Source organism: Argentina silus (assembly GCF_951799395.1).
Source record: "Argentina silus genome assembly, chromosome: 17".
Taxonomy (NCBI): domain Eukaryota; kingdom Metazoa; phylum Chordata; class Actinopteri; order Argentiniformes; family Argentinidae; genus Argentina; species Argentina silus.
Genome location: NC_139671.1, coordinates 5160142 through 5232230, shown reverse-complemented (window position 1 = coordinate 5232230; position 72089 = coordinate 5160142). Strand labels below are relative to the sequence as shown.

The following is a 72089-nucleotide window of genomic DNA, read 5'->3' as shown; positions in this document are numbered from 1 at the left end:
ACCTCTCCTTTTAACACTAAAATAAATTATAGCAAATATGAACAGATGCTGGTAAAATAACAAACAGGCAGTCTCATTGATAAACCTGTTATCTTCTTCCTTCCCCTTCCCCTTAGGCTTCTCCAACCTCTCACTGGGAGACCAGATGAGTCTACTGCAGAGTGCCTGGATGGAGATCCTGGTGCTGAGCATCGTGTTCCGCTCGCTGCCCTGTGAGGAGGAACTTGTTTACGCGGAGGATTACGTGGTGGACGAGGAGCACGCGCGGCTCTCGGGTCTGCTGGACCTGCACGTGGCCATCCTGCCCCTGGTGCGCCGCTACAAGAAACTCCGCGTGGAGAAGGAGGAGTTTGTCACACTCAAGGCCATCGCCCTCGCCAACTCAGGTGGGTCAGAGATGGCAAGTCACAAGCAGAGATGGAATAGAAAACAGTACCAAAATATTTATATACCTATATTGTAAAGTATGTATATACAACTAAACAAACATTGTAAAATATAAAAACTCTTAAGGTGAGTCGTGCTTTCTTTATTCATGCACCCATTTATTTTGGAATTCCATGGCAACCTGGTAGTCGTATAATGACCACCTAATAATCGATTCGATTAATTGATATAATTGACCAAAATATTATGAGGCCCAAATACATCCTGTGGCTTTAACGGTCACCCTGAGCTTGACAGTAAAGTACATCTGTATGGTAAATCTCTAGTAAATCTGGGTACCTGACATGCAATTAAAACAAACAAAGAAATAAAACAAACAAATGTCAACTGATTTTCTATCTCGGAGTGCGATCACCTCCACAATGAAGGGTGCTAGATAAGAGGGGACAAAGGGGTCAGGAACATGGCTATTTAATTAAATGCCCCAATTGTGTGTGTGTATGTGTGTGTGCGTGCATGCGTACGTGTGCGTGTGTGTGTGTGTGTGTGTGTGTGTGTGCATGTGCGTGTGCATGCGTGTTTGTGTGTATGTGTGATTGTCAGTTTGCGCTCACTCTCTCTCTCCATCTCCATAACAGTAGCTGCCAGAGGCCCCACAGCCAGGGGAGATATATTTAGCATTTCATTAGGAAAACAGGGGCTGTCAATAAAATGTGTTAAGTGGAGTGGAATGAGTGCCGGGGAGCGACTGGGCTCGTTTGTTCCGATGTGAAGATGCGGAGCTCGTATCGACAGTTTGCTTTTCATGAGGCAGGGCCTGTCCCCCCTACTAATCAATGCCTGTTTGGAGTCTTTTTTCGCTCCTGACTGAAAAATGAAAAATGCTGAGCGGCGAGCTTTTGCTTTAGTCTTCAGATGACAAAACCTCCACGGGACAGGGGTGGGCCGGAGGGAGGGGAGCAGAGAAGAGGAGGGATGTTTATTGAGGTATGGGTGGGAGAGAAATGGAAGGGAACTGAGAGAGGGGGCTCAGGGAGGGCAAGAGGGCAGCCTCGGTATGTTTGAACACAGCCTCCGAGAGATTGGCTGCTCGGGCATTGTGGGTGTGACAGCTGTGGAAATTCGTGGCCATTGATTTTGTAATTAGCAGCATATCGATGGGATTGACGCCAGGCTGCTGACGGATTACGTGGAAATTGTTTCTTCAAAGTTAGTTTTGGATTCCGCCCCTTACCACCCCCTCCCGACACATACACATCATACACACACACACACACACACACACACACACTGCGGAGTAGGATCAGATCAGCATTAACATGAAGGGCCAAATGAAGACTGCTGGAAACACATGTGCGGTCCACATAGCCTACTTAATTTCCCAAGATAGAAACGCAATTTACACAGAAGGCGACTGGTAAGAGAGACTTAATCAGTCAGTTAGGAACATAATTAGCCTTGTACTTTCCTTTTTTCTGCCTCATTTACACGTTCCTACACAGTACTTCTCGGGGAACTTTTGAAACAAATGGTAGATCCACTCCTTTGGATTCATTTTTCATTCATACTCATCTATCTGAACCATTATGAAATTAAATAATGGGTTTAATTTATGAAATGCGTTTCACTGGGTCTCAAATGGCTTTCACAGGCTGGGTCTCAAGTGGCAATGCACAGGCATTTAGGTGGTTGTCATTTATCTTTTCTGTTATTCCTGTCTTTTTCCATAGGGTTAGTGGATAAAACAATTTCTGAGAAAGAGAGGAAAGAAAGACGGGGGGGGGGGGGGGGGTGGTAAAGAAAGGGAGAAGGCACTCACAAGCCTTATCATGAGTGCCAGACTTACAGGTTCATTGCAGACATACACAGACAGACAGACAGACAGACAGACAGACAGTTTAGATGGGAATACCTCCTCAATGGTTAGGTGAGGACCGGTCAGACTCCTCTTTGTGCACGTACAGTAGGACTAAACCACATCTTGGATATCATACACACAGAGATCAAAGCATTCATAACAATAGGGTTTTAGAATCATTATTTGCAAATGGCTTTGAAATAAAAAAGAACCTGACGAAGATCCCAGTGGGATCAAAACAGCGTCTTTAATAAATCACTGGGGAGCATTACAGAGTTGCCGACATTACTTATTTCATTCCTTGTAATGAAATAAGGCAGCCGCAAGACAATGGGCCTGTCTGTCATATATGACATTCCCTTTCAGATTGTCCTATGGAGGGCAAGAAGGCCCACTGTATGTCTTTTAGGTTCAAATTAGGAGACTTACAGACATGGAATGAGGGTTCTCTCTTCGCGGTTCTGTTAAGTCTGCACTGGTTTTATTTTAGGGATCTATGCATAAGGGGACTGCTTTCTCTTTCTTATGGAAATTAAGGCCATCTGCTGCAATCGTTCAACTGAACGATATCCTAGTAATGTAGCCATCTGAATTCATTAAGAGGCGAGTGTCTATGGTCCAGGATACCAAAAAGAAATGAATCTTTTTCCCTGTCCACAGTATATTTATACAGCCTTACCTCTCCCTCTCTCTCACTCCCATGAGTCCTGGCAATGCACAGGCATTTATTTAAGTCTGTGATAAACCACTAACAAGAGAAAGCCTCTCTGCAAAATTGGATGTTTGCTTAAATGAGCCACAGAATTTAAAGTGGGTGAAATGATTTCAATGAAGAGTTGGATTGAATATCAAGTTTCTGTTTTAAGCAAGATCACTATTAACATTTTGATTTATTTAGCCAAACCCACACTTTATTGGAAGTATTGAATGAATAGCTTGAAACCAAGTGTAAATATAATGTTACTTTAAATATGAATATTAATAAAATTGATATAAAAAAAAATCTACATACTGTATAAATTGTATATATATGATATTATTACATTTGATGACAATAACACCTCTCCATCTCCCTATCTACCCTTCTTCATTTCCCTCTCTCTTTGCCCCCCCCCCCCCCTTCTAGACTCCATGCACATAGAGGACGTGGAGGCAGTTCAGAGGCTCCAGGACTCTCTCCACGAAGCCCTGCAGGACTTAGAGGGCGGCCAGCATGCCGAGGACCCTCGGCGGGCAGGCAAGCTGCTCATGACCCTGCCCCTGCTCCGGCAGACAGCCGCAAAGGCCGTGCAGCACTTCTACAGCATTAAGGTGCAGGGCAAAGTCCCAATGCACAAACTCTTCCTGGAGATGCTGGAGGCCAAGGCTTGACCATTGAGCCAAAGGCTTGACATACAGCTGCTTCACTCAATGAGGAGAAGGACAGCCTGTGAACTGGGCGGGGTGGTGCCATGGAGACACGACGATGACGAGATGAAGAGAACAGCTGTCTCTGTGGGGCCAAACCACCAATGAAGAAATAAATAAAAGAGAATTAATGGACTACCGAAAAACTGATTTCAAGGGTGAATATATACAGTAAATCGCTCTGATTGATTTAGGATATTATAATGTATATAAAGATGCTGTGTACAGAAATTGGCACTCTGGGTCTTGTTATAAGTAGAGACCCTTTTGCTCTATATCTCCTGAAGCTGCTGTGAGTTTTGTTTCTTTCTTTTCATGTTGAAACCGAGGTGTGAAGTTACGTTCTGATAAATCTGAAAGTGAAGTGTTTTTTTCTCCCTCTCTTATTTATCATCAGTTGTAAGGCATTAGAGGCACCCATAGGCCTATGTACTATTGTGTGAAATTGCACTGTATGGGTGGAGATGATTTGGCAGACATATTCTTATATTCTTCATTGACCTCAAAGAAACAGATAAGTACACCTACCATAATGAGGATGTAAGGTCTTCATAACGTATTTACCTCCTTGTACTGTAGCTTCATAGCTTCGTCAATACAACTGTTATAGCAAGACTAGGTGGTGCTTATGGAGGTACTGGTTGGTATAGTATCAAATGCATTGCACTGAGCATCTGGTTCCTAAATAATGTGGCAATAATGAGTGTCGTACTGTAGTTTGTCCTCTCTGGTAGTATTTGTTCATGGTTATCGCTTTTAGAAACTAACACCTAAGCAAAGTGTGTGTGTGTGTGTGTGTGTGTGTGTGTGTGTGTGTGTGTGCGTGTGCGTGTGTGTGTGTGTGTGTCTGTGTGTGCGTGCGTGCATGCGTGCGTGTACGCGTGTGTGTGCGTGTGCGTGGATAACTTTCAGTTAACCCTTACTGCGGTTCAAAGAATTCAAAGAATAACCTAATGAATTGAATTATATATTACATATTTTACAGTAGACTTATAGATGGTTCTGAGAATTTCTGTGAATATGTGTCCTTTACGACAAGATGAACTGTCAACCAGTAGCCAAAAATTCACAAAGGAAGCAATCAGAATATCTTCGTAGTAATTGTATTAATTTGTTTATTGACATTATTGGCATATCTCCAAATTGTGTTTCGACATCCAGGGCAGGTTATGCAGGATAATGTGTCACCGAATCAAATCAAATTTCATTAATGAACGTAACCATAGAACGTCTCAACTTTAGGTTGGCTTTTAGCAAAAAAATGTCTACCCCACATGGACTCTTTGCTCAAGAGGAAGGGAATTCCAGTTTTCCATCCCACTTGTTCAGGGAAGTAGTGGAGGATAAGCGGTTATGACTGCTGTCACTTGGTTACAACGGGAGACGGGTTCCACCGACATTCATTGGAACACAACAGGGTCATTCTGTTGTTTTGTTTTGATAAAATTCTGAAAAGATAAGAGGACAACATAAAGGTAATGGCTCGACAATAAGTGACTCATGGCTCAAGCGGCGTCGGTGACAGCAAAGACGTTACGTTATTTGGCATTCTCAGTCAGACATTTGATGGAGAATGCAAACACACTAACTGCCGTACTACTGAGAGAGGCCCCACGATAATAGACCCAAACCACCATTGACTCACTGTCATGTAATGCGTATCTAATTATAGCCCAATACAGTAGAGACGACCATTCCCACGACTCACCCCCAACCTCCCTCCTCAAAGGTGTCATGATCAAATTCGTCTGCGGTTGGAAGATCTAATCTCCTCTACAGTACCAGAGTCTACTTTGGTCCGCTGTAACAATGTTGCAGATGAGAAGAGAAGTTATACAGATGAAATAACCGAATTACTCCCATTCAGACTAAACTATGTCATTTGTGATGAGCTGTAACACAAGGACGGTAGAAGAACAGTGACCAAGTCGAGACCAAATTACCCAGTGACATTTACAAACAGCTGTTTTTATTTTTTATGTAATCAAAGTGATGGCATGGCCCATCAGGATCCAAGGTAACCACCAGCATTTAGTTCCCTCACCGTAACCTTTGAGTCCAATCAGCATTAACATCAATTCTACTCCCCTTCCAATGTCCTGCACAGTCTCAAATGGGACAAGGTCCGGGATCCGCTTCCCTCCCCCAGTTATTCCGGTGAATCTAAAAAACAGGACTTTCCCTGGGTGGGAGCTCACATTTAATCGATTTAAGTTAGCTATGCACATGCTCAGTTCATGTTCCAGTGGCTCTGATGGTCCTACATCAAGACAAGATTTGACTCTTGGTCAGCGTCTAACTGGCAGAGACAAAGAAAGTTTCCCACTCTCCAATAAGCAGTGAGCTACAGTACTATTCCCTCATCTGTTCACTTGGAAGGGCAGATGAAGATAATTATTGTTTCCAACTTCCCCCTCGCTCAAATTAACGTAAGAAAATAAAAGGGAAAATGCTTAATTTATTTTAAGAGGCTAAAATGGTATATATCCAATTAATTTTAATTGTCTTCTAAGCTGAAATTCTCAATAGAAATGGAGCAATTAAATTTCTGCATTGACTCCACCTCTGGGACAGGAGACTGGAAACGGTTTAGATGGCTTGGCAGCAAAGGGTTTGGTTAAACCGTTAAGACGATTTCATGGGTGTCAGTTTAATAACAGAGTGATCACTGGGCTATGCAAGGCAAATATGGCCACCAATGTTCTATTTGTAATACAAGCTGATGAATCTTTGGTTGCACTTTGTTTACAATGTTGTTTTATGAAGCAGAATATGACAGTTTAAATTTAAATACACTGCAACTGTATTGTGTTTTACTATAACTGTTGTGCACTGATATAACCGAATCCTTAAGTTTGGACTTGGCCCCTACGTTCTCACTTTGATGTGATATATGTTTAATTCACAATTCTGAACCTAAGGAAAGTAAGTTAGCCAAATGATGCCCCTGAGGGACATTTGTTGAAATATTTTACTCACAATCTATTAGGAAAAAAATGAAGACAGAAATATACAAACAAGAGCAGAGGAATGGTTAGTAAATTATTTTATAAAAGTGAGCCATTCTCATGTGTTCTTGAAGGCATATCTCGATGTCTCAAAATGTATGATGTATATTAACCTGGAGTTTGGTTGGAACAGAACATATACTGTACGTGCAGAAGTATATACCTCAATTCAGATTTCAAAATTACTCTAGGTTTTGAAGCGGGCCATGTGGTTCCCCGGAGAATTGGTGGCACAGAAATAAAGTGACTCACTGACTGGGTATTAAAAAAATGTAGATGAATTGCAATTGGGGAACACATTCCTCAGAGAAAGCTGCTTATTCGTTGTTCCATTTGTGGGGTATCTTATCTCCATGCACATTGAGATTACTAGATTTACATAAAACATGGATGTTTCTCCTAACCCATTGTGGTCCACAGTGTATAAACCAGTGAAGGTATATGCACCACAGATGTTTGATTACCCAAGAGGTTTGCTCTCCTTAAAAGCAATATGGTGGCTGTTACTGATACGAATCAACGTTAAAGGAAGCTTTGGTTCATCTTTATACTTATGAACGCGTCCTACCTTAAAAGAGAGGGTAGGATAAGTATAAACATACGTTCATCTCAGATGTCAGATGGAATAATGTGAATATTTGACACAATCACAACTATGTGATTAACAAACATATTTAAAAAAAATAAAATTGCAGGGCATTTCATGTGTTGAGTTTTGTGATCATGCACACTGTATTCATGTGTAAATACATGTTTTTTTCAGTGAGTCAGTTCTACCAGTGCACTAAATGTACAGTACAGTGACAATAAAATCACCTGGTTTATGTAAATTGCACAGAAGTATTTGTTTGTTTGTTGTTGCTGGTGTTTTCGGTGTTTGTTTGTTTTTTACCAAGTTTTGATCCGCGTGAAACATTTTTGAAAAAAAAACACAATAGCAACACTTATTTTTTCAATTGGCTGAATGGATGCCTTGCTGCGTTTGCACTAATACTGGTTTAAGCTGTTAAAATACATACGCGTCTTCAGCAAACACAGTATTAGCTTTGAAGTAAAGATCCTTGAGTCTCTGAAAAAATTAAAATCAATTAGTCCCTGACTAACAGAGATTGTATTTCTCTTTTAAATCATTCTCTTTTCTTCTGAAAGCTATAAACCTGTATTGAAAAAGAAACAAGCTTCAACTTACATTTTTGCAATAGATTTATCAACATTTGCAGTCATTTTTAATGGTGTCATTGTGTCACATATCTGTTCATGAAATAGCCTCATAAAGTCAATCATAACACAACATGATGACTCTAATAGTATAATGTCCAGTATAACATAATTTTATATCTGCTGTCATTTAATATGATACATGATGTATATCATTACACTGTGATAATATTATATCATCTTATATCATTCTGTTATACTGTAATTATTACTATTACTACTACATCAATAATAATACTATTATATATTATCAATTCATACCTTGTGGAAATAACAGGCTTTGATGGGATTAAATATGATACAGTTCACTTCCATCATGTTCTTATTACCACCTTGTTGGTTAAGGGAACCTTGACCACAATGACTAGTCACTACACAGGTTATTTGGCCCTGGAGGGAATAGGCTGTTGACATGATAGGCTGCTGCCCCCCACCTCCACTGAGAATATACAGCATGACACGAACAGTGAAGGGACATTTTTGGCGGTTAATTCTCTGTTTGTGTGTGTGTGTGTGTGTGTGTGTGTGTGTGTGTGTGTGTGTGTGTGTGTTCTGGGATCTGGAGGGACAGTGCCTTGGGTTGTAACGGCATCCCCCTGCTCTGACTGTCAGCTGGTTGGCTGTCTACACAGTGTCCCATTTGACCTTGTGGCAAAACAATATAAAGAGTTGAACGCATATCTGATGCACTCACTTCCTTTGTGGTGCAATCCCGTGGAAGTCTATTTAATTTAGCGGGCTTTCAGACTTGGCCAGTGTGGGGGCAGAGGATGGGGGCTGTTTAATCAACTTGCCACAAACCCTCCCCTGCCCTCCTCAAAATAATCCATGACATCCAGCAAAGGGTCTCTGTCTAACAGCTGACTGAGTTAAAGATCATTTTCTTTTTTTTTATGCAGTTCGTTCACTTCAAGTGGAGAAGCCCTTTTCTACCACATCATGGTTTAAGTTGAGCTCTCAGAGTGACACTGACCTCAAAGGAGGGCCTATCTCTTTTGTAGAGTTGTGAAATATTGCTATGGAATGGTAGCCAAAATTGGTTTGCTTGTTTATTTTTTTGTATAGATGTATGAGGTAGATAAGTTAATGAATTTTCTTAATCTCTTTAATTAATTATGCATAGTTGTGAATTGGAACACCTTCCATTATTACAATGTTGTTTGTGTGTCTAAAGTTTTAAATACAGTATAAACATTGAAATGGAACTCCCTCTGTTTCTACCATCCTATCTTTCGTTGTTTCTTTCTGTCTTTCCTGTTGACAGTGTCGTGGACATGTGTGGAGAATGTGAACATTTGTCCTCAATTTGACCCTACAGTACATCTCATTACGACAGCCTTTCTTGATCTTGTTTGTTGAATTCTGCCAATCATTGAACCCATCAATGTGTGGGGAGGGACATCGACATATGTCAACCCGCCCCTTGCCAATCAAGTAAAAACTCACTGCCTACCCTTTTCTGAAATTTAGCATTTAGCAATTTTATTGCAATCAATCAAAACGGAATGTTTCTGCACCCAGAAAAGCTGCCGTGTCAGTTGTCGTCAGCTGCGTTTGGAGTGTTGTCGTCTCAGACAATGTAACCAGATGAGAGTGAGTGAAGGAGATAGGAAACCATCAATATGCTCCCAGTGTAAATTGAAGGAGGTCATGATTTATGGCTCCCGGCTAGGGCGTATACATAGCCTACATGCTGAATCCACTCTTTTCCTCTCCTGGCTCAAGGACAGGTAAGGGTGCCTTTCCCCATCCCTGCTTCACAGTCAGTGGCACGGAGTGATGGACAGCCTCAGAGAGAGCCTGACTTTATCAAAATGAGGTGAGCGCCATCTATAGGTTGCCTGAGATACTGTGGTACTCTGGTTAAGAGAAAGAAAGAAAGAAAGAAAGAAAGAATGTGAGAAAGACAAAGAAAGAAAGAAAGAAAGATAGAAAGAAAGAAAGAAAGAAAGAAAGAAAGAAAGAAAGAAAGAAAGAATGAACGAATGAAAGAAAGAGCACTTTATATGAACTGGGTTGTACTACTACTGCAATATACCTGCATTACACTTCAGAAATCAACAGTCCTGCAGGGTCTTTCTTCACCCCATTTATCAGGCTAGGTCTTTACAAATATCCCTTTAACAGAAGGCTCAGAAACAGGGAACAGCTGTGGGCTTCCAATGCCTCACAACAGCTGCAAACAATCCATGACATTAAATCTGCACTGTATTTGTTGCACTGGTCTGCATTATTGCAATCTCCTTTACTGTTTTATCCTCTTGCCTACTGAGCTGGTCACAATTATATAAAGGGGGCCTGGATTGGGGTTGCTACCATATCGTCCTCACCTGTCTTTTCTAATCTATAGGGGCCGCGTCCTGACTTGAGATCCACACGCGTAACTCTGACTTTCACATAAATCACACACTGAGGTCAAGGAGAGATTTGAGCCCATCATTGAGTTATGCACACAGATCTCAAGTTAGGATTCGGCTTGAGGAGAGTAAGCAGTAGGAAACACAGTGGGACGCAGGCAAGAGGGCCACCTAAGAGACGTCGGGACAGGGCTGTAAATTCATAATAGGTGGCAAACGGAAGCGCTGCAGCATTGTGTAAACTTGCTAAGTCAGATTATTTGTTAGGAGGATTTATTATGTCGGCGGTGTTATGGTGTTGTTTTGCTCTCGAAGGAGCCAGCCAAAATAAATTGAGCACCTATTAGCATTTCATCTTTACATTACTTTGTTTACCTGCTTGTCCTCTGTTCTATGTCTCCTCAGACAAAATAAGGTCTATGGGAGCTGTTTGACGTGTTTGTTGGCAGTCAGTAAGGTGAGTAATACATTTGCATTTTGGATTTTCTCTTCAGACTTGACCGTGAAGCAAGGGGAATAAGATGTGCCACTCCCGAGGGAAATGGCCACTCAGACTCCGCCATCTTGGCTTGTGAGTGCTGACAGATGCTTAAATCCCTGGAAATGAAAGGAGGGTGCAGAGCACAGTTACAGTAGGCTCTCACCGACACAGATATAGGCATAGAGTGCCCAGGGGAGGGGTGGAAGGTTCCTGGGTGTGTCCTCCCTTGTTTTGCATGTGAAGTCAGAGCATCTGCTCCCTCATATAGTGCACGTGGTCAATGACTGCCAGTACTTGTATTCAATGGGGACTGTCACTTTCTCATTGATGACAGCTTGGAAACAAAAACATTCTCATGGCTTCGAACAAAGGTCAAAGGTTTTGTATGGGGATTGTAGAAAAAACAGTAAGGAAGTCATCTGGCTGTAAGACTTCTGCTTGCAGAGTTTAGGTTTTCCATGATCTGTGTTCCACTGAGCCCATACTTAAGAGAATATAACTAAATGCCACAAGCTGCACTAGATGGATTAATTTTTCCAATGTGTTGCCCTTCTCTATTTTCTTCTGCATTTTCATCCAGGCTAAGAGAAAGTGACTTCCAGACTAGCAGAGATATATGGAGAGAGTTGACAGATTGTACAGTATTTTGGAAATTTGATAGGAGGTGTGATATTGGATTACTTCTTAATTGACATTCCGTTTCCCTCAATTTTGCAAGCTAAGGAACTATAGTACACACAATATCCAAACTAGCAAATACCACAATGTGCCAGTGATCGAGCGCATTTATACGCGTTTGAATAATTGACTGAATTGTACAGGTGGTTCTGAATTACTTAATCATTGACAAAGTACAATTCAACAACAACGGGGGCCATCTTTTCAAGTGTGTCGTCCTTGCGTGCAGTGACACCGTTTTCACGGTGTGACAGGTGCTCAGTACCTCCGCAATTACCTTTCAATTAGCACACTGAGCGTTTGTCGTCGCCGCCGCCACCGTTATTTTACAGCTCTGTGTCTTAGTCCATTAGCGGCAGCGCTGCTGGAGCGGGGCCGATAAACCATCTGGCCAGGCTCCTGAAAGAGATAGCGCCCACTTAATGGAGTGAAAAAGTAAAAGCAATTAACGTCGCATTAGCACAGCGCTAATAAGGCCTGCCCTCCAGTATGCTGTGGCTAGGACTGAGCAGTGAGACATAAAGATTTCCAGTTGAGAGTTAGCGGTTAGCGTTGACTTATCACGCTGGGATGTACGAAGTGACCATCTGTAGAAGTTCAGTTGTTTCTGGAATGTGGTGCCTGAGGCGTGCAGATGACCTGGGTTCGATACCTGTTTTTGAACACATGTCTTACATCCATTGTCACACGTTGGTGCTCATCCACGGAAACGATACCATGACCTCTCTCACTTTGAGCAGTTAGCGTGCCCCTCACGCAGCGCTAACTCGAATCTCTGTGGGTTCAGGACAGAAATCTCAAGAGGCTATTTCAGGTTTTAGCTGCATGTTCAAACAATGCATGCCCTTTCTGCCTTGAATGAAGCAGGATTTTTAAGCTGGCAGATGTGGCTTAATTGTTGTCTTTTTCTCTGTTTAATTATAAAAGCATCAAAGTACTCGCATTGCTGCTCTGTAATTCCACCATGTTCCGCTAATTATGTTGTGTTAATTGGGGTTTTTCTATTATGGCGTCACACTCATTAACTCAGCGGTGACACTGGCCTTGATTGCATAAGAGGTCACTGAGTCACTTTTCTTTGATTAAAGTTATTGGTTTCTGATGGAAATTGACCCCAAGACCAATTGGTTATACCAACATGGGAGACATCACTGATTTGTAGTTCTCCTTTTAAAGCTAAGAATTATGCCTATGGTAATGGTCTACTCTTGCATTCAAAACAATATGATGGGGTGATCCTTCCACAAAGAATCAAAACCAGCACTGATGAAGAGTGTAGCTCTTTGTAATATCAGTGTTACCAGCTGTTGAAAGGGTAACATGAATGGCTTTTTAAAAGGTTTACATTTTGATACAATTATCGCCTCAATTTCACCAATTTTTACTTTTTGAGAAAGCATTTGTCATTAAGGGTTTTACAGAAACCCTAAACCACTGACCTGAATATGATTATGCAGCACATGTCATATACAGTGCATTCAGAAAGTATTCAGACCCCTTCACTTTTTCCACATTTTGTTATGTTACAGCCTTATTCTAAAATGGATTCAATTCATCATTCCTTCTTCTATTCAGGAATGATGGAGGCTCTTGGGGACCTTCAATACTGCAGAATTTTTTGTTGTACCCTTCCCCAGATGTGTGCCTCAACACAATCCTGTCTCGGCGGTCTACAGACAATTCCTTCGACCTCATGGCCTGGTTTTTGCTCTGACATGCACTGTCAACTGTGGGACCTTATATAGACAGGTGTGTGCCACATGTCCAGTCAATTGAACTCCAATCAAGTCGTAGAAACATCTCCAGGATGATCAATGGAAACAGGATGCACCTGAGCTAAATTTTGAGTGTCAAAGCAAAGGGTCTGAATACTTATGTAAATGTGATATTTCAGTTTTTTATTTTTTATAAATTAGCAAACATTTCTAAAAGCCTGTTTTCACTTTGTCATTATGGGGTATAGTGTGTAGATTGATGAGGGGGAAAAAATAATTTAATCCTTTTCTGAATGCACTGTATGTACTCCAACAAATGAACCACATGTACTTGCATCATCTGCTAACACAGTCTTGTGTCGGCCAGTTGAGATAAAACCTCGTCATTAGCTAAGGAAGCTAGCACAAATCTTAAAGTTTCAGGAAAAGTTACCATGGGATGAAGTTCATCAAAACCACCTGCACCACACAAAGTGTTCTCAGTCGGTTGTTTAGTCCAAATGTACAGACCAAAGATACACCCAGTCATACTGTATGTAGTCAGACACGATGATGATGATTAAGCTACAAGAAAAATGCATTTATTCGTATGCAGCGACTTATTCCCTATCGAGGGAGATGTGAGTGTCACTAGCTGGAGGAGAGCAGCGCAACTCCAGATTTAATAAGCATCAGAGTCTGAATAGATAAGGCTGTAGCAGCCTCCAAAATGTCAGGAGCGGCAGTATCATCCCTCAATATAAATGGGCTTCCACTGACCTCCCTTTTTGGTCTTTCTTGTGATTCCTCTTGGGTCTATCTGGTGTGTGCACTGTGCAGCAGTGATGCATTCAGCTGATATGCAATTATTCAAAATAGCACCAGACAGCGTGTAAATACAGTGGGGACTAGTTTTGTCTTTCTCGGTTCTTTGTGGAAGTGGCTTCTCCTGTGAGCACTATTCTGTGACTGCTTCAGTTAAACTCAAAGACATGCAGCTGATGGCTATTTAAATAAGAATGACTTGACTTTAATCTTTATATATAATCACAGTGTATGACTACTTGTATAACATCACTGATCTACAAAGGGAATAATAAAACATTGTTTTTTAACAGTTTCACCTGGGATTCAGACTTCCTGAAAATAACTGTTTAAATGTCCAGTATGTAGATTTGAGATTTAAAATAGTGCTAAATGTCATGATAAATCGATAGCGATCAAGGATTGAGATTGCAGAAAGAAAGTTCTGTGGAAAGCGCTGTTTTGGCCTAAACAAAGAGCTTTCTAAATGCTGGTGTCGTGGTCGAGTATTGGCCTATTTGTAGGTTTTGTTTGTTTACATGGATATACACATATTTGCCACTATTAGAAAACGTATTGTAACAACATTGGAGGCAGGATACAACTGCTGAAAAATTGTGTTTATTAGGATCCAGGCAAAAGTACAAAAACACGAAGGGAAAATCCGTAGTCAGGTTTGGAAAAGAGTTTGCTAACAAAGTGGTCAAAGCTATCAAAGGCACGGGCAGAACCGTGAGGGGAAACAGCTGTGAACGATAATACAGAGGTGGGAAATCTAATACTGCCTGAGGTGGAGTGAAAATGAAGGGAATATAAGGGGAGTGAGAACAAAGGGTGATCGGGAACTAATGAGGAACAGGTGAGGGTGATTAGTGGGCTGGGGACGTGGACCTTTGGAGTGAGGGCGTGGGTGCGGGCGTGGGCATGACACATATTGACGTTTTTAAATGTTCAGTGTGGCCAAAGAGGGCAGCAACATGCATAAGGACATGCTTCACCTATAAATATTTCATGGTCCAATACTTATGTCCTTAGTCCCATATTGTATAAGAGATACATCCTTGTGAAGTGCTGTAAGGTGAAGTAAAGATAAACTGTGAAACACACAGAAGCCACCATTGCTTCCCCCCATCCTACTACTGTACCCAAACATGCCCTCAATTACCCTGTGAGCACCACACATGTAACATCATTAATAAGATCCAATAATAATCGAGGTGAGCCCCATTGGTTGTGACGGAGATTTGACTAATTACTATAATTGTATTGGAGTCATGCTCATTAAATATGAAAATTGTGTTCTGTGGAATTGGTTGGTTTCCATGATCAATCTTGTATGGACAGGCAGGAAATGAATTAGAGAACAGTTTTTCATTGTGCAATTAACTACTCCACACACACACACACACACACACACACACACACAATGTGTGCATGGTGGGATCTCATGACTGTGCACTGAACTGAGCAAAAAAAGCTCCAAACACAACATACTCGCAATAGCTTGATTTTATTGGACCTTCATTTTAACAATGTTTCTGAGAAACCAGTGCCAGAGTTTAAGGTAACAGGTTTAACAGGTATTGCACACCTTGCAATCGCCAGCTACAGCATCCTAAACTCCCATTGGATTATGTTCCATTTTGTCGATTTGAAACATCACAGGGCTGTTTGCACTATGTACTATAGTCCTGTTAATGATAAATTAGGCACTGAATATGAACAATTGACTTTGGATAAGTACACTTCTTACAATATTCAAGTGCAACACAGATTTCCAGTTCCAATTCAAGTGAATTATCTTTAATGAGCTGCTCTGATCATTACACTCTCAGATATCATGTCAAGACAGACCTAAACTGACACATCCATAAGGAGTCGACTGTAACTGAATACAGGTAAATAAAGAAAAAAGTTACATTGATCTGTGACACAAGAAATGTGATGCAAATTGGCATCTCAAACCACCAAATGAATAGAGTACATTATCATCATAGTCCTACTAGCTAAAAAATGAAAAGCCTTCATCATCAATATAATCTTCATTATTTGGTCTGATGCTGAGTGTGGTGGGCCTGTTTCTCCATTCAACGTATTGGCAGACTTATGGAGGGACATCACTTGCACGATCAGATAGCATCCAGCCCTCCACTTAGCATTCACTCAGCAGAAACATAACCATTATTCTGCTCTCCACTAATGCCCCTTGCATTTCAAACAATATTATACTTTTAAATGTAGAATATGTTATTCATAACTCTGTTTATCTCAAATGTCCGGCTCTACTCACATTTTTAGTATACTGTATATCCACACATTATGGCCTCTTTAAGATATATGCAATAACACAATCTTCTCAGCTCTGTGCCAGGCACTCATATTAATCAAATAGCCACATGCTTTTATGACACAAAGCAAATAGTCATAAATGGTCTTATCTGCTGTTCTAATAGTGTGGCTGTTACAATCAGATTCACGGTGGCTTAAACTATTGCATTTCTTCTTTATCGTATCAAGCGATCACTCCTTTTCACGGGGATCATTTGTAACGAGTGGACAGCTCGTTGCGTAATGAAATTCAAAGCATCCTATCGGCCCGGGGATCTCCCTCTGTTTATACTTATATTAACATATATTTATGTGTATTTATTTTTCAACATCAGCCGAGCAGGCATGATGAATGCATGGCTGGCTATGGCTACTCTCTGGGACAGATGGCACCACATACAAAATACAGATGAGGTCAGAAAAGTTCCAGTACAGCAAAGTTAGGAGTGTGCTTTGATTTTCAAGTCAGTCTATTGAAATAAACATTGTATCACATAGAAGTAGCACACTTTCTGAAATACAGAAGAATACATAAATCATACAGTGGCAAATCTTTTTTTTTTTTTTTTAAATCATCAATTCATGTTTAGCACATCACAGGGTACTTGTTTTGTACAAATTGTTAATAAAATCTAATAAATGTATTTTTTTATCAAAACATCACTGACCATTATAGAGGATGCATTTTTTTTTTTCCTGCAAAGAGGCTGTAAGTTGCAGTCCAAATAAAACGTGTAGGGGGACTTCATAATATTGTTGTATACTCCCCCTTTAATTTGGAGCTTTGATTAATTAATTCATATTCTTTTCTCAAGGACTTTTATTAAATCTCATCATTAATAAAAGCAGACATTCAATTAGTACCCAAATCTTGATTGCCAATTTTGTCATAACAGTCTCTCTCTCTGTCCTTTTTTGGGTTCGTTATAATCTGGTGGGGTGGTGTGGGGAGGAAAAATTAACTAATTTCATTAATCTAATTGTCATCGCTTTCAACCACCCCCTAATAAGTACAAATTAATATGATTAATCAATTTGACGACATAAACTCATTCAATTACAGTTTTTCAAAGGCAAGTGGGTGTGTTGGGGTGATAGGGAGGCGCCGCGTGTGAAGGGAGGTGGACAGAAGAGTCGGTTGCTCTGTGAGGAATCTATCCCACTAAAATGAATACAAGTCAGGTGATCAGTCATTGTGAACGATAAATAAATGGCGATAAAACATGGAGGGCAGACATCTGCCCCATTTTTTAATTCTTTGTTTCTGTGCATTAAAATTCCTCAATTTCCTCACCAGGGCTCTTTTTCGTTATACCACTGCTACACGTTTGTACAGACTACGGATCTCCACAAAGAGTATAGAATTGCAATAAAGGCTTGGCCATCTCCATTTGTATTTGCGTTAAGCTGAATATTTCCATGTCTTGTTTTATTTCACCCATTCAAAGTGGACACGCTCTTTGTTTGCAGCCTCAGTGGGCATTACTCATAGCTGAAGGTGGTGGTCTGCTTTTGTTATTTTGCACTGTCATTGAATTAATCAGCTGGGAGAAATACATCTATATGTTTCATCTAGACATCTCATTACAAACAGCCTATATACTGTAGTCATACCCCCCCTAAGATGGGACATATGGGGAACCTATGAATTTAATTTTCCACCTCTGAAGGAGGGGTCCCAATCTACAATTCTCAACAACACCAGAGACCTAGGTTTTCTCTTCAGCCATCCAGCCAAGAGAAATATTTTGCTCATTTGTCAATTGGCTGATGTAGAAGTTGTAGAAGGACTCTGATTGGACAAAACAGATGGTAACTGTTAAACAATACCACAACCACACCATACCCCAGTTGATTCAGGCTTCTAAGCATGGTCATTGTGGGCACACTTCTGTACTGTAGTTTGCCTTAGGCAAATGAGTCAGATGTTAAATTCATAATTTATGATTAACGGGGCGGTTAGCTATAACTGAAGTTCATTGCATACTTGCCCTGCCAGAGAAATGTAAAGCTGAAAGACCTTATTTGCAGCATGTCTTGGTGTGCACTAGCATGTCTGCTTTGCGGGTGTTTCAGGAAGTAAATGTTTATTGAGACTCTCTGCTTTACATTTCTCTGGCACAAGCACTCTCAGATATAGCACGATAGTGTACTAGCAGCTATTGAGAGTGACACATCTATGGTTACTTTGTAGTCAAACTTCCCATGAGAGGCAGTGACCCAGCATATTGCTTGATGTAGTATGTCTGATCTGAGAACTGTACCCTTGTACTCCACCACCACAAAACCCAACAACGCTCATCAATTCCGAACAAAGACACTGACCTCCAGTCAGTTTACGTACTCCATTTAGAAGCCCCTGATCCAGGTTAATGAAGAGGATAATGGAAAATAGATTGATGTGTCTGTAGCTCTCTCACTTTGGGCAGCTCTGGAAATCTGATGTGTGCGTTTGAGATCAGCTTTGTAGGGGATGCAGAGAAGAGAAGAAATGTACTGGCACAGCATTATAGGAAAACCTTTTTTTTTTTTTTTTTTAAATCAGCTTTATTTTATCAAGGCAGCATTTCTCCACACGGATGCCTGATGTACTGTTGTTGTGTTAGATATTGGGAATACTTTTACAGAGGCAAGCATCTCTAATTTAAGATGTGGGGCATTACAAAGCAGACAATTAAACCTGAGTTCGATTGGAGGAGAGGAGCTTGGATGCTGACAGTCAAGAAGAGGTTTTCAAATGTCATACCAATTAATCTATCCAGCCATCAAACAATATTCTGGAAACAAAGTCAGGGAGGCGATCAATCCGCATCACTCTTCCCCTCGTCAGGTTATGGGAAAATTGATTTGTCAAACAAAGCATTTTGGAAGCAGCGTATGGACTTATTCGGGATCCATTAGCCTCCATTGAGCAGTTTGTTTAACATAGAAAATGCAGTGTCCTCAATACTGTATAATGTTACAATTTCAGATTGTTGTTCTTTTTTTTTGACAGCTTGGTAAAGAGCTGTTCACACCGGATAAGTGGAATACACTGCTTTAATGATACAGTTTATCACAGCCTACTTGGACACTCATATGTTGGCCTCTATCTTTCTTTTTCATTTGTAGACATGATAATCACAAAATATCACAGATTAACCAGAAATATGTGAGGGAAACGTATTTGCGCTCCACCTCTCAAAAAGTGTAATTTTACAAATAAAAATAGTTATTCACAACAAAGTCAAATTGTAGAGTCTACTCTACTTGATTATTGCATTTGAAACGGATCTGTTGTTGATCATAGCCCATACTGTACATAGGCACACAGTTCCAAGCTGTGACCTATCCTGCTATTCTACCCCCTGCTGCACTAAGCTGTGCAGAGCTATTCCCTTTGCAGTGTATTGTTCTAAATAGAACTGTATCACATTGTGCCCGTCATGCTGTTTTAGCGGGAGAGAGCTTCCTCTATGGGACTTCTCCACCCCCATCCCTCGATAATGTATCGCTCCCTCAAGGCTGGGCCTCGGCGACCTTGTCTTACTCAGAGGGGGCGTCTTGAGCAAAAGAGCTGAATCCTGAATGGACCATTTCTTCTCTTTTAACACCCCTTTAATGTCATGGGTGAAATATGAAGTCATTAGGCGATATTAAAACACTGCTGACAAACTAATTAACGGGAGACATTAAACAGGACTGGCTTGATTAATCCGCTTTAACGATTCTTTTTAAGTGGTTCTGGTAAAAATTAATACAGATTTACTGGTGATCTCAAAGAAAAAAAAACAACTCTGAGGGATGCCAGGCCTGAAGGGCAATCTAAAGTCATTGGCCTTTAACCTTCCATGTCTTGTCCTTCACTCCCTCTTCTCTGAACTTATAACCATAAAGATCAATTATATGGGGAAACCTTCCTATTCACCTACAGTAGTTACAACATACTGTATATAGCAATCAGACAAGACAGACAAGATAAACAGTATATGTTTGCTCCAAGGCATAGTTATCAGAAATTAATGTATACAATCAAATAAAGCTCTTTGAGAACAATTTCATGAATGGGAATACGCATACCTTTAAATACCTTCTCTTACAATTCCCAAAGTCTTTGGAACTGAAAGTAGAGGTTGTGGGCCTGTGTATTTATATTTAAATGTCTCCCTCTTGTGGATTATAGAAATAAATGCAAGAAGATCATTTTACTGTAGGCCGACAGCAACTAGCCTAGCCCAAAGCTGGTACGTTGTCTGGTTGTTTTCAATGGTTGTAGGTCATGATGACCAAAAACTTTGATAAAATAGTACAAAATTAAATTTAAGAAGAATTAAAGAAGAAAACTATACCATCAATAATCATTTATTTAGCATTAATAATCAGCATTTATTTAGGGGAATGTATGCAAAGATTTATTAAAAAAAATAACATATCTATACATTAGCACAGACAGATTTTTCTCCTGCAGAATAAATTGCCCATACAATTAGTGGAAAAGTAGAGCTGATCCATGGGCAGCCTTCTCTGCCCCAGGCCTACTGAGGATTTCAAGGTAAAAGTTACAACTTTTATAATGGGATTTGAAAACCCTGAAAAGGTGTATTTGAAGTTAAAGTATTTGTAAATGTTTTATTTGTCTGTGATGTTGTGATTGTGCTATATTTCTATGTTTACCTAGATGTTTACTGTAATTGGATTGGATTTTTATTTTTTTGGGGTGGGGGGGTACGTGGGACATGAATCGAGGAGAGGAGACGAGCTCCTAAGAAATAGGATGTTTCTCGCGGGTTCGGATATGGCCATTACGTATGACGTACATGCCTGCAAACCAATCACATTTTACGTAGCTACGTCTCCCTCCAGTCCAGTGATCGAATCATCTATCTGAACTGAAACATTTAGTTCAGTTCTTCTACGAAGTCCGATTCTTTGATTCACTGAATCGTTCAGCGTCTCCAGTTCGCTCAATCCTTGGGATTTATCCTTGGCATTAATATAATTGAATTGTATTGCATTCGTATTTCAGTCCACCACTATCACGTTATAACGTGTCCAACACATTAATGTTAATAATGTTCTCTATTCTCAGTCCAAACGTTTTACTCTGTATGTGCCTTATTTTAACTGTTTTAATGTTTTTGTGACGCACAATAGATACACCTAATTGGATGGGTTGATTAATTGTTTGGGAAAACAAAATAGCCACAGGGATACGACTTGTGTTCTTCCATAATTATCACAATGTTATGTTTTTTGCAGGATATTACGAGTGGTATTGACATAGCAGCCTAACCTGTGACGATTCACCTAATGACTCTTTTGTTTCAGTACTCAGTTCATCTAAAAGATTTGAATCAGCGTTTGCGACTCGCGAGCTACACACACATCTCTAGCTAGCTACCCTCACCCCTCAGACAGCTAGCTAGTTAGCTGTGGCGCTAAAGGATAAGGAACCCCCCAAAACGCACGAAGTACGATTTATATAACTATTTATTCATATTACAAACAGTATCGGTAATCAACATTTGTATACAGCTTGTAACACGCGCGAAAAATAACCATCTACCAAGGGTAACATAGCATTAGCTTATCTTTTACACTGGACCGGCTCCCTGTGTGAGCACAAAGCCAGGCCTGCACATTGTCCACTTCAAGGCATGTTTCCCTCTTGGGGGAACTTTGGTGGTGGCCAAGGCCATCAACCACCTCCGCAGCAATTCGGTGGTCCTAGACCGCAGCAGACGAGGGGTCCGTCACCTCAAGGAGGAGGATTCGGAGGATATGGAGCTCCAGCACCGGCGGCACATTTCTCGAGCCTGCGGGAGCAGCACCTTCAGCAAATGCAACAACTGCAGCAGCTTCACCAAAAACAGCTTCAGTCGGTGTTGCATCACAACAACAATGTTAATACCTATGGCGGCAGTTCTGCAGCCGTGTCACCTGGGTCATCATGGCAAGACGATGGATCAGGAGGATATGGTCCCGGTGCTCATACCTATTATCAAGACGAGAATCAGTCTATTCGAGGTCCGTCTGGTCCTCAGCCCCCTCCGCCACAGCCAGCGCCGCCCAAGGAGGCCCAGCCTCCCCCTCCAGAGCCGGCGACACCAGCCCCACCGGTGACTCCTCAGAATAATGGAGGTACCCCAGCTCCAAAAGAGGTAACTGTAAACAAGAAAGACTCTATGGCCCAGAAAGAGCAGGCCAATTCCTCCGCCCCCGAGGAAGAAAAACCCGATTTTTCTACTATGTCGTTACAGGTAATATCTTTCATGTGTGTTTTCACATTATTGTAGCACTCGTGATAACACCGTATGTTGGAAGTAAGAAGGCCTTGTCATTTCACTTTCATGTTATTGCTAGGACCTATAGTACTAATGTTCACAATGAACATCAAGGAAAGTCCCTAGCATGAAGTCCCACATTGGCCTCTTGCTGTCAGTTTTGTTTTAGTCCTTACCTACTTGGTCATCACCCCCCACGTTATTTATGTTTAACAAGGTAGCATGTTTATTTAACTAATTGCCATATGCTTATTCCATCCAGGATCAACAGCAGTACTGGTACAAACAGCACCTTCAGAATTTGCAGAGGCTTAGAAATGAGAAGGCCAAACTGAATCAGAACCAGGGTGACAGTCCAGCACCACCTCCCAAAACCCAGCCCTCAGGACCTGCTCCTCCCCTTCCATCAGAACCTCCCAAAAGTACCCCTCCACCACCCCCACCTAAAGAGGAGCCCCCACCTCCACCACCACCTGAAGAGACGGTACAAGAAAAACAGACAGTTTTTAGTCTCTATAAGAGTATGATTGATTTGCATTTTTACATGCATTTGTCTGGCCTAATGGCAAGGTAATGTGGAATATGCAAAGCTCGGTCTAAATGTTATTTGGATGAGAATATGTGGAATAATCAGAAGGTAAACCTTACTGCACAGTTCTGAAGCTTTGTATACAAATACGCTGTATCTTAATCATGGTTTTGAGACGGAAGCGACTTCAGTCAAGGATTTAGCCTTGACTGCTCAACCTTGAACAGCTGATGAGATTAACTCATCTGAACTGTTTCATAGAACTAGATTGGTTTGGTGCCTATCCTTAGTATTTCCAATTGTGATATTTAGTTTCTCAAGCGTTGTATAGTCTTACTTTATGAATCTCCTTTGATATACCAACTGTCCAAAACAGTATTTTACTGGTTAAGTCATATTCAACCTTATCCCTCACCATATATTTGCATGAGCTGTTTTTCTCAGTCTAAAGTTTACACAAAAGTAAACAGTTGAAAATGGAAATTGTAATTCAGAAGATACATCTTAACTCTCCCATTGGGTCACTTGCAGCCAGAAGTTGTCACCCCAAAAGACCCTGAGGAGGCGGCCCGTCTGCAGCAGCTGCAGGCTGCAGCGGCCCAGTGGCAGCAGGTGCAGCAGCAGAGGGCAGGTTTCCAGTACCAGGCCCTCATGCAGCAGCATGCACAGCTGCAGCAAATCCTCGGGCAGTACCAGCAGTTCGTCCAGCAGCCTGCACATCTAGAGGTAGCCTTTTCTTACACGGCTTTGATGATCATTTGTTCTCTTTGAATGTAATGTCTGCTTTGACCTGTATTTCCCCCACTTATGTACAATTATAGCTTAGGACCTTACATAATGTAGCTCTGAATATCAGTCTGTAATTGTGTCTTGAAATTCTGCTATATAAGGCATTTGGACTGGGTAAAGTTGTCATAGCATTTGTTGTTTCCTCATCTCCAGACGATGCCCATGGACATGCAGCTGAGGCACTACGAGATGCAGCAGCAGCAGTTTGCTCCTGTGTTCCAGGAGTGGGACCGCACCTTCACTCTGTGGCAGGAGCAGTTCCAGTCCTACCCCCACAAAGACCAACTGCAGGACTATGAGTGTCAGTGGAAACAGTGGCAGGAGCAGATGAACTCCACCAATGCCCACCTGCAGGAGAGGGTCAGCACCCTCCGAGCCATGCAGCCGTACGGAGGCAGTCAGTATGGTAGTGGAATGATAGGGCAGGACTACGGACAGTACCCCTATTCTGGACCGGAGGCGCAAATGCAACACATGGCGAGCCCTTCCATGCCAGCCACTCCAAGTATGGAGCCCTCGCCCACTTCTGAACATGGGTCCTGGGGCCCTCGAGCTGGACAGCAGGGTGCACCCAATGCGGCATGCATGTCCACCCCCACACCTACAGAACCGTATCCTCGTCCCACTGGCCCGGGGATACAGTCAGAACCGTACAGTTCATCTGGACCACCTGTTCGGGGAGCAGGCCCAGCTGGGAGAGGGGTTAGAACCCCAGGTCCGACCCCAGGTCCGCCACCACGCTATAACGGCCCAAGAGGGCCAAGGTAATTGTGTTCATGATATTGTGACTTGAGCAGTGTTCACTAAAACATATGGTCAAGCAGTACATTAGTTGCCCTAATACCTTGTGTATTAACTCTGTAATTACTCTAGTAACAACATTGTATTGACATAAGTAATTCCTTTGTACTTGTACAGTAATGAAGTGAGGGTTTGGTTTGGTGAGGCAAGTAGTTATTAGAGTTGGGTGCATTACTACGCAGGTATAGGGGAAACACAGTTCCATATAACACATGCTCTCATTCATATAGTTTCTCTCACTCCAGGTTTGATGGTCCTAGAGGGAATGGCCCAAGGTTTGAGCAGCAGCCTCAGCGTTTTAATGCCCCACCCAGATTTGACCAGCGTCAGAGATTTGACCAGCCTCCAAGAGGAAATCAGCCTAGATTTGGGCAACAGGCAAGATTTGAACAGCCCCCAAGGCAGGGCCCTCCCTCTCGCTTTGAACGACCCCCTGGACCACAGCAAGGAGTACAGCAAGGTCCCCAACAGCAAGGTCCCCAACAGCAAGGAGTACAACAAGGTCCCCAACCTAGACCAGAACATGCCAAGGATACTAAACCACAACAGATCAAGGCTGAAACACCAGTGGGCTCCAAGCCTCTAGGGAAACCCACAGGGAAACAGCAGCAAGCAACACAGGATAAAATGAAGCCAGAAGGCGCAAAAGAGACAGAAAACATGACGGATGACATGTTGGACTCATTAGATGGCTTTTTTGTGCAAAAGGATCCCATTCCTCAGACTACTTCAACAAAGGTGGAGCCAAACAAGCCTGATGCTGCAAGTAACAACTCCACCAACAACGAGAAGACCCCAGATGCTGCTAAAACCCCAGTATCAGCTCCTTCCTCAGTGCCTCAAAAGAACACTACCCCTGTCAAGAGCACTCTCCAACAAGGTGGGCAGCCAAACAATGTCAACAATGGACCTCTGCTGGGGCAAAAGCCTCATGGGCCTGAGCCACCAAAACCAGGCATGCCCAAACAACCCCCCGGTTTTCAGCAGGGAGAAACGCATATGGCCCCACATATGTCCTGTGGTACAGGACGCGGCCAGCCGCCAGTACCTCTCAGAGGGCTGGGCCGAGGACGTGGGCAGAGGGGACGCGGCGGAGGGCTACACGGAGGCCCAGAGGGCCCTCCTCATGGGTACAGTCTCAATCCTCAACCGCTCGGGGAGGAAGTGGAGCAGATGCCGTATGACTACAGGCCCCCGCATGAAGAAACGAGACAACATGGAGAAGAGGAAGACTACCAGTGGCAGGATCCCTCGCTGGAGGAACCTAGCGGAATGGAATCAGAGGCACCACCCCCAGAAGAGGAGATGTGGGTACCAGAGGAGCACTACTACCCGCCAGAGGAGCACTATGAAGAGCCTGGGAGAGGAGGCCCCCCAATGGGTAGAGGGGAGCCCTTTGATAGGCACTGGGAAGAGCCTGAGCCACCAGAGTACTGGGAAGAAGGGGGGGACCCATATTGGATGGACAGGAGGCCTCCAATGCGAGGTGCAAGACCCCCATTCCCCCCTGGGCGGGGACGACCCCCACGAGGCCGTCCTGGTTTCATGCACCAGGGTCCGAGGCGCCCTCTTCCACATGCAGCAATGGACCATGACCCTCATGGGCTCCCCATGCCTTATGATAACATGGAAATGGACCCCATGGGTCCTCCCATGCATCCTCCCATGCATCGTGGCCCTGGCCTGCGAGGGCGGCCCATGCACCATGATATGATGGATAGAGACATGAGGCGACCCCCTCTGCCACGTGAGATGATGGAGAGGGACCCGATGGAGCACCCCCCATACCACGACGACATGAAGAGGGAGCCTGGGTGGCCACGACCCCCCCACCTCAGAGGACCTCCTCCCCCACCTCATGAGATGATCGAGAGGGGCATGAGGAGGCGCCCAATGGGCCATCGTCCAATGGGTCGAGGCATGCGACGCCCGCCACCCCCGCACGAAGTCCTGGAAGAAGGGTTCAACGACGGTTACAGTGAGGAATTTAGACCTGATGATGGGTATGGCAGGCCACCAGTCAACTATCGGCCCCAAGAGTACGAACGTGACGAGGAGTATTACGAACCCCGTGGGGAATGGGACAGGGAGCGCCCAGAGAGGGACTACCCTCCCTATCCCCCCCGCGGCCCACCTCCAGAGCGCTTTAGGGAGGATAAATGGGAGGATGAAAGACAGCGTCCATACCCATACGAGGAAGAAGAGCGGGGCAGAGGAGACCACCGATTCCACAACTACCAAGAAGAGCCCCCTTATAGACGCGAGGAGCCACATTACCCACCGCCCCCAGATTGGGAAAGACCTCCACCAAGACCTCCACCGGAGAGGGGGTATCCTCCAGACTTTGAGGATCGCAGACCCCATTTTGACGCCCGACCAGAGCCTCCTCTAGATATCCCTCCACCTCCGCCTCCTGCAGCTCCACTTGTTAAGGTGCAAGAGAGTCCGTTGGAGGCCGCGCCCCAGGGAACCAACGCAGGGATACTTGCCCTCTCTCAGCGGCAGCATGAGATCATCCTGAAAGCAGCCCAGGAGCTCAAGCTAATAAGGTAATTTATAGTGACATGCATTGTTTTCTTTGAAGAGGGGAGAGACACTACATTCCGTTTCTGTATCACTTACATGTGAAATGTTCTGTTTCTGTTTCTAAATGTTGCATGTCATCTGTAGCAGTGAAAATGCTTTTATAATATCCCTATAAATAAGAAAAAAAATCACATAATTCGGACATAAAAACAGTAGCCTATGGAAATATGGAAATTTGCATTTGAATTGATTAGAAAATGACTTCATTTGTTCTATGGTAATTCCATTGTATGATACAGATGCCTTTCTACCCTGCAAAAGTTCTGCAGAAATTAATAGTTCTGTAGAAAGTACACCAATTGTCTTTGTGTCTGTGTGTGTCTGTGTGTGTCGTGTGTGTGTCGTGTGTGTGTCGTGTGTGTGTCGTGTGTGTGTCTGTGTGTGTGTCTGTGTGTGTCTGTGTGTCTGTGTGTGTGTGTGTGTGTGTGTCTGTGTGTGTGTGTGTGTGTGTGTGTCTGTGTGTGTGTGTGTGTGTGTGTGTCTGTGTGTGTGTCTGTGTGTGTGTCTGTGTGTGTGTGTGTGTGTGTGTCTGTGTGTGTGTGTGTGTCTGTGTCTGTGTGTGTCTGTGTGTGTGTGTGTGTGTGTGTGTGTGTGTGTGTGTGCGCGCGCGCTGTTCACCAACTGCAGAGCTCACTTAATGTGTGTTGCTAGTTAGCGAATGACACTAGAGGCTAATCTTCTGTCGGCAAAAGCAGCTTTTCAAAACATAATTTGGCATTAACTACAAAGCACATGACAGAGTACCTCGCTCTCTTAGGTCATGCGGTAAAAAAACGGAGGAAAACTTCTCCATAGATTTTGACGTCTCTGTCTACCTAGTATACTAGTACTACATTAAAAGCTATGAAAACTGTCCCAGTTCAGCTGGATGGGCCTATGTTGCACTTTTTACTTAGCAATATTTTCTTATTCACATCACAGTTATTTGCAAAAAATATTTATTGGTAAATCTTCATCTATTATTTCATTTAGTATTTGAAATAATATGCATGATATTCATTTTTTCATCATTTAATGATTCCAAATCTCATTTTGAGCTAAGAAATAATACAAAACTGAGAAATCCGCTATCAGAATCAGAGGAAAAATACAGATTTTATAGTTGTGTAAATGAATGAGTCCATCCCTATTAGGCTCTACTACTCTTTGCATACTTCCTAATACTTCCTAATACATACTTCCTAGGGATGGACAAGATTACTAAAGTACATTACTGAAATACGACTTGAAATGCAACAATTTTAGGGATTAATTGACAAAAGGCACAAACAAAAATGCAACAGTATTCACAACGTTAATGTCATAATGGGCTCAACCATCAAGAAATATGTTTAACATTTGAGGCCCGATCCTATTCCAAAATCCATTATGAAGTAATTTCTTCAGAGCATTGCAAGTACTTAAAAAAACTATTAAACACTTCAAATAAACATCCCTACTTCAAAAACACAAAAATAATCACTTCTGGTTTTACAAGATAAGATGCACCAATATCTGAAAAATTACAGGTAGAACCCTGTACCAATAACAAGTTAATCCTGTTAGCATAACTTAAACACTACTTTTGAAATATATTTTAGCCGTGTAAGTTCTCCACAGAATTCAATAGTGTGTGCTTTTTTGGTAAACAGAGAGATGCAGGAGGGTAAGACCTCTGTAGGGGAACCCCAATCTGAACCCCAGCCTGAGCTCTCAGCAGGTCTCATGGGATTGGAAATCCCCCCAGAAGTGAGGAGTGCCCTAAAGGTAAACCACATATGTGTGTGACATATTTTACATTGTAACTGTGTGTGGGTGGGGTCAAGTGATATTTTCAGATCAGTGCAATGTCTTTTATACTCTTTTTTGCCATGAACATATGCTAAGCTGTTAAGACATTTTTTTTCGAATGCAGGCTACCAATCTTATGACTGAATCTGGAAAGGCACCTGCTAATAAACTATGGGATGCCATGCCCCCAGATACTGGCTTCCTGTCCTCTGCTATTCACAAATCACCAGTCATTCCCAAAACCGTGGATTATGGTCATGGTCACGGTAAAGATATACAAAGAACATTTTGGAAGCTCTTGTAGAAACACGTTTTTAGACTCTTGAAAGGTGTTGTGCACATCGTTTTGTAAGGTACTCATCCCTCTTTGAATTTGCAGAACCCGGAACGACTGTGGAACGAATGTCTTATGGAGAGAGGATTGTGTTGAGGCCGGATCCGGTACCCTCAGACAGAATTTACGAAAAAGGTTTCTATCTTACGGACCATTGTACAAATGTTTTGTTAAAAACCTAATGTGAGAGGTAAATGTCCAGCCATTTCTTGAATAACAATTGTACTTTCACCCTAGAACCTCTTGGCCAGAGAGACCCCTACAGCAGAGACCCATATTATGACAGACGGGGGGACCCCTATGCGGAGCGCCGGGAATACAGCCGGGAAAGGGAAATCTACAGAGACAAGCCTCCTGTGGACTTCGACAGAGAACGATACGAGAGGGACCGCTACCCTCCCAGAGATGACAGGTAGTTCTAGTCCTTTTAGTGGGGTTTGACAAACATTGCTGTCTGGAAGAACTTTTATAAAATGTGTAACTTTTTGTTTTTGTCTGTTTTTGCCTCAAGCAAACAGTCCATGGTTGTTGAAGAAAGGTACTGTCTCACATCGTGCTGTGTGACTAGTCCTTCTGCTTGTAGCCTTGTGAATACTGCCTGTTTGAGATGTGCAGTGCTCTTAAAGAGATGAGATGTTATCATCCTCTCTTCGTCTTCATCTATCGCTATAGGAGATCTTTTCTGCCTGCCGCAATAAGACTGTACCACACACAGACCAGACAAACCAGACAACCAGACAGACCAGACAACCAGACAACCAGACCAGACAGACCAGACAGACCAGACCAGACCAGACCAGACCAGACAGACCAGACAGACCAGACAGACCAGACCAGACCAGACAGACCAGACAGATCAGATCAGATCAGACAGACCAGACCAGACCAGACCAGACCAGACAGACCAGACCAGACAGACCAGACAGACCAGACCAGACTCTGGCTGGCTTGATCGGAGTGATCAGAGTCAGGCTGGGGGATGTTAAATCATAATGGACTGTTCTTGCTGTATATAATGTTTCAGGTGTCTATTTTAGTCTATTATTCTATTGTCACTTTACTTTGTTGTTGTTTGTGATGTGAGCTGCTGTAACGCCTTAATTTCCCCTCTGGGATCAATAAAGTACCTATCTATCTATCTGTCTATCTATCTATCTATCTACCTGTGTAGGTTACCACCTGGGCCCCCTCCACGCCCAGGCTACAGAGATCGGGAGAGGGACATGCGGGAGCGGGAGGGCCGTAGCAGTCGTGACCGAGACGAGCCCTATGGGAGACCCGGGTATGACAGACCCCCTTACGAGCGCAGCGGGCCTGAGCGTTACGACCATGGCTCCTCACCCTATGGTAAGTGAAGTGCTACTCCCTCCAACAGGCGCTAACAGGTGCCTACATAATTCACGTGCAGCAAGTGCCCAGGATGTGAATGATGCTGATTGAACCTTACTTCAGGTGACAGGAGAGGTTATCCAGAGGAGCGAGGCCCTGGTTCGGCATCGTCCCTGCCTCCTCCGCCCCCTGCACCACCGCGGGTCGAGAAGAAACCAGAGACCAAGAACGTGGAAGATCTTCTCAAACCACCCGGCAGATCTACTCGACCTGAAAGGGTGCAAATGGCTGCTTTCCCTCAATTACCTCAAGCTTCACTTAATAACTTCTGTCTAAGTGCCATAACCTGTATGCTCTTGTTGTTCCCCAGATTGTCATCATAATGAGGGGGCTTCCAGGTAGTGGGAAAAGTCATGTTGCAAAGCTAATGCGGGTGAGTTGGACCAGAATTGGCATTGTCTGAAAGTGGCTGTTCCAAGGAATATTCTTTCTTGTCATTTGTCTCCCACCAGTTTGATTAGAACATGAAGTGACAGTATTGATCCCATTGTCTGATCAAGCAGAATCTAGTTTGTTATAGTAGATTATTTGCACCATTTTGCTTGTTTATTTTTTGGGCAAAACACTCCTGCAGAGGCCAAGTACTGCCTCTCTTTCTTAGATAAAATATTGTTTGCATCATTAAGGACAAAGAGGTAGAGTGTGGAGGCGCCCCGCCGAGAGTGCTTGGCTTAGACGACTACTTCATGACTGAGATCGAGAAAGTGGAGAAGGACCCTGATACAGGCAAACGAATGAAGCTAAAGGTTTGTCCAGCTTGGCCCTCTGGTTTGGTCAAGTACTATCATTCTTTAGAAGATGTTGTCATAATGCCCATGAGAAGCCTGTTGTATTTGGAAATTGTCCACTGTTCGTGGAAGTACAGACTCCATCTTTTAAACGTGCATATTGATTTTGTAATTTGATCAGAACGTTTCAATATAATGAACTCTTTAACAGGTTTTATTCTCTTAACAAATGTCCACCTACTTCCATTTTGTCAGGTGCTCGAATACGAGTATGAGCCAGAGATGGAGGATACGTACCGGAGTAGCATGCTTAAAACCTTTAGGAAAACACTAGACGACGGATTTTTCCCCTTTATTATTATCGACGCCATTAACGACAGGGTGAAGTACTTTGATCAGTTCTGGAGTGCAGCCAAAACTAAGGGTTTTGAGGTGAGTCACGTTTGTCAGGTTTGTCATGCAACCTCTCTCCAAAATTTGATCAATTCCTGAAATTGACGAGCAACAAAATCGATCTTTCCCCAGGTGTACGTGGCTGAAATCACTGGAGACAGTCAGACCTGCGCGAAGAGAAACGTCCATGGGCGGAAGCTAAAGGATATAACAAAGGTCCGTATTGGACCCCTTTGTCTACTTCTGCAGAGCTCACAAATACATGTTCAAGAGTTCTGTAAGCATAACAAATTACAGTGATAGACCACAAATATTCATTGCATTTTATTGATTCAATGTGTTTTTTTTTTTTTGTTTGTTTTTTTTACAGATGTCCGGTAACTGGGAATCCTCGCCACGTCACATGGTGCGCCTGGATGTCAGGTCCCTGCTTCAGGATGCTGCCATTGAAGAGGTATTTTTGTTAGGAGATTTAGTTTTTGGAGTATGTCAGTGTCTTTGTTTGATAATCTGCAGTTCCTATAGAAGAGGTGCTGAGGGAGCATCGTTGAATACCCCTAAACAATGGACTCATGTTTGACAAGAAAATTGAGTGTAAACCTAGACCGCTGTAGGTGACAAGACAGTGGATGACGTGTTGGATGATATTCATTAGAAAATCTTATGTTCAAGGTTGAAATGGAAGATTTTAATCCTGAGGATGAGCCCAAGGAACCCAAGAAAGAGGAGGAGGAGGAAGGAGATCTGGTAGGACCTAAATAGCATGCCCTTGTAGCTGTATAGTTGTCAAACTCAAGTAATATGTGCTCATATCCACCATTGACAGTCCATCTAAAATGGTCACAATCACAATGCCATTGCAGTGATTACAAATGCTAGCTGGCTTGTTGTTTTAAAGTAGGTTTTAAACGTTGCCTTAAGTTTGTGTTTTATTTTAGTCTAATTGTTAAAAGAAAATAATGGAATAGAACATCCATACGAAGATGGACCATTGTCTTTGGCTTCATCTAAAAAAAAAGATATGATTGGTAATTTAAAGAAGCTTAAATTAGTTTAGTATTTGTTCATCTATCAAAACATAACTTGAGTCAGTCAAATGATTTTTAGAATTTACCATGGTGTTAGTTTCTCCTTAGATGTTAAGCATTATCACTTTTAGTTATGTTGAGATTTCCTTACATTTTTCCCCCAAGTTGGGATAATTAGGGAATGGGATAACAACATACCTCAGACTCATTGATTTAATTATTTTTTGTGTTAGAATAGCAGGCCCATGAAAATGTACAAATAGATTCAATTTGATAAATTTGCCCATCATGTTTCACATGATAGGTTTCATAAAATGGCCACACTGGCTGCACTGCACAAGGTCATATGTAATGTAGAAGCTTCTTTGAAATGACTACTTGTGGTGTTGATATAGTCTATATGGGCGAGTAGATACAGTACCTACTTGCACCAAGCAACTTAATTAAATTCTCCTTTTTATCTATTTCATTCATCAGAACTATGAAATGTGTTGATCAATGCAATCAATAATTCAGTAGCTTCAATAATCCAGTGGTAGAAATGATGAATTCTTTAGCATGTTCGCAGGAGACACTTAGCGATGTGCCTTGGTAGTAGCACTATGAACTTCACATTTGGCCAGGGACACATTTTTGAAGATTGTCCTTTCATTTCTTTACAACTTGCACATAATTTTAACCAGGTTGTGTGATGCTGTCATCATCATTGTGATGCTCTCATCATCATTGGATATGTTATTGGATAGACGTGTTCTTGGAACACGCTCAGTGAAAACAAGTACTGTAGCAGAGCAACTGGTCAACCTGAGACCCCTCATCATAGCTCCCTCGGCGTGCTCAGCTGTTTCTTTGGGTTTAACTGTTCATCATTGAGTCGATGACCTCACTCTCAATGAGCAGCACTCTGGAAACACTTGTGGTCATAAGTGCAGAGTTATAGCAGAAAACACCTGACTCAGTAGTTGGATAGGATTTTATTTCATGTTTCTAAAGACACTGAGGTACAGTTTGCATTGTATAATACAGCAGTTTTCTGTTAGGAACAAGGACCAAAGAGATGCCATGATCATTTAATTGGTGCTAAATGGATGGGGAAAGAACCATAGTAAATAGCTTACTGCTTCTTCTCTGAATTTAGCTGACATTTCTGATGTCAATTGATTCATTTCAGATTTCAATTGTCTGTCACTTCAAATAATGAAATAATGTTTAATATATAACAAATTGCAAAACATAAAGCAGCAATCATCAAGAAGTATGATCTGTGACTTAGTGCTTCTTCTTCTTCTTTACTACTTCTATACTATAGATCCTTTCAATCTAAGTGATGCAAAAGGTGGATTTAGGCGGGGAATGTTCACATTGTAGTATCTCTTTTTAGTGAACCGAGGGAACCAAGTCTTCTCCATGGAAGAGCCATTCATTTGGCTGCATTATTTACAACGATAACAAGTACTTTGAGCACCGTCCAACACATATCTCTCTTACAAAAAGTATTTATAGTTGTAGACTTATTCGGAAATACTACTGAACAAAGAGCCAAATGAAAGTCATTTGAGAGCGAAATAAACAGCTCTTTTTTTGTAAATGGAGCCAAATGTTCCTGCACACTAAAACGACTACAATCACTAGAAGTAGCACTATGTAGTAATAGTAGAACTTTATTAATCCAAATGATGGAAAAGTATTTATCAGAACAGCATCTGCAGATACACAAAATAACAAAGACGGGGCATACCGAAACACACCTACCTTTTATCTTTTCCTACCTTAGCAGTAGGAAAAGATAAAAGAAACAGTTATCGTATAAAAAAATGTAAATCAGAAAATCTGCATCACTGTTGATAAAAAAAAATTATAATACCTCAGTGGAACTTTGAACCTATTGCAGAAGCGGCTAATCGGCCAATTCTTAAATCTGAAATATTATAATTTGAACAGTCATAGATGGTATATGTCTTACTGTTGGTTACCAATAAATATACTTGCCATTATTTTATTTTATATTGTCATATACATAAAGTATTGATGCCGGAGGCACTAATTATTTAGTTTTTTTTCTTGGAAACACCGCCATCAAAGGCATTTATAAGGAAGGGCTTAGCATATACTGTATTATGATAGGGCATGTCTGTATCCACTTCAAGTTGTGGTGGGGAGTCGACCCCCAAAAGAGTCAACCCCTCTGAGTCTTTGAGTCGACTCCAATTTTGAGAGGGAGAAGAATCAACTCTCACGACTCTGACTCCAAATTCCACTGCAAATGTATGTCTGAAACAACAAAAAACGATAGCTATGTCTTGTAGAGAATGGCAACCTTCTCCCAATGCATTGCTAGCCGATTGCAATCGTTTTAAAGCACTCACGACATCACACTTCCTGACATCGCAGTATTATTCATTTTAGGACAGTTTGCCATTTTGGAGTCAGAGTCGAGAAAGAGTCGACTCCATCAACTCTGAAAGCAGGAGTCGGGGTGAACTCCAAAAGTCCTGGCGTCGTACACCACTAACTACAGAACCTGTGGTGAAGCACCCAGAGACTGATGGAGTAGTAGCCTGTCGACCTGTTTTGTCATGTAATAAGATCATATTTTATCAGCCACACCACTCATGGATCACTGCCTCTATCATACTGTAGCTAGTGTAGCTGGCTTCAATGGGGTTCACCTACAAGCCTTGAACAACAGCTGATATTGCATACCACTGTGGTGGTGTGTTTGGTGCAGTAATGTGGGTTTGAGACCAACCCAGAAACCAAAAAGCACATGACACACATGTTTGTGAGCTGAAGTATTCCTGACACATTTGATTGATGCATTGTGTGGATAAACCTACAGTCTGACTTAAAAGCATAGACGCTTGACTCACCTGCCTATTGATGATCTTTGATACTGTAGTGAGAAATAATGAAAGATTATTTCGTGTTTCGAACCAGTCAGAGTGTTATGGAGTGCACCTGCTTAATGCACCGCATAGTGCATTGTCGAAGAGTTCAACTGCTTAATGTAATGTCTGTTGTGCGCACAGATGTTAACTCATTTAGTGCCGAGGGTGAATAAAGTCGCCCAAATTGTCAACATTATAGAGTGCCAAGGGTGACTTTATTCACAGACAATTATGACACGTTTTTATGACACTTTGTAGCCAATCTGTAGCCAATCAAAGTATTGTTGCTAGGTAAATACCACATACAACACTTGGCACTCTCGGTGGTGAGTGTTCCAGAATTCTCTGGCAGTTAGTGGGTTGCCTGTCTGCCTGAAATATAAAATACAATTAATCTTTTTCTTATGTAGGGTAATTATATCATATATTAAAAGAGCTGTCTTAACTTGTAGATTGGTACCAAAATGTATTAACCTCAAGACACCTTGTTTTTGTGCAAGTAGCTTGTCAGTCGAGCTGTTTTCAAAGTCTGACTGCTCAAAATGCTTTGATCATGGCTTATTCCAAAAGCACAACCTTCAACCTTTCAAGTGACACGATGTCATGACATCTGAATTGTGTGCATGCCCAACGTCTTAAAGAATGTTTCATGTCTCATGCAGTGTCATTCTTGAGATTGTCATTGTACTAATATTGTTTTATTAATCTTGAATCTTGAATCTTATTAATCTGAGTTAAAGCATTTTCTCTCCTGTCACCAAACCCATTGTCCTCCTCTCTGTCTCTCTCTCCCTCCCGACCCCTAGCTTCTTGCCACAGTCTAACCGTTGCAGTCTCTCTGTATAATGTCTCTGTATAATTTAGGGTTACATTCCAAAAAGCAAATGGGAGATGGACACTTCTGAGGCAAAACTCGGTAGGTATTTTCTTTTTTATCAAAGCAAAAAAAAGTTTTTCCTTTTAAAAATGTACTATTTTGGTTGCATATTCATCAAGGTTACAGTTTGTATTTCAGCCAGGCAGTGATAGCCACACTGTCATCTAGACAAACTCAAATTTGTGAAATACAAATTGTAACCATGATGAATATGCAACCAAAACAGTACATTTTTAAAGGAAAAACATTCTAACTATTCATTTTCTTATTATTTTTTTTTTCTTTATTATTGTTATTTTACTTCCACAAATGCAATGATGTTTTGCAAAGGAATACATTTGTGGCTGTTTTAAAGTGCACTCACACAATCTTCAATGAGAGAAGAGAATAGTTAGCAACCTTGTATTACAAAATAAATATTGGAATACAAGGTTTTGACTCTTTCCCAATTTGTTCTCAGGCACACTTTTCCCTCTTGTCTCTCTTGGCTTACTTCAATATTAAAATGACGAGACATCTTGGTTAATTTGCAAAGCTTGATTGGTTTCAACAAGAATTGACCTTTTCTGAAGCAACTTTCACAAGGAGGGGGGGGGGTTTATTGTGAACTGAGATTGAGTTTCTCAAATGCTTACAAATGCACTACACTTGATGCATTACGGTAAACAATCCAATAAGAGTTTTTTTGTATTCCATCTTTAATATGAATCTAAATGTGCCATGTTGATGCTCAGACATCACACCAATGAGATGATTATCAAGTCTAATGCCTAACATTGGCAGAAACATGGTGATCGTAACATCCTAAGTAGACCGAATTCTAGACCGAAGAAAATATCTCAACTGACGCTACACAGAAGAGTTGGCGTTGTCTTCAAGAACAATCTCAGCAAAATATGTTTTTGCTGAAGCTGGATGTGACCTGGAGAGCACTCTCTCCCTTACAGACAAGCTGGATGGCCTGGTGAGTGGAGGGAAGAGAAAACGTGATGGCGAGGACATGGAGGATTTCCTTCAGCTGCCAGACGACTACGCCACCCGCATGTCGGAGCCGGGAAAGAAGAGGGTAAAGTGGCACACTCTCCGTCCTGTCATCTGTTTCATATATCATAGTATGTCACTGCCTGACCTGTCACTCACTCACTCATCCCCATCTGCAGGCTGGCACCTAGGGCAGCAACAACTGTTTGACCTGTCTTTGAAATAGTGCCCTGCTTAAGTAAAAAAATAAATTTAAAAAATTTAAAAAAGCAAATATATTTTATTTGATGGTATTTGTGTACAACAAAGAAAGTACAACACTTTTTATGCATAGTCCCCCTATTTTAGGGTACCCAAAAGTAATAGGACAATTGGCTTGACAGGTGTTTCTGGTAAGTCTAAAATCAATACTGGCACAAAACAACTGTCCCGCAGATCAGGAACACTACCCAGGAGGTAGGCGTGATTGTGTCAGAGACTACCATCCGCAGAACATGTCACCAGCCAAACTACAGACGCGTCACTGCAAGGTGCAAACCACTAGTTATCCTCAAAAGGGATGGTCAGGTTACAATTGGCTAAAAAGTGCCTAAAAAGTCTGTGGCGGTCTGGAAAAAGGTCTTGTGGACAGATAAGATTAATATTATCATGTACCAGAGTGATTGCAAGAGGAAAGTTTGGAAAAAACAAAGAACAAGGATCTGCCCAAGATTTACAGCATACCAACTCATCTGTGAAACGTGGTGCAGGAGGTGTTAGGTTTGGGCATGTACAGCTGTCACGAGAACTTGCTAACGGCAGCAGCAGAATGTATTCTGTGTACAGATACATCTTGTCTGCTTGAGTGCAAGCAAATTCCTCCATATTCATTAGATGCTGCTTCATCATTCAGTAAAACAATGGCCCAAAACATACTTATATAGCAACTAGGCAGTTTTTCATGGCCAAAAAGTGGAAAAGTCTTGACTGGACAAGTCAATCTTCAGATTTAAATCCAATTGAACATGCATTTCATTTCCTGATAAGATTTTAGGCAAAAAGACCTCAAACCAAACAACAACTGAAGATGGCTGCAGTACAGGCCTGGCAGAACATCACCAGAGAAGATATCAAGCATCTGGTGGGGTCAATGGGTCGCAGACTTCAGGCAGTTATTGCATGCAAAGGATTGTCGACCAAATACTAAACATGAGTGCTTAATTTGATAAATCTGTCCCATTACTTTTGGGTACCTCAAAATAGGGAGTCTATGCATAGAAATGTTTGTAATTTCTGAATGGTGAAGTCAATATGTACACAAATACTATCAAATAAAAGATTTCAAATCCATACTCGGAGTGTAGAGCCAAAAGAAGACACAATGCTTCACTGTCCCATTACTTACGCAGGGAACTCATTCCAAGCGAGCGTCAAGAAACAGGAGAATTTTGTCTTGAGAACAGGCTTATGTTTTGGCCAAAGTGTACTTTTGATTTATTTGTTTTGTTTACTCCTGAAATGAGATGTTTCCCCATGTTACCAGAATTCCAAACGAGCATACATATGCAAATATGTTGAAACCCAGCATTAACATAAAATGATAGTCCCTTATCCATCTCCTGCTCATGACGCAAGCCCCTGGTCGCTTTCCTCCCTGTCCTTTAGGTTCGCTGGGCTGACCTTGAAGAGCAAAAAGACGCCGATCGAAAGCGTGCTATCGGCTTTGTGGTCGGTCAGACGGACTGGGAGAAAATCACTGATGAGAGTGGCCAGCTGGCTCAGAGAGCTCTCAACCGTACAAAGTATTTTTAAGAAGAGACTATCAATTCCCTGCTTCTTGATATATAGGTATGTATTTTCTCTTATTGTAGCAGTATTTGTATTACCATTTTCATGGTTATTACAATAAGTAAATGGTAATCACGTCATTTCATTTCACATCTTTAAATGTTATAGAATTCCATTCGCGTTGGATGAGTAATGGAAGGTAGACTTAAAAGCTTAAAGCTTTTGGTTTAAATTGTTACTCTCAGAAATGCAAGATACAGATGAAAATCCCGGAAGTAACCCTAGTCCTAGAGCTCACGATTCTGTTAGATATATCTCAGTCAAATCTAGCACAAAATACTATCTAGTTAAATTGTATGTTATAAATAATTAGTAGAAATTCCTAACTAATATTAAGTGTATTGTATATAACTGTTTTCATAGGCCTTATTTGTTTTCTTCATGTCACTTTCTAATGACTTTGTTTCCATGTATCGTTGTTGCGGATTTTTCAATTCCTTTTCTTTTTTTCTGCAGGTATCCAGACTGTGAAAATGCTGAACCTTTTTCTCCTGTGGTGAAAAATAAGTTATAAAGACTATTCTGCCGAAATATGACACCCGTAGCTGTTTATTTAATATTTCATAATTAGGATACAGGATAACCTTCTGAATTAGTGGTAAACATTTCATTTAGACTTTTAGTTGGTAGCTTTCTCATGTGTTTTGATGGCACTCCCTCACATCAGTTATCCTTGCAGTTGCTCTAGCTTGGCTTCTAATTTTATATTGTGGTAGTTGTGTGTACTGTATACCTGTGAATACTGTGACTTGTTTTAAGAAATAAATCAAGAAACAAATAAAAGTTTCACAAAAACTACCCTTGGAGAGGCTCATGTGAGTGGTCATGTGGGCTGCACCATAAAGACTCTTCTGTGATGTGTACTTCATGAGCTCAATCCCAACCAAGGAGTTGGATGGGGCTTTTATCACATAATAACCATGTGTTGTTCATGTTTTTTTTACCCTTGGTCGGAGTCTTGGGAGTTTGTCCTTAGTTGCTGCCTGGTCTTGTCAGTGTCAGCCCACTAATGGATGAGATCAGGAGGCAGCGAGGCAAGCTGATCCTAGATCATGCCAAACATGACAAAGATTTTACACGTAGCCTCAGAGAAATGCCGTTTATGGGTGCTGTTTATGGGTTAGGGTTAGCACCAGTCAGTTGCTAAAGTAGAGGCGCGTTTCAGTGTTTTTCTGACCTGCATCAGGTTTACTTTTTCAGACACGTGCCTTGGAAGTGCGTGTATGCTTGTGACGTGCCTTAAAAAAATTTAAAAAAAAATCTCTCTATATATATTAAAAAACATGTTTCTTTCGTGGCTTGTAGGCTATGAAAAAATCGCATATGAGAAATCACAGTCCAAAAAGTCTTATTTTACATGGGGAAACTTTTGGCACCAGCTGCAGTTTTCTCCATGGCCACATGGTATAGCCGGCTTCAAAATCTCCCGGCAGGATTGCTCCCCTGATTCCTGGCACCAGTGATATCCCTCAGGTGGTTTAAAAGATATCTCTAAATCCGCAAAATTGTCACGTTCGAAAAGGATAGCAAACCCTTAGCAAATTCGTCTGTTCTCGACTAAGTATGTCAGCTCAGTCCACCACGTAAACTTTGCCAGCTTGCTATGCTGATGTTGCATAAACTCTGGGCTGTACTGAACTGGTAATCGGTATGGTGCATACACCTCGACCGTCTGATTCCATTGGCTGATGACCGTTTTCTCTGGGACAGTTTACTCTGGACATCTGGTCAGAGCACTACTACTAGTTTGCTTGAGGGCAACCTTTTCTAACCGGGTATGTGCTAGCACTTTGCCGGCAGCAGTGTACGTTTATATAGTTAAACATATACCTATAGTTAAACATATTTGAAGCCTGTTTATTCCATTCAGAAATTGTGTATCTTATCTCCTAAGCCATCTAATTAAGCATCCACAAGCCGCCATCTTGGTTCGGAAAAAAGCTCTTACAACTTCTACAATGGCGGGTTACCCAAATCTGTGACTTATTGAGGAGATAGTTACAGAGGGGTTAGTGTATATTTGAAACCAACTGAGAGGGATATCACTGATGCCAGGAATGTGGATGGATAGATATTTTTTGAATGGATATTTTCACTGTCATGGATAATTGGAATATATGCTTCAAAACGTATGTGCATAGGCCCAGTTCAAGGCTCTTTAAAGGTATGATTACATTTGCAAAAGTATACAGATGTTTGATTTGGGGTTGTTATATCCCTACAACAAAACTTTGTTGATCAGTGCATTTTGCTCAAGCTAAATGTGTTCATTGTTATCGTTCTGGATGACATTGAGGTGCAACATTACAAAACATTCAGATGGATGCTGTATTTGGTAGACTTGACATGCATGTTTCATATTGAATAACAAAACATGTCAGCTCTATAGAACGCAGATACTCGTTGCTGGACTTTTCACATAGAAACAAAGATAACATTTTGTTCAACAGCTAACTCTCTCCTTCTCATGTATACCCATGATCTACTGTGGCTACAGCACAGTGTCACTGTCTCAATTACACTGTAGGTTCACTTCAAAATAATGTCTTCAAAAGTCTGACTGTTTACCATAAGAAAAGGAAGCTAACTCTCACTGTTGCTTGCAAATGTTGAATTGACAGCACACAAGTACAGCATACGATGTACTGACTGTAGTGATAACAGACATGTACATCATCCCTTTATGCAAAAAAACAAAAAAAAGCTACCAAAGAATCAACTTTATGGTGAAGGTCTACACACCATCATCTTACATGTTCCTGTTCTTCCTTTGTTTGTATACAGTGGTGCCGCCAAAATGGACACAAGCCTATTACAAATCTAAGCAGAAATTGAGAATGGCTGAGCTGAGTTGTTCATGAGTAATAATTACTTCTGTTATCATCCATTCATAGATATTGCTCACCATCAGAAAGATACACTGTATTATCTGATTGATTTTCTGTTGGTACCTCGTTTCTTAATGCATGTTGTGTAGAAAACTCCAATCCTCCTCAAAAGTCTCCCTCCCTACAAGACCATTGGCAATACAGAGTCTTACCAGTCTATTGCAATAGATACAGTATGGTAACGGACACTCTGTATAGGTTTTTATATTCTGGTCAAATTGCTTTCAATCCTATTGCTAATCTGACAAGAATACATGCTCTTCTTATTCACCACCAATCTAAGGTGGTTCTGCATACAGTGCACATACCCGTAAGTCTTCCATATCTTCACACAACACATAATATTGTTATGAATAGTCACTCAAGGACATACTATACCAAATACAAACAGGTGTCCATATAGTCCTGTGGAAATGTGTGTCCTGCGGCAGTGTGATGTCTGTTCTCCTGGACATCTGTGCTCCCTACCTCTGGACTGAATAAGAGTAAGCAAATGTTGCGGTGATGCATGAAGACAAGGCCAGAAAGCACATTTGATAGCGAACAGTTGTGTTGAAGACCGTGTTTGACTGTTTGATGTGTTGTATAAAGAGCTTTGATGTAGCCCATAGGACGGATGGATCTTTGTGGAGCACTGTCAGCCAAGGTAAGTATGTTGACTTGAAACCAACTATGCAGATGGCTGCTTTGAGGTCTAGCTCAAGTTTCTGATATTCAAATAGAAGGCTCATCATTTTATCTAGAATTAATAAATGTATACATTTCAGGATTTCATGAGTGTGTGCACGCGCACAATTTGTTATACTGTACTGTACATAGTACTTTTAGTAGATTGTTATATGTTTTAACATTAATTTCCAAAATGTGTAAAGTATTTAGTAGAAATGGGTCAGTAGAATTAATGCAATACCGACTTCTGATAGTGGCGTATGGCTAGAAAGTGTCTTGCTCTGTATGGTAGAAGGTTGACATGACTGGAATGACTAATCAATAATGGATTACGATCAATAATATAATGTCATCAACCTTAAACAGGTTTGACATGACATGTACTGTACAGTATAGGTCCTGAAAAAGTAATGCTGCCCTGCAGCACAGTGAAGACATTCGCTGTAGTACTGGCAAATCAATTGCCACAGAGCTGATGTAATTGCACAATCAGGGGCATATTTCTAATATTTATTTAATTGCACATGTTCTTGTAAGAAGATTGCTTATAAACCTAGAGCATGATGTGACAGCACTGTAGTGTCACCCTGCAGAAGAGTTTCTCAGAGTTGTCACAGCAGCAAGGCATTAACAAAATGTAACTTTTGTAGGTCCTTTGCAATAGCACATGTTGTCAGGTCATGGTTTGTCCGTCTCAGTCTCTGATCCTGCCTTCTAGTAGGAACATGCTGACAGAGTGAGATGTGAGAAAAGAACCGACAGTCCTTTTTGTATATTAAAGAACCATTTTCTTGTGTGGCTTGTGCTTCTTTTGCTTGTCGTGTTTTATCTCTGCGGTGGAATATCATCAAATATAGTTCAGTTTGTCAAAGTATCAGAACGTACTCTTGGGGAATTGTAAATGCATACAAAGTGCATTTTTTATGAATGTACATGCATAAACATGCAAGATGACAAAAAAAAAAAAAAAACATGTATTATTGCTATGTCAATGTGATTGATGTAGCAAAAATACACTACTTTTCAAGCTGTTCATTTTGAAGGACTCCACAACTGGTTAATGCAATTCTACTGCCAAATATAATAATGTCACTAATTCAAAATATGAATCTAAAAATACAGCATTTTTCCCTTATATACATTATATATACCATAGGCCTAAATTGCCGCTGTTTGCCATCCTATGCTGAACAGTAGATAAACACAGTCACATGCTGTACATAACTAACACAAATGTATGGTCTCTTCTAAGGTGACAGTTCTCTAGAGATGGAATTGATGATACTGGAGTAAGTTTTTAAAGCCAGCTGTTCTAGATGAAACACTCTCTTTGACACTTTCTATGTCCAGAGGGGAGATTTGAATTCAGCCGGCACATCACTGTCCAGTTTACAGATTACCTTGTAGATTGCCTTTTTCCAGGACGGGTCAGAGTCTTTGGCCAGCGAAATGGCTAGATAAAACTCTTGCAATGTAATCTCAGCAACCTCAAGGAATCTGTCAGGAACCTGTGGATCAAGAGACAAAGCAAGCATGACACCTGAGAGAAGTGTAGCTTTCTTATTCAATTTATAGGAAAAAGTAGGATTTTCCTCTGCAAACCAACTCTCTCTGTGTACTGTGTTTCAATTTACTGTATACCAGGTATTATTATACCAGGTATGCCTATTGTGATTTTAGCACCTCTCAGCTACACCTGGAATTTAAATGTATCCCATGACCGTCTCCTGTGTCTGTGTTCTGATTTTGTTGGGAGCATTAATTAATTTCACAGCAAGGTCACGTACCCCATTCAAATATAGTTGGGCGCTTAACACTTATGTATCCTTGATGTGGATACCTGGCTGCAACATAGCCACAATGCTTCCCAATCCTCCACCTGAGGTGGTTTCTCAAATAGGATCACAGTGGGTCTTATGATCCTGACGGATGTTGCCACAGATCTGATGTGAGACAGATGTTTTTGACGAAGGTGTAAATTAGGTAGGTTATTATGTAATGTCATACTGTACAGTGACATTGGCTGAGGGGCCTGTTAGGGAGGCAAGATTGCAGTCTGGCTGAATTCCCCTTCAACTCCCTACACCAGGGATACTTTGATTCTGAGGGTTAGGGTTAGGGTTCAGGCTGGAGGGTCAGAGCACCGCAGCGCTATTCTACGAGATAGATAATTGATTGATCTATGTCTCTGATTGGCCAGACAGTCCATTCACCACAGCTGTGTTCTGGCTGGTGCAACATACTGAACATTGTAGAGAAGAATGTCATGATTAGAGCTGACATGATTCATTGGTGTCTATGTGAGAGACCCACGTCTGTTGAACATTATATTTCTCCATAATGTTGCGCTTGCTGAAAACAGCGCTGGTGTCCCAGGTCTAAATCAGTCCCTGATTAGAGGAGAATAATTCAAATCAGCTTTGAAGGCCAGATTTGAATACCACCGTCCTAGACACTGCTGTAGATCTGAGAGAGTTGAATACATGTAAACAATATGCTTATAACCATATAACTATCCAATCCTTTCAGAGATTCTACAGGACAGCTAATAGGATATGATTTAGGGTTAGATTTGGAACATAGCTCTAGAGTGACTCCCTCCAGCTTTAACAAGTAAGACAACTGAAAGTATAACAAAGCACTAACCCTCTGAATTCACAGATTGCTTCTCTGTGCCATATTTAACTTTACCTTTTTTCAGTCTTATTAAAGCATGTGTTTTTTTCATCAGCCTTCGTGAAACTGATGAATATGTGTACTGTGCTCACCAGCAGTCGCTGCCAACTACAATGTCAAACCTAATTCACTGATTTAACATCAAATTAAATGTTGACGTAGGGTCCTATAAGTCATGTATGTATTAAGTATTTCCCTTTGTACATGTCCACCCATAAATAAAGAATGTTGTTCCATGATCGGATAATGAACGTAGTGTATGACCTGAGAGAGATTTACCTGGAAGTCATTAGCTTTGTTGTAATGCATGTTGAGAGCCCTGAAGAGCTCAGAGTCTCTGTCCACGGTCAGATCCCTCACATTGATGATTCCCTCCATTCTAGCCTGACGAGCAAACTTCTCCATCTGAATGTAGTAGAACTCCCGGAAGTTGCTGAACCACTTGATCAGCTGAGATGTGATGCAGCGAGTGAACTGGGAACACAGAGAAGCAGCATGGGTAAGTACATTGTTGTTCAACTGAAGTAGCAGTTGCAATGTTATTTTGTCTGAAGAAGCTTTTTGTTTTTTGTCTGCTTTATGGTGTGTGTGTGTGTGTGTGTGTGTGTGTGTGTGTGTGTGTGTGTGTGTGTGTGTGTGTGTGTGTGTGTGGGGGAAGGGGTTATTGAAGTGTTTTTTCTGTGTGAACTGTAAATGAATCATGAAATATGAAAATAAAGCAAATTAATTAAAGCCATGTGTAAAGTGATTTTTTTTGTTCTTGCTACTGTACTATTAGTCTAACATAAATCCAAGTAGTGTAATTATGTCATTATACAGTGCCCTGCGTAAGTAATGGGACAGTGGGACTTTTTTTTTTCATTTGGCTCGATACGCCAAAGGTTTTGAAATCAAACAATTACTATGAGGTTAAAGTAAGGATTCTCAGCTTTTATTTGAGGGTATTTCTGTACATTTTCCATAAAACATTTTAGTTTTACATTGAGGCATTGCATTTGCTATTGGTGTCTGTCAACATGAGGACCAAAGACCAAAAACGTCACCAGCCGAACTACAGAGGCTTCACTGCATGGTTATTTATACAGTGCATTCAGAAAGTATTCAGACCCCTTCACTTTTCTTCTTCAGTCAAACGTCTTGCTGAATGAGACACCAGGGTTGTCACTCATTATCCAGCTTAATGATTGTATGGGTTATTATGTACTACTCACCTGGACATCAGGAAAAAAGGTTTTCAACACATTGGAGCTTGGGTAGCGAGTGTGGAAGAACATCAGCTTTGCTTTCCTCAAATGGTTGGTGCTCAGTCCCTCCTAATTATTTTATAATGTTATGGATTTAACACATTTACCGGAGAAAGACTAGATCAATTTTCAAAGCAAGAGAAAATGTTACAAAATTACACTCCAATGGTTGTTGTTTTTTTTACTTATAAAATAATCTAAACACAGACTGCCTTTATAAACAAGCCTTTTTGATTCTTCATCAAATAATTGTATTCTTTGAAACCTGTTTTTTCCTACCCTAAAATCTTTATATCACTCATATAGAGGAAGATTCAGCAATTTTCTTGCGAGTTGAGAAGATCAAAGGGGAAATTCTACTTTAAGTCTATGCTACCACAACAACTAATGCCCTACCATACCCCATAGAGTGTTCATCTCTGAGGAGAGAAGAACATTGTATTTATGGACTATCCTTTTATCAAAGTCACTGATAGCGATGACAAGGTTGTGGGCAGAGATAGGTTATTATAAGACACTTGAACCTCAAAGCACACTGGGTGAAGCCGTGCTATAGGCACAGTATTGGTGGCATGCGTCAGGTATCTAGAGCCAATTGCTTGACGCAGAAAGCTATCCAAAAGAAGAATATGCCAGACATGTTTCACTGTACTGGAAGCCATTTTACCCACAATTAATCTATACTAGTAGTAGAAGTTTGCCGCACACTTTGCTTGTTGCGTTACCTTAGAATTGTAAAAACGACATGGTTGTTTCTTTACTGTTTTGTTGCTAAAATGCAATTGACTGTCAAGAAGAAAATATAATTGATCTATCACAACACAATATCATCTTCCTATAGTAGCAACTCGATATGTACTACTTTCTTTTGAAAGGATACATTCAGCACATAGGAGTTCCTCTTCACTATACTCTGCAGGGTACCACACTCCATCTTCACATGAGGAAGGCAGAGACTGTCCATAACAACATGACCCACAGCCATGGGATGAGCTTGAGGACTACTTTGAGGTGTTGAGGTCACTTTGGACCTCATTTTGATTGTGTCCCAAGGTAAGTCAACTATTCCTGATGTGAATTGACTCATGTTGGGGGATCCACATTGGAGGCCTCCAAAGGTATGCTTGAAATTCTTCAATACCTGATCTTCCTGCAAAGGACTGTGGTGGCTAGAAAGTAGTGGGGGCTGGTCAAGTTGGAATGGCCTTTTTACTGCCAGCTTTACAGAACTAGGGTGAGTCAGTGGAGGCTTTTGAACAACCAGAGACAGAGCCTCAGTTTGAACATCAGGGAGTTGAACCGTCAAACTCTCGGAGCATGGAGGAAGCCTTGACATGCCATCTTCGTGGGTGGATGACTGCTTGTGAGGACTGAGGTACAGGGTCTCACCATCAGTTTCCCTTCCTCTATCCTCAACATGTAATAAAGAATGTGATATGTTTTTGCAAATCAAGTCAACGCTTGAGTTTACAGCTCTTGAAAGCTCATACTTTAAAACGTCTGCCAGAAGCTTGCCGTCTTCATCAGGTTTTGAGTGGATGTAGTCCATTAGCTTGATCTTTTTCCACCCTAAATGTACTCTATCAAAGGGCCTCTGAAAATCGCTGTATGGGTCCTTGTACACCTCACTCGTAGATGTATCGGGGGATCTTTTGTTCCAAGCGCTGTGGTCCTCTTCTATCGCGGCTGTTGAACCCATCTCATCACTGACTTCCTCTTCAGACTTGTTTGTCTCATACACCTGGGTAAACTTTTCCTGGAGTTGCCCTAGGAGCCTTTGCATGGTTTGAAGTTGCTTCCTTAGGGTCTGGCTCTTACTTTTACTACTAGTGCTACTGCCTTCTCTCTGCATGTGGTCCTGATGCTGGGGCAACCTTTGTTTCCTTTTGTTTTCCTGCTTCCTTTCCATTTCTTCAAGGGAACTTGTTTTTCCCTCACCCATATAATGTCCAGTAGGAGAGACTGCCATGCCTCTGATGATGTCCTCCACTCTAGCACGCTTGGCCTGGTGGTGGTCACCTAGGGACCAGTCCTGGGCACAATTGGGACTAGTCCCAGTGGATGACTGGCTGGCTGGAGACAGAGGTTCCATTGTGTTGCCCTTGGATGAATTGTTGTTGCGGTCCACCAGGAAAGACTGTGGTAATAGGTGCTCTCCTGTAGGGTCCTCTTGTAGGGTCCTCTTGCTTTCAATGGTTTTCTGTAAGAGCATAGAAATGAGTGACTAATTTGAGTGTGAGGAGGCCAGGGGGGAGGCATACATATTTTCAAGTAAAAAAGGGTTGGTGTGCTCTGCACTTTCCTCTGGGTAGATGTTGCTGGAGGAATGCATGCTCTCATCCAAAAGGCTTGGATTCATGCAAAATGAAGAAAGATATAATTCACATGAGTGGGATGTTTTAACACTGTATTTCATCTGAAAAACATAAGGATTTCAAAGCAATGCTGTACAGTAAGTGCATTTTCAACAGATAATTTGTAATGTTATTTTATTTGAAGAAGCTACAATACAGCAGAGAACCTGATATATTGTATTTCTATAATATCACCATTGATGATAACTACTGGATTTGTACAAAGGCTGGAATTTGTATTTGCCTTTTTTTTTTTCATAGTCACTTAATTGTGCTGTAATACACTTTTGAATTAAAAGTGAAGAAGAAGCAAAATAACAAAATCCAAACATAACAGAGCAATAAAGTAACTTTTAAATAATATAAATTCAGGAGGTCAGGAGGCAGACTGCTCTACTTTCATGATGAATGAGGTATGAAGTATTTAAGTAAGGGAATTTTCCAAATAAAATTGTATTTCTAGCAAACTATCATATATCATATAAGTCAGTCTTTGTAAAAACCTGTTTATGTCTACTCTTTGTTAACTGAATGTTTGAATGTGAAATTACCACTTTAAACACTGTGATGAATATCTGTTGAATACCAAGGTGGATATCATGCATGTCCCTGAGGGTGATATTAAAAAAACATGCAATATAGTTTCTATTAACCAGACAAAAAGACAGATAGGATTTAAAGTGAAAGGCTGTGCATTTACTGTTGTATCTGCACAGTGCAATGATTAAATGCATCATATTCTTAACCACTCATATTCAAATGATTGACTGACAAATTAAGCATTGGATGAATGCAGTTCTAAATTAATTCCAGGATATATAAAACAGAACAATTCAAACAACTGTGTTTCTCAGTTAAACCATGCCTAATCCCAGGCTCCATAAAATACCAGTATTTCCAGTAGCACTACTTCAATTATAAATTAGAATATGCACAATATTACACTTTTGTGACACAAAGGAGAATATACTTTCCAATGTTTCAGATCAATGTTTCATTGACTGAAAAGTATTTATTTTTGTTGAGATTTCCTATCTTTTTCCAACGATCCCACAGACACAAGAACACACGTTTGATCCTACCTGTCTCTCTGTGAAGGTCTCCTGAGAGTAGCGCAAAACTGATTAATGAGAAGAAGATTGAAGTATTTGTATAACCCCGATCAACCCACATCAGGAGAGACTGAGGGTGCGTGGCCCCCCCTCAAAGTAAATATCAATTAGCTTAGACCACTGCCTCTGATGGGACTGAATGGTCTTGCAATAAATGTACAGTTATTGTATTTTCCATTAAAATGACAATTAAGTGTTCAAATTTGAAAAGTGTTCTTAAATATAACAGAGAAGAGAGGATCAATGGAATGAATAAAACAATTTAAAAAATCAGCCTTTATTTGGTATGATTGTTTAATGACTACTTCCCCCCCTTTTTGGACATTGGTACATCCCGACTTTCTTCCTGTTCTGTGCAGACCTTCTCAGTCCTTGGCGACCGCCTGTTACGGGGAGAGATTTGACAACTTCCCTGCCGCTCCCTCGCCTAGGTCCCACCACTCTAGCCACTATGTTATCGCATTCCCGATGTCTTTCCAGGACACTTGGGCGCTCTCTCTCTGCGCTAAACCAGGTAGGATAGAAATTGTCGATTCGATTTCACCGTACAATGACAGTCTGGGTTTGCCAAAGCCTTTCTTTTTCTTAAGGGCATCGCTAACTCGGAAGGCCTCACGGGGAACCCAAGGACAGAGTGACACCCGTCCCGTGTGTCGCTGAAGCAATGGCTAGCCTTTTCCTCCAGCTACTGTATAGGAAACGCAAATGTATCTTTTCTCTTCTATGTGTGCATAGCCATTCGTTTTCTGGCTAATTTCTTAAGACACTGTATATCCTCGTAGTCAATCTATGTATGCTGTGCTGTGTATGCTAGCTCAACCAGTAGCTACGTCGTTAGCTGGTCTCTCTGAATCTGAGTTGCCACACACCAGAAAGTCACTTGGTTGTCACCCGTACCCACCCAATGTTGAACAGGGCCAGGCAGACGTGGCTTTTCGATTAGTGAGTTATTGCCAGCAAGATAGCTAGCTGGCAGACCAACTGAGAGAGAGAGAAAGAACATAGTAGGTACATGGTTTATAATAGTATGTATAGTATAATAGTAGCTAGCCTGCTAACTGTGCACTTGTTGGAAGAAGAAGAGTCTGACACGGTGGCTCACAGCGACAATGTCAACTATACCAGCAGGGCAATAACACTAGTAATGCATTGCATTACATAAGCTGTTAGTCAGTATTTACCAACACATCCTACACTAGCTAGTGCTGTTAGTAGTGGCCTAGATAGTTTGACTGGTGTTGTTGAGAAGGAGTTTGCAGCTGGCTACTGCCAGAAATAGCCCTGGTCATTTCAAGCATGAAGACCAGCATAGACTTGTTAGTCATGCGTGGTGAGAGGAGTTCAGCCAGTCATCCAGTGGTCTTTACCCTCACTTTCACTAGCCAGCAAGAACAGCTAGCTGTAAATCATGAACATGACACTGGACTCATGAAAAATGACACATTGAATGAGTGCAAACTCCGTCAAATGCATTGCATTGCAACAGCCCCGATTCAAACATATACATTTTACTGGCTGTGGATATCTCTGATTTCACCAGTTTGTATTTATGGTAGTCCCTAGATGTAGGTCCAGTGTTCCAGTTGATATCTTTTTGAAATAATAGAACACTGATAGATGAACACTGGACTTTATCAGCTGTCACTTTTCTTCTCTTTGGCTGCATATTTTTAGTCCAGCAAATGCGTGCTTCATGGTTGATGTTATCTGTGTTCTGTGATGCATGCTGTGAACTGCTGTATTAATGTCTGCTGTATTAATGGATAATTAGCCTTTGTTTCAAAGCTCATTTCCTTTCTGGGGATAATGTTTTCTAACTATAACTATACTGGGACTCAAATGGATTTTTGGAGTCATGGTGTATATATAGAATAGCCCGGGGAGGACTCTCAGAAATAAGTTCTGTGACAGTCCCTTGGGTAGGTATAGAACGATAGTCCCGAGACGCATTGCATCATTCAGAAGGCAACTGTTTTGGCCAGTGGCGGCTGCACTCTTGGGCCTGCCGGGCCTAGGCCCACCCATAGCCCGGCCAGCCCTTAGAGGTCACTGTTGGTACTGACTTTTGTGTCTCCTCTAAAGTCCGTTCGCAGCTAATTCAAAAATGTCTTCCATTCTCACCTTGAGTTAGCAGGCTCCCATAAACATGCTCCCTTCAGGCCTTTTCAAATACTTGTTTTCCCGCTTAACACGTTGATAGGTCGTAAGGAGGAACCCAAGGACTTTACAGCCAGAATGGAGCATGTTTAAGGGGCCTGCTAACTCAAGGTGAGAATGGATGAGACTTTAGGGTTAGGGTTACAGACATAGCTGCGGTCGGACCATAGAGGAGACATGCTTAATAGTAGCACAGGTAATGGCCGTACTGGATCATATGGCTTGAATTTCCAATATTTGTTTAAGAGGCTCACAGCAACCAGTTCTGAACCTGTTGCACAGGTATACCAAGAATGTGTGAAGGGGGAGACTATCCCTAGCAATAGCAATCATTATGGTCAAACTATCATAGGCAAATATCAAGGTTATCAAACCATGGACTGTCAGGTCTGTGAAAAAAAGAAAAAAAGCTGGCTGCAATGTACCAGAGGTGAGTCACTCATCTGTTTTCAGGATGCATTGAACTTCTGCAATGTTAATAGACCGTGCCTGGAACACTCATTGCACAATTAGATGTTTTGTCTGTTTCTATTGAGACAGGGGAGCGGCCCTGAAAGGATTGTTCCATTTTCCAAGAGTACTGTAGTTGTCAAAAAAGAAGCAACGTTGGGTTTGAACTTTTTGCGTTTGACCTCCTGACCCTCAAGGCTGTTGGGATAGGTCTTTCACCTAAACTTTGTATTGGAGACAGTATTGATTTTGATATTGACTAAATTCATCATCTTCCTCTTCATTCTTTTCAGGGGAATAATGTGCTGGTTCGACGGACTGCGTCAGGTGAGTGGACCTCTCCTCTTTCACTCCGTAAGCGGTAGATTTGAGCTGCTCAGGAAGACTAATTCAAGACCCTAAGGCCTTTGTTCCTCACGATGAATAAACATGCCTGTGAGGGTGAGTCATCGCTCAGAAGATGATAATGTCCATGAAGTAGACGAGATCATTGAAGGGCCTATAAGTAGTTAAGCAGCTCATTGATGAATGTACTTATCTGCGCTGGCCCTCAAGTATGGACTGACTCAACTGTTGCTGCCATTGTTGTCACTCTGCTAATAACCCCCTTCTTCTCTTTTTCTCCTTTCTCCCCTTGAAGGCCTCGCTCCTCGAAATCGTGTTGTTTACAGGAACAGTCAGTCGTAAGTGGTCTCTTGTCCTGCTTATTTGATGTGTTTTGCTTTACCATTATCAAATTGCCTACAGTATGTATATGTAATGAAATTGAGTGCAATTTGAGTGAAATTGAGTGTATGTATATGTAATGAAATTCAGTGCACCCTATGAAAACTAGAGAACCATTTGGTTGTATTTCTGGTTTTGAAATTAGAATTAACTAAATTAATTAGTTAGACTTTAAGGGCAACACCTCAAAAAGAGTTAGAGAGAGCAGCATTAGTCTGGCCAACTGGTGATCATTTTGAGAAATACAATCAATTGATTATAACAAGAACAAAGAGCCAACACTACAAGATTTCATTAGTGGAATCAAAATAGCAAAATAGAGGACCCAGGCACCAATACACAAGCAAAGACAATAAAAACAAAGTGATATAGTATATACCTGCCAATTCTCTGTCGAGGTTACAGTGGAAAATATAGGCGTTTCATGATCGTTTGTCAGTCATAGAAGTTTATTGTAACAGCTTTTGTTTGAATGAGTTACGCTAGACATGAGTTTCTGGAGAATTCCACGGTTATGGTACCAACCAGCGGCTATTCACATGTGATTGCTGTGGGGAAATCATGGGTAAAATAAAATAAAACATTTCGGTGGCCTACAACACGAAATATGTTGAAGTACTAATTCATCTGGCTTAATAGGCCTACACGCAGAGTACAATGTCCAGCTTGTTGATAAAACAGAAACCGTCTTGTGTGACGACGTGTGGGGAAATCAAACAAATCTTGTGTGCCACGGTTCACTTCAGAACCGGGACCGTGAACCGAGGGGCTGGTATCAACCGATCCCTCAGAACCGTTACACCCCTATTAATCTGTAATCATCAGATATCTCATATGTTCCCTTGCTGCTACACCTCCTTCTCAGAATCCCTGATCCATCTGAATTATGTGACCAATTATCCATTTAATTATTGGTTGTTAGTAGCAGAGGACCTCCAGGAATTACGCTCGAGTATCTGTCCCAGTATTGTTCTACACAAGGATGCTAAAGCAACAGACAGGCGTGCTATTTCTGTTATACATGAAACATTTCTTTTGTTTGTTTCAGATGTGAATCTCCATCAACAGCTACTGTCTTCCAAATCAGATACTTCAAGACAAGTGCAGCTTGCAGTACGTATTCAGATGCTTCTTGTCCATATTTATTTTGCAGATATGGGTTTATTACACTTTGACGCTGTTTTTTTAAAATTCTTCCTTCCTTTTCTTTTTTCATTTGCGAACAGGAGACGAAGTTGTCACTGTCAAAACCCCTGCATTTGCGGAATCCGTTACAGAGGGGGATGTGAGGTGGGAGAAAGGTAGGTATCCGTTCTTGAGGCAAGCATTAACAACAGGGGAGAGTTTCCCGAAAGCTTTCATAGCTTACTTTATTTCACGCAGAGAGGACTGATTTGCCAACATTGAATTTACAACACACTGATAAAGAACAGTGTCACTGGAGACACACAAACAAGCGTGCAGCGCTGATGATAATGCTTATGATAATGCAGATATTTGGCTGCTAGACTTGCTCCCACCATATTAAGGCACGAGTGTTCATTCTTTCACCTTCCCCATCATCCCAGAAATGGAGACTGTGTGAGAACTGCACAGGTTAGAAGATACATTTTCAAAAATCTGTTTTTAGCTATATAAGCAACGGGTCACTTTAGCCACGTTACTTGTACCACTACAAAATTGAAATATTTAATCACACTCAACAATCTAGCTAAAATAGCTATTGTCTCCAGACGGCTTGTTGATGTTTTCATTGTCATGATAATCTTTGATTATGATGCAGTCACCTGACCAACCAGTGTATAGCTACTCCCTCACGGCTTTGGGGCTGGGTCGGTAGGCGAAATTAAGTACTTCTACTAATTAAGTGCTACAAAGCCTTCGGGAAAACTCACTCCAGTTGTTGTTCAAAGCACATTGTGTAAGTCCTTTGATACTTCAGCCTTTAACGTAAGCCTTCAACATGTCAGCACCTCAAAAGAGATACTTGTGTCTTGTTTGTATAACAAATACCTTTTCTCACTTCCAGCTGTTGGAGATTCAGTGACGGAAGATGAGGTGGTGTGTGAAATCGAGACCGACAAGGTATAAAAACCAAAGCGTTGAAAAATATCAACCGACACCAACATTTATATTTCCATGTTCTTTGAATAGCCACACACAATACGGTTCACTGCAGCTCAAAGGATCAATGATGTGGTGTGGTTAGGAGGCATCCATTCACTCTGCATTGAAGACCTTAAAAGGTCATTGAATACATTTGTTGTTTTACAGAGTTACCAGAGCCAACAGCAGCTCACTGACTTTTAATTTTAACAAGAGGTTTGCTTTAGGTGCTAACGCGGGTGTGTATTTGTCTGTGTTCTGTTAGACCTCTGTGCAGGTGCCCTCTCCTGCCGCCGGGGTGATCGAGGCCCTCCTGGTGCCAGATGGAGGGAGGGTGGAGGGAGGAACCCCCCTCTTCACTCTCAAGAAAGGAGGTGTGGTCTCATCCTCCTATCCTCCATCAACCTTACGTTATACATCCATTCTGGAACCCGGTGCTCAGATATGATAAAGGGTTACCATAGAGACGGTGGAACTTCATTCTTGCACTAAACCCCCACGGTCGTTTTATTATATGCCCTGAATCTGTTCCGCTGTCTCCCCACTGATGTAACGCCTTTGGACGGTGTGGTCTGAGATTGGTGACATGCTTGGTACATACTTGTCATGCACCATCACCACCATGCACCTCTTGCTTGCCACCGACTGTCAAGGTTCCACTAATTGAATTGTCCTTTTTCTCTCCTCAGCTGTTGCTGCCAAAGCTGCTCCCACCCCGGCAGCAGAAGCCGCTGCTGCCGCCGTGGCCCCACCACCCCCTCCCCCAACCCCCCCAACCCCAGTGGCTGCGGCCATTCCCACCACCATGCCCCCCGTCCCCCCTGTGCCAGGACAACCTTTCGTTGCCAAACCTGGTGAGTTAAACAGCGCCTAACTTTACAAATCAACTTGTGACTTACACTCAAGTTCTGAGACAGAATGTTATGCAGCACCGAGGTGTGACTTGAACTTGTTTTCAGTATACAGGGAGGCTGTTAAAATAGTTCTAGCTTGAGGGAGGGTCATGAGTTAATTTTTTTTCAGAGTAGGTTGCCATTAATATGCCCGGGGTTAAGTATGCAGCAGTGCTGTTAAAGATGCAGACACACAACTGACAAACACTTGTTCCGACATAATAGGTATAATTCATTAGTGTGACTTTTTGTTGCAGTCCAAATACCATGTCATTGAATTGCTTTGCATCCATTCCTCTCTTATAACTGTGCTTCTCTCTCTCTCTCTTTCTTTCTTTCTTTCTTTCTTCCTTTCTTCCTGGTGTAGTTTCTGCTGTCCGGCCCACTGCAGCTCCAGCTCCAGCTGCTCCAGCCGCAGCCAAAGGAGCCAGGACGGAGAGCAGGGTAAGAGCTCCCCACTGTAGGCCTGCATTCCCATACTAACAGGCACCATAAACCCAGCAGACAACCCAGTGAAAACAGCCAGCTATATCACACACTAGTGACAGCCACAACGACCTATGTGACATGCAACGACCAGTCAACCACCCACACTAACATTTATCTGTGCATCAACGTTCGCTTTCAAGAGAGCAGTTATTACATTGAATGCGAGTTCATTGTATTGCTTTCAGGTGAAGATGAACCGGATGCGGCTGAGAATCGCCCAGCGGCTGAAGGAGGCCCAGAACACCTGTGCTATGCTGACCACCTTCAACGAGGTGGACATGAGGTGAGCCACTGAACACCCAGCAAAATGGTAGCGAGATACTTCAAAGTGCTTCGCAGAAAACCTCTTATTCCACCATGAGCCTGTTTTTCACCTAAAAACACATTTCTCATATCATTCCTCCAATGTTTTGTTTCCCCCCCCCCCCCCCCCAATTCCATTCACAGCAACATCCAGGAGATGAGAAAAGTTCATAAAGACGCTTTCCTGCAGAAACATAACATCAAGCTGGGCTTCATGTCTGCGTTTGTGAAAGCCGCGGCGCATGCTCTGAACGACCAGCCCGCTGTTAACGCCGGTACGCCTCTCTCTCACCCAAGACCCCCTCTGTCACACCTCAGTAGCTTATGTCAACTGACAGAGGGTGACGTCAAACAGCTTTTCCACCATGAAGATGCTTCTATCCCCCTAATTACATTGAAATCACACCAGATTTGGATGAAATACATTTAATAAAAAAATTAAATAAAACATTGAACAGAAATGTTACTATTTTAATTCATAGTTTCAGGTTTTTGCAGGTTTTTTTATGTTGTTGTTTTTCCTTCCCCAGTCATTGATGATTCAACCAAAGAGATTGTGTACAGGGATTATGTAGACATCAGTGTGGCCGTGTCCACTCCAAAGGTAAGACTTGGACCATTGGGCATGACCTTTTAAAGCATTACCTTTTAAGTTCTGCCAGTTTTTCTTGTAACTGCCCCTTGTAAATGTTGAGCGTAGAGATCTCGCTAATGCTTTTTAGATGAAAGTAGATGAGATAATTGTGTGTTCGTTTGTTCTCACTTGTTTTTTTCTACAACATTTCTCCAGGGACTTGTCGTACCAGTGATTCGTGGAGTAGAGATGATGAACTTTGCAGACATTGAGAAAACCATTAACGCACTTGGAGAAAAGGTACACATCTTTGTTAGAGAGGCAGCGTATTTGATCAATTTAAAAAAAAAAAAAAAATGTTTTCACATTTCACAGATTATCTATAGGTGATTAAGCCTTGTTTTATGGTTTAATCCAAGTGGAACTGTTGCTCTAAAACAGGTACATGTAGTTGATGATTAAATAAGACCTAAGATTCGTTAACCTTTCTTCCATTCGTTAACCTTCTTTGAGTTCAATGTAAATAGAAAATGTCCTGACAGCGCTTGTCGTCACGTTTTTCCCCAGGCTCGTAGGAACGAACTGGCCATAGAGGACATGGACGGCGGCACCTTCACCATCAGTAACGGCGGTGTGTTCGGCTCCATGTTCGGCACGCCCATCATCAACCCCCCCCAGTCGGCCATCTTGGGCATGCACGGCATCTTCGAGAGGCCCGTGGCCATCGGGGGCAAGGTGGGTCACATCCGTAGAAAACGAATGGCTAGGCCTATATGTACACTAGTATGCGCTTATTTGGTAACAACCACAGTTCATCTCAAATCAGGAAATGAATTAGGCATGGAATGCGATTGTTGCGTCCATTTGTTTGGTGGGGCAGGTTTCACTTTGAATGGCAGCATAATGGCGTCTCATTAGCATTTCCTTTCAAAGTCTAATTCAATTTCTGCATCAACACGGATTTTAAATGACATGAAACCCAACTCTTCCGATCTTTTTCTAATTTCCTGCAGTTGGAAGACTTCTTGTTTATGATTTTTGTCCGAGTGTATCATTTTTTTTCGTCTTTTTTCCTCGGTCCATGGCAGGTGGAGATCCGGCCCATGATGTATGTGGCGCTGACATATGATCACCGCCTTGTTGATGGCAGAGAGGCGGTCACCTTCCTTCGCAAGATCAAAGCGGTGGTGGAGGACCCACGAGTGCTGCTCCTCGACATGTGATTCCTCTGTCACAAGAGTCTATCTAAAGGCTCATCACATAAAAATAATTCCCCAGAAAACATACAAGCCAACATCCCATTGTTATTTAATGCATCTGATTGAGGAGAGATTACCATTTAATGCTCAGATTATTCATGTACTGTTGGGCCTCAGATTTCAGTGTCAGATTCAACATTTGGTACAGCATACCATTGACTTCTGTGAATCCAGTTCCTTCTGTGTCAACATTAGACTTGTATGTTTAAAGCACATCAAGAAGCAGTCACGATTCAAGAATATCAATATACAGTACTGTGTACCGCTTTTATTGAGCCCTATCTGCCATTTACATCATAATTTTAAAGCAAAAAATGTATAGCATCACTTAATTTTATGGTAAATACTTTATTTTATTTCTGTACCGTGAAATAAAAAGCTACCAAATAGTTTTTAGAATGCTACCCAGGAGAAGTGCTCAGTTTGACATATGAAGCCCACAATAGGTCTAGAGTACGACTGTCGCTTGTCATGGTTGTATTAACCGTATGACCAGAAAACCCCATGGGGGATGTCGTCCCTCTTAAAACTGAGTCTTCCTTTTATTGTCTCTTGGCTTACCCGTTTTGTTTTTTTCGTCTCCTGGGATGATTGTCCACTGAGCGGCATTGTAAATGTATTGACATTTCAGTCATTTAACAGATGCTTTTATCCAAAGCGACTGACAGTTAAGTAAGTTAATCAACTGTACAACAGTTATCGTAAGTAAAACCTTCGATAAGAACAAGTGCCATCGACAGTTACAGAAGGAAGAAACATTTTTCTTTATTTTAATCAATCCATATTGTCTGGACTTTTGGTAGAGGAGAGAAACTACGTCCTTCTAGACCTAGATGCTTTTCACTGTCCATGAGAAGACAACATGCAAGACCAGACACTATTTTTGTTCAGGATTTTTTTTATACAACTGTACAACTTTCTCAATTGCTGGGAGTAGTTTTCAAGACGCACAATTTAGCTCAACCATCTCTCATGAGCTATTCAGTCCCCTGATAGCTTCTCAGATAGATGTTTACTATACCTGTATGTATTTAAAGAAAACAATTTTAAACATTAAACATCATAGAATTTTATGTATGTATGAGTCTTGTGTTTCTTTATTTCCCTCACTGCATTTGTTTTTTAAATGTATATTAATTTTTAGATTCTTACAATCAAATCAGTTAAAATATGAATTATAATCAAAATTAAAATGTGTTTACTTTTCCCCCCCCAAGAAGTGTACTGCCCTGTTGTTTAGGATGAGGTAACATACTGTACAAAACATGTATATGGGTTCACTCAATAGAGCTGAGAGATTCTATACTCCGTTTCAGATGTTCACTGTTGGTGAACATCAAGTCTATTTCAAATGCACAACCAAGAATACTCATTACAACGAGACAACAGTGCCCATTCTATACCTATTCATGGTATATACCTATTCATCTCTATACCCATGGTTCTTAAGAGTTTCACCTTACAGAGGTTTGGATTATTAATAAACATCATTGCCACCACTTCCAGGGAAACCTTCAAAGTCAAGTTCAAACTATGAAAGCAAAGCGTGTAATAAAGTCTACTGGTCAAGGTTGGTAGGTTAGGGACATTTTGTTCCATCGCCTTGCCTTAGCTGCTGTCATTACTATGCTGGACAACATCCAGATAAAACCTGAGCCAAAGATGTATCTTCAAAGCTAATGAGCTAGTCCAGTCTAGCGCGCTGCTCTTGAGAAGCTCCTGAATAATGGGATCACCTCTGACAGTCTTAAGGGTTGCTTCGCCCTTCCCTCCCACTCCGTCGAGTGTGTGCAGCTGCGTACGAGGCCCTCCACTATTTCTGTTTACTTTAATAATCACGGAGGACAATGGGGTCCTAATGTGCGTCTTTGTTTCGCTGCCAGCACCTACACAAATGTCTGAACAACACCATTTGGAGGAAAAACATGGAATTCATTATGGGGAACACAAAAAAAAACACCCCGAACATTAGATTACCATGAGAATACACAAAGCCCTAATGGGCCTGAATACACAGAACAATAACACAAGGGGGTCTTTAATTTAATTATTTACTTTTATTGCCACTCAAGATTCCATTAGCGCCATCGAGATCATTTTAATGTGCTGCATCGAAGGTGCATCGATATCTGAGGGGGTTTGTTTGTAGGGCTTTTTTGTTTCGTCTTGAAAATTTGGCCCAATCTGTGCATATCCAATGGGGCCGTTCAATAAGATGAGGCCTTTAAGTCTTTGTGTTCATTCAGATGAAAGATAGGCCATTAGGAATGGGCAGCTATCTATTTGTTTTCATTAGGCACATCAGAGGGGTAATTTAACTAAATGATTCTGCTATTTTTTTTCTACTTCTTTCAAAACAAGCTAGCTGGCATATTCTTTCTGTTTCCTGGGTTTGTCTTGGTGGGACTGCATTAGCATTGATACGGATAATGGCACTCTACAATCTCTACGTTGTTGAACAATCATGAATATACTGTAGGTTTAACTCTTTATCTTCACCTCATAGGCTAAGAGTATCAGATGACGGTGCTGAAGTTTCTATGTTCATGGCACTATAATGGAGAGACACTTTCATAAATCCATTGATATGAATATAACAGCATTTTGTCTTTGTCTTTTTTCCCAACCAAACTTTGAGGGCCGGTTTCCCGAACACAGATTAAGTCTTGGACTACTGTAGTTACAATTTTCAATAGAAAATCTCCATTGAAGATGCATTTAGTCTCGGCTTAATCAGAAGCAATATGTCGGATATTTGCAAGGACGATTTTGTTAGTCGTGATTATTGACTGGGGCCACACCAACTTCTGTTTAGGCATTATGACAGCCATTACCCACTGGCACCACTTTACAAGAAACACTCGTTGGGAGTCTGATTCAGTCACTACAGCTTGGTGCTTAGTGCTTGTGGAGGAATATGAGCTATTCGATTTTCAGAAGGCAGGCCAGTCTCTCATATTCATGGCAAGTGCATCAGATCCTCTTGATGTAAATTTTTGGACATTACAAATAGACATTTTTCTGGAGGCAGAGATTGAGCCAAACAAAATCCATTTCGTTTTTAGAGACAAAAGCCTTTGAACCTGAATCCTCATATGACAATCCAACAGCAAATGGACCAAATCAATTGACTAAAAGCACTTTAGGAACAAATGGCAATGTTTTCATTCATTATCACAACTAAAAACACACAGCTGTCACATCAAACATGTGATGTGTGAACAAGCTTTTAAGACTTGTATTGCCATCCATAGTGGGGTTCAACCATACCCTGTAGTATGCAGTACAGTCATTTTTATGTAATGTATTTGGTCCCACTTTATATCAAGTTGTCTTTGACTCCTAATGCTTCAATCAAGTAATAAATGGGCTTCCCTAAGCCAAAAAAGCCGAACTTTTGCCAATTAACTATTAAAATCATTAAAAGTCGTTTGCACCCGAAAATCGACCCACATTATCAGGGCATAAAATTAACTTTTTGGTCTACCAACCAAGGTGTCTGGTGCATGAGAAAATTCACCAGCCACTCTTGTTTTTAAACCAACATTAGGCAAAGATCACACACACAAAAACACATTAGTATGATCCATGTTTCGCGCATATCCCTGTGTTAAATCCCTATCCCTTGCGTGAGATGCGCAGCAGTTACAGTCAGCTGGAGGAGGCAGGAGCAGGAGGACTATTGTCACAAATGTTGAATCAACGGTGACCATAATTGCGGATCGCGCCGGTTGAAGCATTATATTCGCGAACCTTTGTTGGCTCCCCGCCAAAGTAGGAAGATTTCCAGATTTACCCATTTGGCGGGTGTTAACGTTTTGCCCTGCACATTGTATAACACATGGATGTAGGTTGTTATCATGCAAGCATTCGATTTGTCAGCTAGAAGGCAAGCGCCGCCAACTCTTGTCCCATTTGTCACAAGCAGTAGCGGACTGGCCATCTGGAGCACCGGCCAAAGAAAGGGGTTAGCAGCATTATGGAGCAAAATCACTCGGGCAAGGCAATCAACGTTCATTTAGCTCCCCAAAACCAACATCCTACTCAGCCAATGGGTACCTCATAAACAAAAAAACACAGAACGGCACAAATCATAACAAATAGCAACGCCACAAATATTTTATGATTGCGCCAACCAGCTGTGACGAGGCTTGAAAGTCAAAGGTCAGACCGGAACCATGTCAACATCGCATATTTTACTCGGATTCCGTCTCATTTAAAGGTTTCTTCTTACTACCAAACAAAGCACATCTTAGTTGTCCATAGTACCCCCAAGAAGAACGATTTCAGGCCCACAGTTTCTCACATAAAGCCTCCTTCCTACTGTAGCTCCCTAAAGCTCCTCTCAGGACTCTATAGAAGAACGCACCTTAAGACACAATTGCCAATGTCCCATTATTTCCACTCTATGCGGTGCCTGCATAAGTAATGTATCCACCATGCATATTCAGGAGTGTCTGTTTCCTTTGCGGGCCATTTACAAAGCAGAGCAGGCAGCGTGAGCGGCTGGCTGCATCTGGCCCTATTCTTTCTCCCAAAGCCTTTGATATGGAGCAAGGTCTGCCTTTTCTTCCTCCTGTCTGGGTATTGTTGTCATACCTGAAGATGAATGCTGGCTGCAGAGTGGGCTGGCGCTGGAGCGGTGCTGGGACAGGAGCCCTCCGTGCAGCTGGCTGGGATCAGAGGTCAAACTATTCACCATGTAGGGATTATGGATGAGAGTGATAGGGCACTGCGGCAGTGCAGTATTTACAGGGTGATTTTCAAACAGGCACAAACAGATACGCATGCGTAATCTGAGGTTTGGGCCTGACTTTTCAAAAGTGACGATGTGGCGTGCAAACACCTCTGCGCTCCACCTGCGCCTGGCTCGCAGAGAGGTGTGTCACCGTCGCAAAATATGCAAAGACAATATTAGCACCTTACGCCTCAATTTTTCAAAAATGATGCACATATGACCCTGTAAAAGTTGCACCAGGGAAGGATGTGGTGCATCGTACTTGTGAATAAAATGGCATTTCAATTGCTTTATCGCCAGACAAAGACGTTACCCAGAGAATATAATATACAGGACTCGTTACATTCTCTCTACAGGAGACCAGCTGTTTATTGAAGGATTTCTCATCTTCCAGGAGTCTCCAGACTTTTTTTTTTTTTAACAATGTCCTGTTTCTCTCACTGTCTGCTCACTCCAATTGGCTATGGCTGTTCAGCAAATTGGCTGCAAGAAATGAGAGGACATTTTGAAGAATGTTAGATAATCAGTTTCTTTTGCTGACTGACTTCCCTGCAGCCTATACCTCTCCTTGAACTATGGAGACACCCCAGTGGAGGCTGGTGGAGGTAGGAATTGGAGGATAGGGCTCAATACAGTACGTCTTTGATACCATTCCTCATTCCATTCCATGCAGTACAATACCATGCATAACAATGAGCCCGTCCTCTGATTTCTGCCTTCACCAGCTCCCCTAAGACATGCCCTTAAAATTGAAACTGTATTTCATGACAGATTCTTCATACTACAGACATTCAAAAATAGTCAGACTGTGTGCAAAGCCCCTTCGTCTCCCCAACCATGACCTTTTTCTTGCCATTGTCTCTTTGGACTAGCTGTTAGTATAATTTGACAATATGTAGTGACATCACACTGTTATGGAGACTCACCTGACATCTATCATGCCTGTGCATTCCTTGTCAAAGTTCTGGATCAACCACTCAAGCTGGTGCTGATCCATAGGTATGTTAGCTTGCTGCAAAACAGAACCGTTTGATCAACTTCACCATAGCGTCCTTAAAAGTGTGGACATAACATAGACTCATGGTTCCTTCTCTGCTATTCATGTCCAATATTGAAATGAGTGCTTAAAGGAATAGTTCTTTCTTTTTAAGTTGTTGCTTATTTTTGATTGACCCTAGTGTTGTTATTTCATCCAGACATACTTTAAATCCATTGAGGAAGTTATTTAGCAATGTAAGGCATCTCCTGTTTATCATTTCTTTTAGCAATGCTAGAGGGAAACGTTGGGAAACAGCTAGCATGCTAACTGCAGTACTTTTTAAAACTCTGGATGAACCAACATAGAATCAGAATTAAGGCACAACATAAAAAAGTGTGAACTGTCCCTTAATGATATTCAAAGTGCATGTACTTTGTGAATACTAGCAAGACATTGATGAAATAAGTAGGGAAAATGACATTCTACATGGTCCCAGACCTGTACAGCCTTCCTGAAGTCAGAGTTGGACACAATCATCGTTCCCTCTTTATCCAATCTCTGGAAGAAGTCCATGAGGCTCTCTTTTCGCTCCTCAAGGAAGTCCTACAGGATAAAAATGGCATCCAACACAAAATCCAGAAGAAAAACAAAACAGAAAAAAAGCTATTTTTAGAGCAAAGGTAAAACAGTTTTCATAAATCACATTTTGGATGTCCTGTGAGACCAATGAAGAGTAGGATTATTGTGTGAAACACTCACCAGTTAAAGAGGTGCTACAAGATTTTTTTTATAATTTTAGCCACTAGTTCTAAAATGTGCACTCACAAGCCTTTTTGCCTTAAACTGAGGATTGTGTGGTCCAATGGGATAAGAAATCATTTACCATTATATCATGAACCATACAGTCAACACTGTATGTAAAGTACATTTTTTGCTCACCCATAACATTTGTAATTTTCTGAATACCAAATTAATACTTGACACCAAACAAAATGATTTGGAGTTGTTGAAAAATGCATGGAGTATTGTAAGCTTAGAATATTATTTTATTTTTTACACCCTCAAAGTACCACCTGGGGTCTGTCCAGAATTAGAATTGTAAAACGTTGAAGGTGTTTTAAAGAGAGATAACATGATATTGAAAGTGTTCCATAAAGTGTACAAATAAACCATGTAAATCAAAAGGGTTATCACACTGACCTGTATGATCTTCAGGGCGACAGAGGGCTTCTTGGTCCTGGTGATGGAGCCTATCACCCCCTGGTACTGCACCTCCAGAGCAGAGCGGTCCTGGCAAGCTGCCTCCAGTAGCTCCACAAATGCCTCATTCACCAACACAGTCTACACACACACACACCCACAGGTACACGTATACATGCACATGTGCACACAGGTAAAACCACACATGAGCACATACATAAACAAGTATTGTATGCACAAACACACTCACAGACACAGCAACACATACCACAACAGGTCCCCGTACATACACGCCTACATGTGCGCGCACACACACACACACACACACACACACACACACACACACACACACACACACACACGGTCACGCAGTGAAAGTGCTCTAAACAACTTAAACAGACTATATGTGGATGTTGTTTCAAGCGCTCACAGAGATGTTGATCTCCTCCAGGGCTGATTTGGGGCTGTTCTTGACAGTGTTGAGCAAAGTCAGAGCGCCCACTTGTGTTAGGGGGTTATGGGCCAGCTGCATAAAATGAACATATCACAATATGTATCAACAACAAAACGTACCCATGGAAAATGGTGTGTACGGTGCCCTGCGTAAGTAATGGGACAGTGAGGCATATTTTCTTCTTTCGGCTCTACACTCCAAAAGTTTGGATTTGAAATCAGACAATGACTATGAGGTTAAAGTAGAGATTCACTGTCCCGTTGCCTTCGCAAGGCACTGTATTCTGTACCAAATATAACAGAATTTGTTCGAATGTGTAATAGCAGTAAAGTATGGCAACATGCGGACATGCTTTGCACTGTAAATATTGCCATCTTTATGTCATGGACTTGTTCTATAGATAAGATAATGCCCAGTGACTCGCTGAGACTGACCCATGTGAGGAAGCAGCAGCCTGAGGCCAATGTCACATACACACATTCAACAGTGTCTCTCACTCCGCTGATCAAATCCCACATCTCTCCCTCCCTCCAGCTGCCACTATGCCCTCTGTCCACCCAGACGCCCACCCACCCACCCGTAAGACCCTGAGGCTGTCGTTGGCCGCCAGGCCCTGGCAGAGCAGGCCGGTGCCCTCGTCTGTGATGCGGTTGTTGCTGAGGTCCAGCCACACCAGGGTGTTGTTGTGGTGCAGGGCCTCGCCCAGGGCCTGGGCGCCCGTGCTGCCGAAGCCGTTCCACGACAGGTCCAGCTGCTTCAGAGTTATGTTCACCTGGAGGAAGGGATGAAAGGACCGGTTAAGAGGATCAGAGGATCAGTTAAGTATGAGTGTGTGTACGCGCGCGCGCGTGTGTGTGTGTGTGTGTGTGTGTGCGTGCGCATGCGTGCTTGCGTGTGTGTGTGTGTGTGTGTGTGTGTGTGTGTGTGTGTGTGTGTGTGTCCTACCTTTAGCCCAGCACACAGAGCTACCGCCCCACTCATCCGCAGGTGGTTCCAGCTCAGGTTCAGCATCTCCAGACCCTCGTTATTGGCTGGGATGAGTAACAACAAGCATTAATTCATGGACAACTTTTCTACATGGATGTTGTTTTGACAGGGAATACTATCCTCAAGGACCCCTGCATGTACAGTATGCACATCCCTGACTAATGAAATAACAAGGTAACACAAACAATGAGAGCTGTAATTGTGTCATTATGCCAAACCCACATCAGTCAGTAAACAGATCAGTTAACGAGTTTTGATGATGATCAGTGGGAGAGAAAACCAGCATACGCAGGGGTCCCTGAGAACCAGTACTGGGAGCCACTGCCTTACCTAACATCTGACCCAGGTGTTCACCTCCAGTCTCACAGAACTGGTTGTGGCTCAGGTCCAGGTCTTTCACCCTGTAGTTGTTCTAGTGGAGGGGAACGGGAGGATATTTTGTGAATACACGTGAATTATCATTATTTTAATAATATTATAATTATAATAACCGGATATCAGCTAGATTGTTTTCATAAAAGTATCATGTACTCCAACTCAGCGAGGGTATCATTTATTTATTGTTTATTTGCTCAACAAATCTTATCTTTTGATCGAGACAAATGTGATCTATGATAGTTACACTACAGCATACACTGGCCTGGCTTATATGAGTGTGTTATTCAGGTAAGTATGGTGGTTCATATCAAGATACTAAATAAAATGTTGACATTGACAAAAAACATGAGTCTTACAGCCAAGGCGTCTGCAAAGGTTTTGGCAGCATCATCTCTGAACCCGTTCCCTGTACGGCATAGGGATAACAGCTTGATGATAACAGCATATCTTTGTGAACAGAGATGTACATGCAATATTGACAATAGTCCAGTATTGACACAGTACCTGATAGTTTAATTGATTTGATTGAAACGTTGTCCGACAGCATTCTAGCGATGCTGTCAGCCCCTGCTGACTGTAGGTGGTTATTGGAGAGATTCTGAAACAGATAGTTTAGTATCAGTCACTATGCATCGCTTTGAATTTGAATTTGAATTTGAAACATAAACTACACTTGATTGCCCTCTAGTGGAGACAACGATATACTGTAGTTCTTATGATAGCACTCCAGACATCCAAAACAATCATTTTGAAGGACACACATCCAATACAAATTGTGCTAGGGTGTTTTAAACGGATCATGTGAGATGATAAAGTAAATGCATCGCATAAGGACACATCAGCCTACCAGACTCTGAATGGTGAAGTTCTCTTTCAGCATTTCCATGACGTAGCGGGTTCCCTCCGCCAAGAGGAAGTTGTCCTCCACCTCGAGGTTGCAGATCTGCATGTCAGTCTGCGCAGCACGGGCACAATGAAATAAATTCAGAAACCCTTGATTTTACAGCCCAGTATGAAAGCAGGTACTTATTTAGAAAGTATTGAGTAAAAGTGTTATTACTTGACAGTTGTATACTAGTTACACATACTGTTTATTTTAGATTCGCTGACACCAGCACCAATAAGTGTCATTTAGTACCAGATAGTTACCAATGGTGCTGATGTTATTAGGGTATGTACTAAAAAGGACCCCTTGCTACCACATAGTTTCTTGAAACAGGGCCTTTACCATCTTTTCATTTGTCTTGATGGGCACCTACCACTAGGGCGATGGCCAGGGCTTTGGACCCCAGCGGGCCCAGGCCATGGTGGTTCAGGTCTAGGGTGGTGGCGCCCAACTGGCGCAGGTAGTAGGAGGCAGGTACCACGCCCGCCAGCAGGCAGGCCTGCAGGTAGAGCTCTGTGGGAGAGACCAGTCTGCCCCTTCTGTCCCTCTCTAAAAGAGGAGAGAAAGGATTTGGTTCAGAGAAACAGAGAAACAAGGGGAGAATTAGTGGAAAGCAATGGGGAAGCAACCACACACATGCTTTAACAGACACAACACACAGGTGGGTCTAGCAGTGTACCGTCAGCCTCTAGGTCGGTGTCCCACTCATCTCCACTGTCAGGCTCCTCCACCGGGGTTGGGACCGGGCTCTCCTCCTGGTCCAGGCCATCCAGGTCCCCCTGGGTCATCTCCTCCTCCCCGCTCTCTGGAGCCAGTACTTCCCCCTCACAGTGAGCCATCACTCCCCAACCGACCACCTCAGAACCTCACCAAGATCACGCTAATATGGAGGAAAGGGAGAGAGGTGGAGAGAGAGAGAGAGAGAGAGAGAGAGAGAGAGAGAGAGAGAGAGAGAGAGAGAGAGGTCTCACTGTTTCAAATTACAGACTGTACATGGTTTTGAGTGGCATTTAACTCATATTCAAGTGCAGATGTTAACACTCATAGTATCACAATGGCGCGAGGAGATGTGTGAGTAACTCTGTTTCTAGGTTTAAGATCATGAAAACAACAAAGATTAAATGAAAATAATACCTTGTCCTTCAATCTATCCTAATTAAAATTGAAAGATGTTACAGTAATGTCGTTGACATGTAGCCTTACTTCAGATACTGTATGAAGAAAAAAACACGGTAAAGTGTGTGTGCATTGAATACGCTAATGCACGTGCTTTAGAGAAATCGTTATGATACCTTAGGTGTCCTGAGCTGCAGCTGTTAAAGGTAAGACGAGTGAAATTCTATCAGTTACTCCAACAACATTCTGAAGAATATTGGAATGTATAGCAGTTGTTGCCCAGGTAACAATTGTAGTAAACAATCCAGAACTCTCAAAAGAATGACACACTACCACAAATGAATGCATGGACGTGGTTGGACCCATGGTTGACCCGCGCGTAAAATCGAATCCATTTCCCCATGACATGAATCCAAGATTTACGCGCGATCTCGAGTTCGGATTCCACCCAACATACGTTGCTATGGTATCAATATGAAGTTAATATGTACACAGAATTGAGAATGTTCAGCAGTAATACACAGTGTTCTTGAACTTTTAGTTCAGTGGCATAACGAACCAAGACGCATCCTGAACCTGTGCAATAGGTTTTACCAGAGTGAGAATCAAATAGATTATAACCGGAAGATTCGGCGCTTATACACAACCTACTGACTGCAGTTATCCCGTGAGGTAGGCTACTGTAGGTCAATGTGCTTGAGATATAGTATAGTTTTATAACATAGTTGTATTTGTAAATATTTTACAAGACCTAGGGCTACAACCTTCACAGCCTTTGAACATGGGAAGCGCAAAAATGTCACATTGATATCTGTCACTAAGAGATGATATTCCCCTTAAATCTAATTCAGCATTGGATATTTGTACATGCAGATATATGCTCTCCTCCTTCAAATCAGGCATAAAAACTAACCCTAACCCTTTAGACAGGCCTTCCTGTAGGCCTAGTCCTCTTGTTGTTTTTAGTGTTTTGTTTGTGTGTCTGTTTTAAATGCACTCAACAGTACAGCTTTGAGATTGTAGGCTACAAATTAAAAGCACGTTCCAATTAAATTATTTGTTGTTCAAGATGTGGAAGGAGAAGGAGACATTTCTAAAGGCCAAGAAACAGATGGAGAAAGAGATAGAGACGGTCAAGAGGAGAGAGGCCCTGGTGATGGAGGCTGAAGAAATAGTAAAACAGAGCCTGGAAAAAGGGAAGCTAGAGCAAGAGAGGGAGACATTGAAGAAGGCGAGCACGGTGACGATTAGAGAGATGGTAGAGAACATATAGACTAAATAGGTTAAGGTGATTGTTGCTAGTTTTACTATAGCATCTAGTCCAAACTCTATGACCTTCAACTCTCAGTTGAATTTGTCCAATCCTTGTCTCATCTTGTCTAAACTCCCCTCTGATGTTCCTTTTTAATTCCAGATTAACGATGGCTCCAGATATGCCCCAGCGCTCATGTTCTCGTTGAGAGCGACTCCTCTGCTGGCCCGGCTGGTGCACAATCAGGCAAACCAGAGGGACGAGCCTGGCTGTCAAAAGCCTGGTTGGTGTGGCCCTGCCTGAGAGCGTGGGGGGGTGCAGAGATAAGGCAGAAGACTGCACATGCCAACACTGTTAGTCTTCAAACCTCAACACTATTGGCCTCTATTTAGGGATACATAGCAATTCAATTTCGATAGTTGTCTGGGATTATCATGCATCAAATAGAATTAAGAGTCAAATAAAGTTATCTGACAATTCCATGGAAAGCTAAATCAGATTATCAAACATGAATCATTTATATGCAGTAAGGTGTTCAAGCCAGATAATGTCATGTAAACTGAGCATTAAACTTTTATTTCCAGTATTTATGCATCAATATTGCCATGGGGGGATTTTTGCATTGGATGTGAGGATAGTTCACATACAAATTAAGTATAATTCATGCAGTCTGGGATGTCCATTTAAAAATGTATATCGCGTACATTAAAATGTACATTAAAGTTAAAGTTCACTAAATTAAGTTGAATATCAGATTAAATTGTTCTCAGCGGAGAAATGATTAGGCTTCCTTTTT

At 41.8% G+C, this 72089-nt stretch overlaps 5 protein-coding genes across 7 annotated transcripts in view; 3 read left to right on the top strand and 2 right to left on the bottom strand.

Annotated features, from left to right (window-relative positions):
- The window catches only part of LOC310818092 (steroid hormone receptor ERR2-like), a gene marked incomplete at both ends in the record, with an annotated part of 32383 nt that extends 28767 nt beyond the window's left edge, over nt 1-3616 (top strand). For both annotated transcript variants that reach the window (XM_083688854.1, XM_083688855.1), the window contains 2 exons: nt 117-386; nt 3372-3616. In XM_083688854.1, coding sequence (XP_083544980.1) covers nt 117-386; nt 3372-3616 — 515 coding nt within the window. The remainder of the gene's footprint in view (nt 1-116; nt 387-3371) is intronic.
- Nucleotides 3617-21674: 18058 nt separating this feature from the next.
- ylpm1 (YLP motif containing 1) lies at nt 21675-40186 on the top strand. Of its 2 annotated transcripts, none has more exons than XM_083688273.1 (21): nt 21675-22360; nt 22746-22967; nt 23544-23738; nt 23955-24565; nt 24848-27151; nt 28820-28934; nt 29083-29224; nt 29338-29427; nt 29530-29704; nt 30464-30639; nt 30745-30899; nt 30992-31054; nt 31308-31427; nt 31665-31841; nt 31935-32018; nt 32173-32256; nt 32475-32549; nt 36583-36634; nt 37543-37661; nt 39221-39403; nt 39860-40186. In XM_083688273.1, exons 1-20 carry the CDS (start codon nt 21857-21859, stop codon nt 39365-39367), a joined length of 5610 nt encoding a protein of 1869 aa, XP_083544399.1. In that variant the 5' UTR covers nt 21675-21856; the 3' UTR covers nt 39368-39403; nt 39860-40186. The 2 variants fall into 2 exon arrangements, with proteins under 2 accessions (XP_083544399.1, XP_083544400.1); XM_083688274.1 differs by having other exon boundaries at nt 22343-22459.
- A 4114-nt stretch (nt 40187-44300) lies between these two features.
- LOC310818029 (prospero homeobox protein 1-like) lies at nt 44301-49092 on the bottom strand (the record flags this gene model as incomplete). Its single annotated transcript, XM_083688787.1, has 4 exons — nt 44301-44468; nt 45916-46110; nt 46848-46949; nt 47743-49092. 4 exons carry the CDS (start codon nt 49090-49092, stop codon nt 44301-44303), a joined length of 1815 nt encoding a protein of 604 aa, XP_083544913.1.
- Nucleotides 49093-50728: 1636 nt separating this feature from the next.
- Nucleotides 50729-60380, top strand: LOC310817627 (dihydrolipoyllysine-residue succinyltransferase component of 2-oxoglutarate dehydrogenase complex, mitochondrial-like). Its single transcript, XM_083688275.1, has 15 exons — nt 50729-50860; nt 53247-53280; nt 53594-53636; nt 54728-54792; nt 54906-54980; nt 55709-55764; nt 56051-56159; nt 56475-56639; nt 57046-57122; nt 57353-57450; nt 57615-57745; nt 58001-58074; nt 58261-58344; nt 58612-58779; nt 59133-60380. The coding sequence occupies exons 1-15, from the start codon at nt 50798-50800 to the stop codon at nt 59265-59267; spliced, it is 1377 nt and encodes a 458-aa protein (XP_083544401.1). The 5' UTR covers nt 50729-50797; the 3' UTR covers nt 59268-60380.
- Nucleotides 60381-63825: 3445 nt separating this feature from the next.
- On the bottom strand, nt 63826-69764 carry LOC310818028 (leucine-rich repeat-containing protein 74A-like; the record flags this gene model as incomplete). The annotated part of the gene is made up of 13 exons (XM_083688786.1): nt 63826-63994; nt 64968-65053; nt 65519-65623; nt 66221-66361; nt 66651-66746; nt 67252-67446; nt 67620-67705; nt 67992-68073; nt 68396-68445; nt 68544-68637; nt 68887-68994; nt 69299-69474; nt 69605-69764. The coding sequence occupies 13 exons, from the start codon at nt 69762-69764 to the stop codon at nt 63826-63828; spliced, it is 1548 nt and encodes a 515-aa protein (XP_083544912.1).
- Nucleotides 69765-72089: the final 2325 nt, after the last annotated feature.

Excerpts from the sequence above, each read along its gene's own strand:
- ylpm1 (XM_083688273.1), top strand. The coding sequence starts at position 21,857 with ATGTTTCCCTCTTGGGGGAACTTTGGTGGTGGCCAAGGCCATCAACCA. Across the intron at positions 31,055-31,307 it reads ATGTTGCAAAGCTAATGCGG|GACAAAGAGGTAGAGTGTGG; the intron begins GTGAGTTGGACC and ends TGCATCATTAAG. Across the intron at positions 37,662-39,220 it reads CGGAGCCGGGAAAGAAGAGG|GTTCGCTGGGCTGACCTTGA; the intron begins GTAAAGTGGCAC and ends CCTGTCCTTTAG.
- LOC310817627 (XM_083688275.1), top strand. The coding sequence starts at position 50,798 with ATGTTATCGCATTCCCGATGTCTTTCCAGGACACTTGGGCGCTCTCTC. Across the intron at positions 57,123-57,352 it reads GAGCCAGGACGGAGAGCAGG|GTGAAGATGAACCGGATGCG; the intron begins GTAAGAGCTCCC and ends TATTGCTTTCAG. Across the intron at positions 57,451-57,614 it reads TTCAACGAGGTGGACATGAG|CAACATCCAGGAGATGAGAA; the intron begins GTGAGCCACTGA and ends TTCCATTCACAG.